This window comes from Callithrix jacchus, chromosome 18 (genome assembly GCF_049354715.1).
Source record: "Callithrix jacchus isolate 240 chromosome 18, calJac240_pri, whole genome shotgun sequence".
NCBI classification, from domain to species: Eukaryota; Metazoa; Chordata; class Mammalia; order Primates; family Cebidae; genus Callithrix; species Callithrix jacchus.
Window position 1 is genome coordinate 14,032,699 of NC_133519.1, and position 67,825 is coordinate 14,100,523.

Sequence of the window (67,825 nt, forward strand, 5' to 3'; positions counted from 1 at the left end):
CACACCCAACTGCGTCCCTCCCGCTGTCACATTCTCAACCCAGGGCCCTCTGTGTCTCAATGGAGAGGACCTTCCAGTAGTGTCTCATTCAGAGATTTCCTCTGAAGGGCTTCAACCTGCAGGTCCCTCTGAGGGTCTCTCAGCCTGTGGGCTCCTCTGAGAGTGACTCAGCCCGGGTTCCCCTGGAGGAGGCTCAGTCTGGGGTTCCCTCACAGGGCTTCTCATGGTGAGGGAGCCCTTCAGTGCAAGAGCCCCTCTGGAATGACTCCACCAATGGCCCTTTAGATTCCCAGTCTGGGGGTCCCTCTGAGGGCTCAGTCTGGGACCCTCTCTTGGTGTGTGACAGAGAGCTCCCTCAGCCTAAAGGTTCCTCTGGACTCATAGCTACCCCACGTGGATGCCTGCCAGTGAGGCCGTGACAGCCCTGGGGGGCCGGCCATTGAGCTGCCTGCCCCTGCTCCCTCTGGTGGTGGCCGTGCCCACCATATGCACCTCAAGCCAGGAAGGCAAGTTCTGCCTCCGGTGACACCACCACACCCTCACCCCAGGGTCCTTGAGCAGAGCAGCAGGCCCCTCCTTTTGCTTCCCCGCTGCTCCAGAGGGTAAGGGGAGGAGGGTCTATTGTTTCTGAGCACCCAGCCAGAGAATCCTGGTTAATCAGAGCTCTGGAATCCACCTATTCTTGTCTTTAAGACTTTAGCAGGTTGGGCACAGTGGCTCACACCTGTAATCCCAGCACTTTGGCCAAGGTGGGTGGATCACGAGGTCAGGAGATTAAGACCAGCCTGGCCAACATGTTGAAATCCCGCCTCTACTAAAAACACAAAAATTAGCCGGGCATGGTGGCATGCACCTGTAATCCCAGCTACTTGGGAAGCTGAGGCAAGAGAATCACTTGAACCCAAGAGGTGGAGGTTGCAGGGAGCTGAGATCATGCTACTGTACTCCAGCCTGGGCAACAGAGCAAGACTCCATCTCAAAAAAAAAAAAAAATTATCTACGATCTGTGTCCTGATCTTTAATACAGGAGTTAAAAATCGTGCCTTCCTCAAAGGGCTGTGAGAATTAACTAAGATAATGCAGGCAAAATGTTTAGCACTGTGCCTGGTACTTAGTAAGCCCCCCATACATGTTTACCACTATCACTGTCACCCACAGGACACACTCCAGGATAAAGGAAGCAGAGCAGGACCATGCAGCTGAGCCCTGAGTCATCTTACTGCCCTACAGCTCTGCCTCTACTTTTCTTTTTAAGATAAGTCTCTCTCTTGTCCCCCCAGCTGGAATACAGTAGCGTACTCTTGGCTCACTGCAACCTCTCCCTCCTGGGTTCAAGCAATTCTCCTGCCCCAGCCATCCAAGTAGCTGGGACTACAGTTGCCCACCACCACTCCTGGCTAATTTTTGTATTTTTAGTAGAGACGGGGCTTCATCATGTTGGCCAGGCTGGTCTTCAACTCCTGACCTCATGATCCACCCACCTCAGCCTCCCAAAGTGCAGGGATTACAGGCGGGAGCCAACACACCTGGTCTTTTTTTTGAAATGGAGTTTCACTCCTGTCCCCAAGGCTGGATTGCAATGGTGAGATCTCGGCTCACTGCAAACTCCTCCTCCTGTGTTCAAGTGATTCTCCTGCCTCAGCCTCCTGAGTAGCTGGGATTAAAGGTGCCAGCCACCATGCCCAGCTAATTTTTGTATTTTTAGTAGAGATGAGGTTTCACCATGTTGGCCAGGCTGGTCTTGAACTCCTGACCTCAAGTGATCACACACCTTGGCCTCCCAAAATTCTAGGATTACCGGCATAAGCCACCACGCCTGGCCCTCTGCCTCTACTTTTCAGATACTCATTCAACCACTTATTGAGCACCTGATCTGAGTAAGACATGGTACTAGATGGTGGAGAATGGTCAAAGACAAATAACATTCTCTGTCCTCAAGGGGCTCATAATTTTCGGATCCATCCTCAGGTCAAGAGAGAGCTTTCCCACCCCCGGTCTCAAGAAACGAAATCAGGGTGGGGTGCGAGCAGGAAACATTTGTGTTTCATAGAGGAAGCTTTATTTGGGGAGAATGTGGTTCTGCTCGGCCCTGACCAGTCCTGCTCTGCCCACCCCCATCCCAGCCAGTTGGCTTTACTTCTTCCGGCCCTTCTTCTTCTTCATTTCCTTGGCCAGCTCCCCAATCAGTCTCCAGTACTCATTGAACTTGAGCTCCGAGTCCTGATTTATATCCAAGCTCTTCATCTTCTCATCAAGGGAGCCCACATCCTGAGGAGACACCAAAGGGAAAGGCAGAATTAGAAACTGGGATTCTTAGGCCAGGTGCAGTGGCTCATACCTGTAATCCCAGTACTTTGGGAGGCTGAGATGGGTGGATCACGAAGTTAGGAGTTTGAGACCAGCCTGACCAACATGGTGAAACCCCACCTCTACTAAAAATACAAAATTCGATGGGTGTGGTGCTGCGTACCTGTAATCCCAGCTACTCGGGAGGCTGAATCAGAAGAATCGCTTGAATCTGGGAGGCTGAGGTTACAGTGAGCCAAGATGACACTAACCACTACACTCCAGCCTGGGTGACAGAGCGAGACTCTGTCTCAAAAACAAAAAAGAAAAGAAAAAAAGAAATTGGGGTTCTTGAGACCCCCCAAGAACCCCAATTAGGGAAGGAAGAATTGCCAGCTGCCATTCTCTCAAGGCCCTTCCTCAGAGAGCAGCAGTGCCTGCCTCTTCTCTAAAAAGCAAGGCCGCAGCCCCGAGACTGCACTGCTGCAGGGTGCGTCTCCAAGGAGCACCAGCAGAGAGAGGTGGGGGGCTGAGTCCTAGGGCTTGCCATTGTGTAAATGCTTCCGCCATGGCCACTTACACCACAAACAGGTTGTCAGTGAATGCAAAGTGGAAAGATTTCACACAATCTGCTCTGACCAGCACACCACCGCAGCTGCTGTGCAATGGGCCCAAGGATTTGCCGGCATCTCAAGGAGATGCTGCTGGGTTGGACCCAGTCTGAGCCTTCTGGGACCACCTCCTCTTTCTCAGAAAGCTGGAGAAGCTCCCGGTACTTAGCTGCTCCTTTGCACAACCCTTGTGTCTTCTCATTTCTCCAGCTAGGTCACTAGATCAGGGGAATGGTGAAGACGTTGGGTATCTGGGCTTTTAGGGGGCCCTTTTAGAGTCTCTCCCATAGGCCTATGAAATCAATGGCAACAGTAAACTGGATGTCCTGATAAACAGTAAACTTGTTGCCAGATAAACAAGCACATCCAAAACGTGGACTGTTGAACAATAGTTCAACATCAAACCAGAGAAGGGTGCCCTAGGCAGGGTGTGATGCTCAAGGTTTGAACCAACACTTGGATGCAGACAGAGAAGACTCACTGAATCTCTAAAGGGAACAAGGCTGATTCATAGAGCGCTAAAAAAGACTTTTTTTTAAAGTTACAACCATGCTTAATTATAAAATACTATAAGCACTGCCAGTGGAAGGCAAGGATGGCTACTGTAACATCATATTGGGGATGCATTCAATTAGTAAAGAGAAAGAAATAAGTATTAAGAAGGAAGAAGCGGCTGGGTGCGGTGGCTCAAGCCTGTAATCCGCACTTTGGGAGGCCGAGGTGGGTGGATCACGAGGTCAAGAGACCATCCTGGTTAACATGGTGAAACCCCATCTCTACTAAAAATCAAAAAATTAGCTGGGCATGGTGGCGCGTGCCTGTAATCCCAGCTACTCAGGAGGCTGAGGCGGGAGAATTGCTTAAACCCAGGAGGCGGAGGTTGCGGTGAGCTGAGTGCCATTGCACTCTAGCCTGGGTAACAAGAGCAAAACTCCATCTCAAAAAAAAAAAAAAGAAGAAGGAAGAAGCAGGAGGGGTGCAGTGGCTCACGCCTGTAATCCCAACACTTTGGGAGGCTGAGGCAGGCGGATCACTTGAGGTCAGGAGTTTGAGACCTGTCTGGCCAATAAAGTGAAACCCTGTCTCTACTAAAAATACAAAAATTAGGCAGGCCAGGCATGGTGGCTCACACCTGTAATCCCAGCACTTTGAGAGGCCAAGGTGGGCGGATCACCTGAGATCAGGAGTTTGAGACCAACCTAGGCAACGTGGTGAAACCCTGTCTCCACTAAAAATACAAAAATTAGCCAGGTGTTGTGGTGGGTGCCTGCAATCCCACCTATTCGGGAGTCTGAGGCAGGAGAATCACTTGAACCTGGGAGGCAGAAGTTGTGGTAAGCCAAGATCGAGCCATTGCACTCCAGCCTGGCCTACAGAGTGGGACTTTGTCTCAAAAAAAGAAAAAAAAATACAAAAATTAGCTGGGTGTGGTAGTGCACACTTGTAGTCCCAGCTGAGCCAAGATCAAGCCACTGTACTCCAGCCTAGGTGACAGAGTGAGACTCTGTCTCAAAAAAAAAGGAGCTGTGACAGAAATGAAACAAAGACCAAATACCAAACACCATGTCAGTATCAATGGGTTTCGCAGCCCTGGATTCAAGCAACCCAGGACCAAGAATATTTGAAGAAAAAATTCCTCAAAGTCCCAAAAAGCAAAACTTGAATTTTGCCACATGCTAAGTACTACGTTGAATCTATGTGAATGAAGTGATGAGTAGGCATCGCATTACATATTACGGGTAACCTAGAGTTACTTGTGATTTAAAGCATATGGGAGGATGTGCATAGGTTATATGCAAATACTATCTCCACATACTGAGACCCTATCTCTACAAAAAAAGGTACTTGAGCATCTAAGGATTTTGGTATCTGAGGGGGTCCTGGAACCAATTCCCATGGATATGAAATGACAACTATGTATTTCATATTATACCACAGGGATATAAAAAACTTGCATAGCTGGAAAATTGAATAAATACATATTTTTCTTAAAGAGAAAGGCTCAATCAGGTAAAAATGTCAATTTCCCTAAAATACATCTTTTATATGATCCCAATTAAAATATGTACAGGATGCCTTTTTTTTTTTTTTTTTGAGATGGAGTCTTGCTTTGTTGCCCATGCTGGAATGCAATGGTACGATCTCAGCTCACTGCAACTTCCGCCTCCTGGATTCAAGCAATTCTTCTGCCTCAGCCTCCCAAATAGCTGGGATTACAGGCACCCACAACCATGCCCAACTAATTTTTTGTATTTTTAGTAGCGGTGGGGTTTCACCGTGTTGGCCAGGCCGGACATGAACTCCTAACCTCAGGTGATCCACCTGCCTCCGCCTCCCAAAGTGCTGGGATTACAGGTGTGAGCCTGTGCGCCCGGCCTACAGGATCCTTTTTAACATTATAAAATGTTACTGTCTGGGGACAGTGGCTCACACCTGCAATTCCAAAATTTTGGGAGGCCGGGGCAGGGTGACCGTTCGAGGTCAGAAGTTCAAAACCAGCCTGGCCAACATGATGAAACCCCGTCTCTACTAAAAATGCAAAAATTAGCCAGGTGTGGTGACACGTGCCCATAGTTCCAGCTACTTGGGAGGCTGAAGCAGGAGAAGCTTGAACCCAAGAGGTGGAAGTTGCAGTGAGCAGAGATCACACCACTGCACTCCAGCCTGGGTAACAGAGTGTGACCTAGTCTCTTTTTTTTTTCTTTTTTTTCTTTTTGTTTTTGTTTTCATTCGTATAGTATCCTGGAATTCAAGACCTCATCTCAAAAAAAAAAAAAATTCAAGTCCCATTTCACTCAGAATTATATAAGCATAAATCAGGGGAAAAAAACGCCATTTTCATAAAGTAGATTAGCAAAAATTAAAAGCTCAATAATACCCAGTTTGGACAAGTATACGGGCATCACATGAAGTGTATGTGGCCATATAAACTGGTACAACCTTTTTTGGAGGCAAATTGGTAATGTTCCTAAAAATTAAAAATGAAGGCCAGTCTCAGCGGCTCACCCCTGTAATTCCAGCATTTTGGGAGATTGAAGCAAGCAGATCACTTGAGGTCAGGAGTTCAAGACCAACCTGGCCAACATGGTGAAACCCCATCTCTACTAAAAATATAAAAATTAGCTGGGCTTGGTGGCTCAAGCCAATAGTCCCAGCTACTCAGGGAGGCTGAGGCAGGAGGATCACTTGAACCTGGGAGGTGGAGGTTGCAGTGAGCCAAGATCACGCCACTGCACTCCAGCCTGGGCAACAGAGCGAGACTCTGTCTCAAAAAAAAAAAAAAAAAAAAATTAAAAATGAACATGCCACTTAAACTAATATTTCTACTGCCAGACATTTACTTTATGTTGTTATTTTCCTGCCAGTATATAGGTATACAAACAAGGATATTTGCAAGAAGGAAGAAATAACCATAAGAAAAATTCCCATCAATAAAGGATTGGGCTGGGCATAGTGGCTCATGCCTGTAATCCCAACACGTTGGGAGGCCAGGGCAGGAGGATCACTTAAGCCTAGGAGTTCAAGACCAGCCTGGGCAATATAATGAGGCCCTGTCTCCACAAAAAAATTAAAAAATGAGGCCTGTTTTCCTATGTGTGAAGTGAGGAATGTGGACTGTGTTTTCTCTTGGCCTCCTTCTAGCTGTGATGGTCTGTGAATCTCCTGGAAGCCAGCTCTGGGTCCAGTCCTATCTTGGGGAAATTAGACCAGAAAGGCACAGAGTATACATGAAACCCAACAGCATCATGGGCTGATACAAGCCCATACTCCCACTGACCCACAGTATCTTTGCTTACCTAATTACATGTATGCACACACACACAGGCCCTGTCTCTAAAAACAAATTTTTTTAAATTAGCTGGACATAGTGGCACATGCCTATGGTCCCAGCTACTCAGAAGACTGAGATGGAAGGATCACTTGAGCCCAGGAGGTGGAGGTTGCAGTGAGCTGTGATCTTGCCACAGCACTCCAGCCTGGGCCACAAAGTGAGAGCTTGTATTAGTTGTAAGCTGATAAGGAGGATACAATGGAGAGGGAAAAAGAAAGGAGTTGGCCAGGCGCAATGGCTCAAGCCTGTAATCCCAGCACTTTAGGAGGCCAAGGCAGGTGGATCACAAGGTCAGGAGGTCAAGACCATCCTGGCCAAAATGGTGAAACCCCATCTCTACTAAAACTACAAAAATTAGCCAGGCACGGCATGCACTTGAAATCCCAGATACTTGGGAGGCTAAGGCAGGAGAATCCCTTGAACCCAGGAGATTGCAATGAGCCAAGATTGTGCCACTGCACTCTACCCTGGATGACAGAGTGAGATTCCATCTCAAAAAAAAAAAGAAAGAAAGAAAGAAAAGAAAAAGAAAAAAGAAACAGAGGAGTAATTTCAAGAGAAAAGTCTTTAAGTAGGTGAGAGGGGATGGGATCCAGGGCACCAGTGAAGGGTTGGCCTTAGGAACAGTGGTAGATCATTTGCATAACAGGAAAGACAGCAGATTTCCAGGAGGGCAGGGAGCTTGTACAAGTTTCCTGATTGCTCCTATTTTCTTTCTTTCTTTCTTTCCTTCTCCTTTCTTTCTCCTTCCTTCCTTCCTTCCTTTCTCTTTCTTTCTTTGACAGAATCTTGATCTGTTGTCCAGGCTGGAAGGCAGTGGGGCAACCTCAGCTCACTGCAACCTCCGCCTCCCGAGGTCAAGCAATTTTCTTGCCTCAGCCTCCTGAGTAGCTGGGATTACAGGCCCACACTACAATGCCCAGTTAATTTTTTTTTTAATGTTTTTAGCAGAGATGGGGTTTCACCCTGTTGGCCAGGCTGGTCTCAAACTCCTGAACTTCTCAGTCTGTAAACCTCTCAAGAAAAGGGAAAATGTGAAAAGACATACTGGGCTTTGAGGAGAGAAGACAAACTGTGAAATAATCATCTATCTGAAAGAAGTGGTAAATGAATCCCCCGGGGAAACATAGTAGAACCGCCAGCCATTGCCAAGGGTCCCTTTTGGGGTCTGTGTTTATCGATTTAAAGTGAGACAAGCCAACAAAGCTGTGCACTTTTCTCCAGCCAGATTCAGCCATCCAGGTGGATTTAACCGGCAAGTTGCTGGAGGTGAAATGTTGGATTAACTGGGTTGAGGACAGAGAGAGAGGAAATCAAGGGAGTTGAGGCAGTGATTATAATGAGGAGGCTTAGAACCTGCTGAGGGAGAAGGGCAACAAGGACGCAAGGGACGTTGATGGAAGACGCAAAAGTCAGAGGGTAAAGAGACTGAAGGTACCTGAGGAGTCAGGAAAATGCTGGAGTGGCGGAGCCAGCCAGAGAGGGGAACAGAACTGGACTGACAGGAGGTCAGCAGATAATGGGAGGCTCAAAATCAAGATTTTGGAAGTGGGGTGCTTCATTTTGGTAATGACATAGTCTAAAGCATGAACAGAGCAGTGGGGTGCTGAAATGCAAGGAGGCAAATCTTTTTGGAAATGAGGAGCTGAGAAAATAAAGGCCCAGGTGTTGGATGAATTGTCTATATGGATGCTGAAGCCACTGAAAATTACAACAGAAGCACCAACGAGAAGAAAACAGTGAGCCAGGAGCTGAAGAGCTGTATGGAGTGCAATAAGAAGGATGGCAGGTGGTACATGAGCTTCCAAGGAGCTGGGAAGTCTTAGAAAGAAGAAACTAAAACCTAAAAGCAATGAAAAGCAGAGCGGTCACTTCCTGCATTTCCAGGCCCAGAGGAAGTTAATTTAGAAAAAAAAAAATGACTGTTTGACAAGAATATGAGGAATACTGTCCCTTCAGAAGAGAACCTAAAGTCTCCAGTAAAAAAGATGAAAGGAAACCTCTGTCTGGGCACAGTAGCTCACGCCTGTAATCCCAGCACTTTGGAAGGCCAAGGCAGGAGGATCACTTGAGGCCCGGAGTTTGAGACCAGCCTGGGAAACATAAAGAGACCCCATCTCTACAAGTAAATCAAAAATTAGGCCAGGCGCAGTGGCTCACGCCGGTAATCCCATCACTTTGGGAGGCCGAGGCAGGCAGATCATCTGAGGTCAGGAGTTCAAAACCAGCCTGGCCAACACAATAAAACCCCATCTCTACTAAAAATACAAAAATTAGCCGGGCTTGGTGGCAGGCACCTGCAATTCCAGCTACTTATGAGGCTGAGGTAGGAGAATTGCTTGAACCTGGGAGGTGGAGGTTGCAATGAGCTGAGATTGCACCATTGCACTCCAGCGTAGGTAATGAAATGAGATTCCGTCTCAAAAAAAGAAAAAACTGAACCAGGCAGTGTGGCATGTGCCTGTGGTCGCAGCTACTTTTGAGGCTAGGGCAGGAGGATTGCCTGAGCCCAGAAGGTCAAGGATACAGTGAGCTGTGATTGCACACTGGCCTGGGCAACAGAGTGAGACATCCTGTCTCAAAACAAAAGTCTGAGAAGTCGGAAATTGCAGGGATTTTACACATGAAAGACCATGAGTTTCAGAGACTCACTGTGTTCAAGGAGTCCATAGTCACACACATTAATACCTGCAGATTTTCAGAAAGGATGAAAAAGAAACTGTCGACCAGGCATGGTGGCTCATGCCTGCACTTTGAGAGGCCGAGACAGGAGGATCACCTGAGGTCAGCAATTCGAGACCATCTTCACCAACATGGAGAAACTCCATCTCTACTAAAATTATAAAATTAGCCAGATGTGGTAGCGCATGTTTGTAATGCCAGCTACTCAGGAGGCTAAGGCAGGAGAATTGCTTGGACCCAGGAGGCAAAGTTGCAGTGAGCCAAGATCGCACCACTGCACTCCAGCCTGGGCAACAAGAGCAAAACTCCGACTCAAATAAAATAAAAATAAAAAGAGGCCAGGCGCAGTGGCTCATGCCTATAATCCTAGCACTTCACCTAGAGGCCGAGGTGGGTGGATTGCCTGAGCTCAGGAGTTCGAGACCAGCTTGGGCAACACGGTGAAACCTCGTCTCTACTAAAATACAAAAAATAAGCCAAGTGTGGTGGTGTGTGCCTGTAATCCCACCTACTCTGGAGGCTGAAGTAGGAGAATTGCTTGAATACGGGAGGTGGAGGTTGCAGTGAGCCGAGATCGCACCACTGCACTCCAGCCTGGGCGACAGAGCGAGACTCCGTCTTAAAAAAAAAAAAAAAGGGAAAAAAGAAAAGAAACTGTCAACAGCCTGGAAAATGACCAGGCCTCTTCCAACCCAGAGTCAATAAAATTTAAGTCCTGACTCCGACCTGTGAGTGGCAGAGAAGGAATGACCCTGTCAGACACCCTATTGAGGGGATGCCCATAGCAGGTGGGGAGTCCTCACAGATACATCCCATAGACCCCTACACTGAGCTCTGTGACTCCATGCATTTCGCTATGTTTTCTTTTTTTTTTTTTTTTTTTTAGTATGGAATGTTTCACAAATTTGTGTGTCATCCTTGCACAGGGGCCATATATGCGAAGTGAGGACTGTTTTCTTGGCCTCCTTCTAGCTGTGATGGTTTATGAATCTCCTGGAAGCCAGCTCTGGGTCCAGTCCTGTCTTGAGGAAATTAAACCAGAAAGGCACAGAGTATACACGAGAACCCAACAGCATCATCTGATACAAGCCCATACTCCCACTGACCCACAGTATCTTTGCTTATCTAATTACATGCATGCACACACAAACACACCAGGCAAGAAAACCCACAACCAGGTCAGGCACAGTGGCTCGTGCCTGTAATCCCAGCACTTTGGGAGGCCGAGGCAGGTGGATCATTTGAGGTCAGGAGTTTGAGACCAGTCTGGCCAACATGGTAAAAACCTGCCTCTACTAAAAATACAAAAATTGGGTGGCACACATCTGTAATCCCAGCTACTCAGGAAGCTGAGGCAGGAGAATCGTTTGAGCCCCGGAGGCAGAGATTGCAGTGAGCCAAGATCGCACCACTGCACTTCTGCTGGGCGACAGAGCGAGACTCTGTCTCAAAAACAAAAAGAAAACCTGCAACCATTACACATGCGACCACCCACACCCTTTCTTGTGGCCACATCATCACACTCAGCACTATCACCTGCTCAACACAGTGTCCCATAATCATGGTCTCACAAAATCTCAGTCCCAGACCTCGGCCTACCTGGAGCAGATGGGGCAACTGCTGGGTAACCAGCTCCTTAAACTCAGTGGGGTTGAGGCTGCCCTTCTGGCCCTCCTGCTTCGCAAAGGTGAAGAAGGTGGTGACCACGGTCTCAATGGCCAGCTCCAGCTCTGTCAGTGGTTCTGCTGCCATTAGGACCCTGAGGCCGAAGCTGATGTCCTCAAGGGGCTGGCTGACCTTTGTCAGGGACACAGAAGGAGCAGAGAGGGAGAGTCAGGGAGGCCTAGATGCAGGAATGGTCAGAAGGCCACTGCCTTGGTGTTACCACCTCAGGTCCCGGCCTGGAGGGGGCGTTATGGGGAGAGTGAGAGAATAGGGGTTGAGCTTGGAGCAGCAGATCAGGCAACAGCATCTCAGTTTAGGTGGGGGCAGGAGGTTCGGTAGAAACCCCCTCTTCTGTAGGTCTCACAGTCTGGGGTCCTTTTTAGGTGTCTGTGGCTTAGGGACCCCTCTGTGGTGATCCCTTCGTCTGGAGACCCCCTTTACCTGAGAGGAGGTTTTCAGTCTGAGGGTCCTTCTTGGAGTCCTTTGAGTCTGGTGGCTCCTCTGTGGGGTGTCTGTCTCAAGAGTCCCTTTTTGTCTCACCCAGCCTCACAGGGTCATGAGGTTGTTTGTCTCCAAAACTTGTTTATGTTGGGCCCTGGTCTCCTGAGCCCGCATCCGCCCACACACACTCAGCGCTGCTCTTCCCAGCAGAGAAGCACAGGGTCTGGCAAACGTCCCGCTGTGGTCAGAGCTGGCATTTTCTCTGCCCTGCTCCACCCTCACCTCTCCTCAGAGGCAGCAGGGCAGAGTGCTGAGCCCGGGACCCCACAGGTTCCCCCCACTCCTGTCTCCCGGGGACAAGGGTCCTGGAATGGGGCGCCTCTGATCCCCTACCCCAGGACTGGTTTAGTCCAAGCACTTACAGCCCCCGGGGGTGCAGTGGGTGGGGCAGGAGGGAGGCATTCTCATTTCCGCCCACCCGTCCACCCCCCAAGCACTCCTGCACGCACTGTTGCCGTCCACCCCCCACGCACTCCTGCACGCACTGTTGCCGTCCACCCCCCACGCACTCCTGCACGCACTGTTGCCGTCCACCCCCCACGCACTCCTGCACGCACTGTTGCCGTCCACCCCCCACGCACTCCTGCACGCACTGTTGCTCGATCACCCAAAGCTGCTTCCTGAATTTCTGCCTGAGCTGGCTCTGGGGGAGGGACCTGTGAGCCCAGGAATTAAAAATGATCTCCAGGCTCCCTCCAGGGTCCGTCAAGAGACTAACCGTGCAAGGAGATGGGGTGCAGCGAGCTGGAGCCTCAGGGCTGAGGTTTATAAGCGGCGAGGAGGGGGGAAAGAGTAGAGAGCAGCAGCTTCCAAGCCCGGAGGTGTCAGATTTCTATGGTCGATCCTGAAGACCAGAGACCGCCCAATCGCGCCTCTCGCCTGAACCGTCAGGCCTGGACCCGGGCTCCCTGCCAGCCACACGAGCGCCCCCACTTGGTCAAGGAGAGGAGCTGCCTGGACAAATGTTCAGCAGGGGTCCCAGGGTCCCACTCCTCTCAATATTGGGGGCTGCTGCCACCACACCCCACATCTAATCAGGAGTGTGTATGCTGAGTGGGGGAAGGGGGAGGCAACCAACTGAGGGAGCTCAACATTGGGAGGCCCAATCTGAGATACAAACGTTGGCCCCTAGCTGGGCATGGTGGTGTGTGCCTGTAATCCCAGCTGGGAGGCTGAGGCAGGAGAATTGCCTGAACCCAGGAGGCGGAGGTTACGGTGAGCCGAGATCGGGCCATCACACTCCAGCCTGGGTAACAAGAGCGAAACTCCATCTCAAAAAAAAATTAGACCCCCCCCACAGGCAGGGCGCAGTGGCTCACGCCTGTAATCCCAGCACTTTGGGAGGCGGAGGCGAGGGGATCATCTGAAGTCAGGAGTTCCAGATCAGCCTGACCAACATGATGAAACCCTGCCTCTACTAAAAATACAAAAATTGGCCGGGTGTGGTGGTGTATGCCTGTAATGTCAGCTACTCAGGAGGTTGAGGCAGAAGAACCATTGGAACCCAGGAGGCAGAGGTTGCAGTGAGCCTAGATTGCGCCATTGCACTCCAGCCTGGGTGACAGAGTAAGACTCAGTCTCAAAAAAAAATGAGACCCACAAAGGATGCTACAGACCAAGATCCCTCAGAGAACCCCAGGCTGAGGCCCCACACACAGAGAGGGATCCAAGTTGAGACCCCCAAGAGTCTGGGATTGAAATCCCTCTGTGGGGTCTCAGACTCCCAAGACTAAGTTACTCATTGAGGGTCCTCTCAGTGAGGTTGCATGGAGGAGCCACAGACTAAGACCCCCTCAGCAGAATTCCCCCCTTCCCCGGCTCAACCAGCACAGCCAGCCGCAGGTGCTGCAGGGCCCAGCTTGGGGTGAGAGGTCCAGTTCCTTCCCAGGATCTCCTTCCCACCTCTTCCCCTGCACCATCCGCTGCTGCCCAGAGAGAAAGGAACGGGCCAAGCAAGGCTGGAAAGAGACAAGGGCCGCCTGTTCCAGCCCAGGAGACAGAGGGCGCCTCTGTCAGCTCCTGGCCCTTTGCCCCACAGGGTGTCTGCCTGTGAAGGGGTGGAGTCGGTGGCGGGGGGTCAGCGGGGGAGGGACGGCTGAAGACAGGTCTCCACACACAGCTCCAACAGCCACATTTGAAGCCTCGGCCGTCTGTCCAGAACCTGCTCCCACCTCAGGCCCAGGCTGACCGTGAGTACCCTGCCCTACTGGGCTGGTCCTGGCCGGCCAGGTTTGGGGAGAGGGGTCTTCAGAAGGGCTCTGAAGAGCTGGGGACCATAGCGCTGTGGAGCACTGACGATCTGGCAGGAGTCAGTCAGGGTGAGGGCAGTTTGGGATCTGGGGGAGACAGGGTCTGGAAGGTGGTGAGGAGAGGCAAATGAACCAAAGGTCAGAGAGAGCTGGCAGCTCAGCAAAGGAGGAGGCCAGTGGGAAACCCACCCTGAGCTTCCTGGCCACCTGGCCCTCCCCAGGGAGCCCTCAAGTCCCTGCCAAGCCCCCTTCTGTCTCCCAGGTGTTGGGGAGGGCCCCCTGCACTCTCCTGCCTCACTTCCTGTGGGTGAAAAGAGAGCAGATGCAACAGCTGTTTCTGCCCCCACCCCTCCTGCCTGCCTTAGTCTCTGCCACCCCTCCTGCCTGCCTTGCCAAGAGCTCAGGTCCCTTGGAGTCTGGGGTGGCAGGGCGAGCCTCCCATGATATGGGGAAGGGGATGGAGGGTGCTGTGCCCATTCCCAACACTGCCTCCTCAGGGCCTCCCCTTTCTCCTTCTCCCCTTTTTGGCCCAGAGCTCTTGACTCCTCTTTCCCCCAATTCTTTCCTCTTTGTTTTCCCATCTGCCCCACCCCCAAGTCCTCTCAGAACTGGCCCCACATAAAATCCCAGGCTGCTCTAGGGCTCCACGCGACCTCCAGCTGCCCCTCTGGCATGGAGCGGGTAATCAAGCCTCCAGCATCCCTCCCTCGAGCAGCCTTTATCCCCTCATCAGCTATGGCTTGGGTTCCATCTCCCTCATGTCTCTGTGACAACCACTTCTCAGGTCCGGAGCTCAGATGACACTTACAAGGGCCCCATTGAAGAACTGGGATGTCATTCGATCAGGGCCCATTGTCTAGCCCCCTAGGCCTGGGGAAGGATGGGGACATCTGATCCCAGACATCTGAGCTGCCCCCATGGGGCTGTGGGGGGCCAGACTGTCCCAGGGCCAAGGGAAAGAGGCCCCCTGGTTTGGCAGTCTCCTCTCTCAACAGACCCCTCCTTTCTTCTACTCTCTCCTGGCCCCTCGAACTCAAAGGACCACATGCTCTCAGCCCTTTATCTCCCCCATCACATACCAGCCCCACTCCCCCTGCTCTCACTGTCCCTGAATCAACCAGGGCAATCACAGGGACAATGCCTGCAGGTCTCCTCTCCCCATCCCTGGGAACCCTGGCTCCAGGGAAAAGGCTCAGACATTCCTCTCTCCCCTCCCACCACCCACTAGACGGAAAGGATAATTTTGCAGAGGTTATAGAAGCATACCTCAGAGAAGTCAGAATGACACGTTCAGGAGGGAACAGAGTTGAAGGACCAAAAGGGGCCCCAGCTGCTGACAAGAATCTCAGAGCCAGCGAGACTTCCCTCCTCCAGAAGCCTTAGACCACCCACTGGGGCTGCCACCCCATCTGCCAGGCTGACCGGGGGCATCAGACTGACACCTTTGCTAGGGGTGGGCAGCAGAGGCAAGGCTGTAGTGGACACCCCAGCCCACCACCCTCAACAGCAGGGCTCAGCTATGCTAGGCAGGCAAGGTCCAAGGTAAAAATAGAGCCAGAGAAAGCATGGCCCAGTCCTGTGACCACCCCTGCCTGCCCCACCCTCCTCAATCCCTGCCTGGGCAGCCACCGCAGACATCTACCACAGGCCTCTGGAGCCAGCCCAGCTCCAACTGCTCTCTCCATGCCCCAACCCTGATTCCTTCTGGCTGGAGTACAGACTGAGGGACAGGAAGAACAGGTCTGCATTTAGGTCTGCTGGGGTTTCCCTCACATTGTAAAATCTCAGGGAAAGATCAATTGCAGTAGGGCTCTAATCCCACAGCTATTTGAGCTGTCAGCCAGGGCCAGGCCCGAGGGCTCCCCTCACCTAGACCCCAGGTACTCGGGGCCTGGTCCTCAGCTCCTTTCCTTGATGGGGTTGGGTAGGTGCACTGCCGCAATGGGCTCTGAGCTGGAGACGGCGATGGAGACCCTCATCAACGTGTTCCACGCCCACTCGGGCAAAGAGGGGGACAAGTACAAGCTGAGCAAGAAGGAGCTGAAAGAGCTGCTGCAGACGGAGCTCTCGGGCTTCCTGGATGTGAGCACAGAGTGGTGGAGTGGACGTGGACTGGGTGAAGGGGTGTGGGAACGGGGTGGGCACCCCCCTGCTGTCTCCCCACCCCACTACCAGCTCAGCCCAACCTCCTTCTTTCCTTTGCCAGGCTTCTCTCCTGGTTTTTTCCAGGCTCCTCTACTCCTCCAGGGTCAAGTCAAAATGCCCTGGTTTATTGATCACCTGTTACGTGTTAGGCCCTGCATAGATTCGTCAATAATAAGACTCACAGTATGGCCGGGTGAGGTGGCTCACACCTGTAATCCCAGCACTTTGGGAGGCCGAGGCGGGTGGATCACCTGAGGTCAGGAGTTCAAGACTAGCCTGGCCAACGTGGTGAAACCCCATCTCTACTGAAAATACAAAAATAGCCGGGCGCGGTGACTCACGCCTGTAATCCCAGCACTTTGGGAGGCCGAGGCAGGTGAATCACGAGGTCAAGAGATCGAGACCATCCTGGTCAACATGGCGAAACCCCGTATCTACTAAAAATACAAAAAAATTAGCTGGGCATGGTGGCACATGACTATAATCCCAGCTACTCAGGAGGCTGAGGCAGGAGAATTGCCTGAGCGGAGGTTGCAGTGAGCCGAGATTGCGCCATTGCACTCCAGCCTGGGTAACAAGAGTGAAACTCCGTCTCAAAAAAAAAAAGAAAATACAAAAATAAGCTGGGTGTGGTGGTGAGTGCCTGTAATTCCAGCTACTCGGGAGGCTGAAGTAAGAGAATCACTTGAACCAGGGAGGCAGAGGTTGCAGTGAGTCGAGATCGTGCCATTGCACTCCAGCCTGGGTGACAGAGCGAAACTCCATCTCAAAAAAAAAGAAAAAGAAAAAGACTCACAGTCTAGAAGAGAAAGACTGATACTTAAAAGTAAACCACGAGGGCAGGTGCAGTGGCTCACACCTGTAATCCCAGCACTGTGGGAGGCCAAGGCTGGCGGATCATCTGAAGTCAGGAGTTCCAGACCAGCCCGGCCAATATGGTGAAACCCTGTCTCCAAAAAAAAAAAAAAAAGTTTTTAAGAGGAGGTAACTGAATGAACATAAACCTGGGAGAAAGAAGAATGTGGAGCATGTCCAGTAGTTTAATTTGACTGGCATGAAGGATGCCAAAAAGTAGGCTGTAGGCCGGGCGCGGTGGCTCACGCCTGTAATCCCAGCACCTTGGGCGGCAGAGGCGGATCACAAGGTCAAGAGTTCAAGACCAGCCTGATTAACATGGTAAAACCCTGTCTCTACTTAAAATACAAAAATTAGCTGGACATGATGGCACAAGCCTGTAATCCCAGCTACTCAGAAGGCTGAGGCAGGAGAATCGCTTGAACCTGGGAGGCAGAGGTTGCAGTGAGCCAAATCATGCCGTGGCACTCTAGTCTGGGTGACAGAGCAAGACTCCGTCTCAGAAAAAAAAAAAAGTAGGCTGCAAAGGCTAACCGAGGCCACAAAGTAAAGAAGCCTCAGGATACGGTGGAAAGTGCACCCGTTTTGAAGTTTTATTAGGCTAGGTTCAAATTCACACCCTGCTACTTTCTAGCTGTGGGACTTTGGTCATATTTATTTAACCACCAACCACCAATTTGTTTCTTCTCTAGAACGGAAATAATGAAACATACCTCATGTTATTTGTATTGTAATTAAATTAGACAGTGCTTGTAAAGCTCCTAATCTAGTGCTGGCTGTATTGTAGGCGCTCAACATATGGTAATTAGTGTCATTATTATTCATTCTGCCAGGTGAAAGAGCTTAGGCTGTATGTAGGCAAGGGGAGCCTCAAGAGTTTTGAGGAGGCCCAGAAGAGTTCCATAATTCAGTGCAGTTCCTCTCCCTCGTCTCTGCCCCCTTCTCCTCAACCACCCCCTTGCCTCTGACTCAGTGCTGTACACCTCCCTATACACCTCCCTCTCCCTCTCCTCCCACCACAGGCCCAGAAGGATGTGGATGCTGTGGACAAGGTGATGAAGGAGCTAGACGAGAATGGAGACGGGGAGGTGGACTTCCAGGAGTATGTGGTGCTCGTGGCTGCTCTCACAGTGGCCTGTAACAACTTCTTCTGGGAGAACAGTTGAGCAGCCACTCGGCAGCGCCCTCCCTCTCCACCCTGCCAGACCTGCCTCTTCCCCCTGCTTCCACCTCACACCCCGTCCCTATCCATAATCCCACCCTTGCCCGCCGCCCCCCCACACACACACACCAAGGGCGCAAGAGTAGCGGTCCAAGCCTGCAACTCATCTTTCATTAAAGGCTCTTCTCTCGCCAGCCATCCGATGTCTGTCTCCTCTGGGACCTGGAAGTGGGTGGAGAAGTGAAGACTGTTCACTGCCAACTCCCCTTATGTGGGGAAGTGTCTTATTTAGAAAGAGGTTGAGGTGCATTATATCTCCCTACTTGAGGAATGCTCATGGTCCAGGAAAGTGGGGGTTCAAGGTTCCAGTTGGAAGTCGAGGAGACATCAGCTTCTCAGCTATAAAACCAGAGGAAGGGTGCCGTGGCTCACCCCTGTAAACCCAGCACATTGGGAAGCTGAGGCAGGCAGATCATGAGGTCAGGAGTTCGAGACCAGCCTGGCCAACATGGCAAAACCCTATCTCTACTAAAAATACAAAAGCATTAGCCAGGCGTGGTGGCATGCGCCTGTAATCCCAGCTACCTGGGAGACTAGGGCAGGAGAATTTCTGGAAACCGGGAGGCCGAGGCTGCAGCAAGCCGAGATACACCACTGCACTCCAGCCTGGGCAACAGAGCAAGAGCCCTCTCAAAAAAAAAAAAAAAAAAAAAGAGGCCGGGGCAGTGGCTCATGCCTGTAATCCCAGCACTTCAGGAGGCCGAGGTGGGCAGATGTGAGGTCGACAGATCAAGACCATCCTGGCTAACATGGTGAAACCCCATCTCCACTAAAAATACAAAAATCAGCTAGGCACAGCGGCATGTGCCTGTAGTCTCAGCTACTCAGCAGGCTGAGGCAAGAAAATTGCTTGAACCCAGGAGGCAGAGGTTGCAGTGAGCCAAGATCCCGCCATTACACTCCAACCTGGGCAACAGAGTGAGACTGTCAAAAAAAAGACAGAAAGACCAAAGGAAGAAAGCCAGGAGGGAAGGAGGGAGGGAGGGAGTAAGGGAAGAAGGAAGGAAGGAAAGAGAAAGAAAGGAGACTATATGGAGTGTACCTCTGTTGCCCAGGCAGCTGGAGTGCAGTAGCACTATCTCCGTTCACTGCAGCCTCTGCCTTCCGGGTTCAAGCAATTCTCCTGCCTCAGCCTGCCAGGTAGCTGATATTGCAGCAGCACGCCACCATGCCCGGCTAATGCTTTTGTATTTTTAGTAGAGACGGGGGTCTCACCATATTGGTCAGTCTGGTCTCGATCTCCTGACCTTGTGATCCGCCTGCCTCGGCCTCCCAAAGTGCTGGGATTACAGGCCTGAGACACCGCGCCGGCCGAAAGAATCTCCTTTCAACCAATGAACATTTACTTAACTGGTACTATGTGTAAACATTGTGTAGGAACACAGGATCCAGGAGTAAGCAAAATAATCACTATCCTTATCTTCACATGGGTAAGGATGCTGGGCCATTACTTACACACTCACACACACACGCGCACACACCTGTGAGCAGAAATGCCAGGAAGGAAAAATGAAAGGGTCTTGACGTGCCTATGGGGCGGGGTTGCATTCTCTCATTAATCAAACGTATGCACACTGTATTGTGTACAAAACCATTAAAAAATCTTTTACTGAGGCCGGGCGCGTTGGCTCATGACTGTAATCCCAGCACTTTAGGTAACAGAGGAGGGCAGATCATTTGAGGTCAGGAGAATTGCTTGAACTCAGGAGGCAGAGGTTGCAGTAAGCCGAGATTGCACCATTGCACTCCGGTCTGGGTGACGGAGACTCCATCTGCAAAAAGAAAAAGAAAGAAAGAAAGAAAAATTCCTTATTGAGCAGGGCACATAGCTCACGCCTATAATCCCAGAACTCGGGAGGCTGAAGTGGGAGGATCATCTGAGCCCAGGAGATCAAGGCTGCAGTGATCCTTGATTGTGCCACTGACTGCAGCCTGAACAGCCCGTCGCAAAACAACAACAAAAAATCAGAGAGAAAAGATAAATCCCTTTGTAGGTCTGCAACAAAATCAACACGGATGGCAGGTGTGGAGGGAGGACATGGAAGAGAAATCGGAGATGCAAAGGTGCCCTCACAAGAAGGATTAAACAGTATTGTGGGGAGAGGAGGAAGTGAGGAGGAAAACATGGACGGGCGGCCGTGGAGCCGGCGAAGGATCCGCGAGGAGTGTGCTCCCAATACTGGCCTCCTGGGCCTTGGCCGGAGCATTTACGGCACTTCACAACTCTCAGACTGGGCGAGTGGACATGAGGGGAAAACCAGTACAAATTCCCCAGGCCCAGTGGTCCGGTAGAAGATGAGGCAAGTCCATGTAAAGATTTTATTTTATTTTTTTTTTAATAGAGACGGGGTTTCACCATGGCCAGGATGGCCTCGATATCTTGACCTCGTGATCCGCCCGTCTCGGCTTCCCAAAGTGCTGGGATTACAGGCGTGAGCCACCGCGCTCCGCCCGTGTAAAGATTTTTAAACTGTGTACCTTGGCTGGGGAACGGGGGGACGAGGGAACTCGGGACTAAAATCCCCTCTACGAACTACCCCAGGAAGTCGCCGTGCAACCACTACGGTAACGGCCTACGGTAACCCTGCACGACCCCACTACGGGACCACTGGCCACGCCCCTGGGGGGACGGAGCACTGCTTGCAACGCTAAAGTAACGTTTGCTCAAGCCCCGCCTTCGCCATAAGGCTCCGCCTCTGATTTCTGCGCAGGCGTAGCTCAAATCTTTCCCGCCCTCTAGTCGTGCGCAGATCTGACTCCTGACGTAATTGCGTAGACGCCATTTTAGCCGGTCCTACACGCACGGGACGTGGCGGCCATTTTGTTTTGGACACTGAGACGGAGCTGGCGGCCGCTGCAGACGAAAGTCGGGAAAGGGCAGGCCGAGTGAGCAGACGGATTTGCCGACTAGACAGCCAACCAGCAACAACAAACTAAGTTCGCATACTACAGCTTACGCATCTAACCAACCGCCCATCTAGCTAACCCGAGCCCCTCCACCGTCAATTCAGGTTCGGCCGGTCCCCGGCCCGCCTGCCGGAGCCGTGGTGGCAGCCCCGGGAGGAACCCTGGCGTCTGTTTCCTTCGGTGAGTTTCGGTAGTGAGAAGGAGCAGGGAGTCTTGGGGAGTGGAAGGGGCCAGTAGATGCGGAGAGCGGGTGGTGGCACGTGGAAACGGCTCAGGTGGCGGAGCGTGGAGGCCCCGGGGAGGAGGCGGAGCCCCTGCGAGGGGACGGGGGAGGGGCTGAACTGGAACCTGGTGGCGGGATTGAGGGAGGTTGGGTTTGATAGGGATAAAAAGGGAACTTATTTGGCGGGTTGAGCAAAAGTGGGAGTCTTGACAGGGCTTTGAGGATGGTAGGGAGATTAAATGAGAAATGTTGGAAATTAATGGCAGCGTTAGGGTTAAATATTGTGGAGGGCTCTCTGCGAGCTAATTACCAGGTGAATATAGAAAACCTTTCCTAATCACTGCCCCAGATCCTCAGTTCCTTGTTAAAGACCCTACTTAATTCTGGAGTTGAAATCCAATTTTGAAACTAGGCATACCTGTATTTTCACTCTGTAAATCTGTGTTTCTCTACTTTAGCTGCACATTGGAAGCACCCCTAGGTAGCTTTCCCCCACCCCACAATTATTCATTTCCAAACCTCACTACCAGAGATTCTGGTTTAATCTAGGCCCAGATATTCGTATTTTTTTAATTTATGTTTTAATAGAAACAAGGTCTTACCATGTTGCCCAGGCTGGTCTCGAACTGCTGGGCTCAAGCAGTCCTCTCTCCTTGGCCTCCCAAAGTGTTGAGATTACAGGCGTGAGCCACCTTGCCCAGCCCTATTTTTGTTTGTTTTTGATACGGAATTTCACACTTGTTGCCAAGGTTGGAGTACAATGGCATGCTCTCGGCTCACTGCAACCTCTGCCTTTCGGGTTCAAGCGATTCTCCTGCCCCAGCCTCCCAAGTAGCTGGGATTACACAGGCACTGTCGCTAGCCCGGCTAATTTTTTTTTTTGCTTTCTTTTGTTCGTTTAAGACAGTGTTTCGCCATGTTGGTCAGGCTGGTCTTGAACTCCCGACCTCAGGTGATCCACCTGCCTTGGCCTCCAAAGTGCTTGGATTACAGGCATGAGCCACCACGCCCAGCATTTTTGTATTTTTAGTAGAGACGGGTTCACCATGTTGGCCAGACTGGTCTCGAACTCCTGACCTCAGGTGATCCACCCACCTCGGCCTCCCACCAAAGGGCTAGGATTACAGGTGTGAGCCACCGCTCCCGTAGTACCTGGACCTATTTTTTTTTTAAAACCTCTTTGGGTAAGTCATGTAGTCAAGGTTGAAAATGACTGCTCTGGCCGGGCGCAGTGGCTCAAGCCTGTAATCCCAGCACTTTGGGAGGCCGAGGCGGGTGGATCACGAGGTCAAGAGATCCAAGACCATCCTAGTCAACATGGTGAAACCCCATCTCTACTAAAAATACAAGGAATTAGCTGGGCATGGTGGTGTGTGCCTGTAATCCCAGCTACTCGGGAGGCTGAGGCAGGAGAATTGCCTGGACCCAGGAGGCGGAGGTTACGGTGGGCCGAAATAGCGCCATTGCAGTCCAGCCTGGGTAACGGGCGAAACTCCGTCTCAGAAAAAAAAAAAAAAAGAAAGAAAAGAAAATGACTGCTCTAAATTAAAAGCCAAACTCAGCCGGGTGTGGTGGCTCAGGCCAGTAATCCCAGCACTTTGGGAGGCCGAGGCTGGTGGATCAGGCAAGGTCAGGAGTTTGAGACCACCCTGGCCAACCTGGAGAAACCCCATATCTACTAAAAATAAAATTAGCCGGGCATGGTAGCACCTACCTGTAGATCCAGCTATTCAGGAGGTGAGGCAGGAGAATCCCTTGAACCGGGAGGCAGAGGTTGCACTGAACCCAGATCAGGCCACTGCACTCCAGCCTGGGTGACAGAGCAAGACTCTGTCTCAAAAAAAAAAAAAAAAAGCCAAACTCCACATTCTCATTGCTGGATTGGGTTCTGCCATTTTTGAGAATTTCACAGGTATTTTCTGGGCCTTGAAGTTTGTTTTGGGTTTTTTGCTTGTTAGTATGTTTTAAAGAGATGGGTTCTCACCTGGGCCGGAGTGAGAACTGGGTGCAGTGGTGTGATCATGGCTCATTGCAGCCTCCAACTCCTGGCCTCTAGTGATCCTCCCTCAGTAGCTAGGATCACAGGTGCTGGCAACCACGCACCACTATTTATTTATTTATTTATTTTCTTAATAGAGTCTGGGTCTCACTTTGTTACCCAGGCTGAACTCCAACTCCTGGCCTCAAGCCATCCTGTGGCCTTGCCCTCCTAAAGTATTAGGATTACAGATGGTGAACCACCACACCCTGCCACCTTAAAGTTTTAATAATCTGAGGTAATTGTCATAGAAACTTAAGCACTTTTTCTGGGCGCAGCAGCTCATGCCTGTGATCCCGTCATTTTAGGAGGCCAAGGGTGGGAGGATAACTTGAAGCCAGGAGTTTGAGACAAGCCTGGGCGACATAGCAAGACCCCCGTCTCTCCAGAAAATTTTTAAATTAGCCAGAGATGGTGGTGCACATCTGTGGTCCCAGCTACTCAGGAGACTGAGGTGGGAGGATTGCTTGAGCCCAGGAGGTTAGTGAGCCAGGATCCTGCCACTGCACTTCAGCCTGGGTGACAGAGCAAGACCCTGTCTCAAAAGAGAAAAAAGAAATGTAAGCACTTGAAATGTGTCCTCATGTGTTTTAAGTCATCACGGATAAGGCCTTTTCGTTGTTGGCTTGGGCCTTGCCACTTAGAGAAATAATGTGGTCACTATAGTGATTTGCTCATTTTACCTATTGCCCTTTGTAGATTCTCGGGATTTGAAGATGGCTGCACAGTCAGCGCCGAAAGTTGTGCTAAAAAGCACCACCAAGATGTCTCTAAATGAGCGGTGAGGCAGCCAACAGCAACTTCAGCTCCTTCCTAAGAAAACATTACTTAACTTGGCCCTGGGGTCCAATGCACAAAGCCAGTTGTAAGCTAAGTACCAACAGAAGGCTACAGACCTCTGTTTTTAGTTGCATCTTGTGTGGTACACAAAACAAATTGGGCGGTTGTTTCAAAACCCCTTATCAGTAGATTTTTATATTAAACTGTGAAATATTTATTTGGTGGGATGTATTTTAAAAGACTCCTAACACCCTCCCTTTTCACATTTTTTTACATTGATACAGGGGTCGTGCAGCACGGTAGCATGGTACCCTGGCTACAGTCGGCTTGCTGCCCAGTCCAAGGCCAGCAGTGTTGTGTCTGGCCTGTAAGAGGCAGGTAGCAAGCCATGAATATGTCCAAAGGCCCTTGAATGTCATTCTTGGACCTTGTAAGAGGCACTTGCTTTGCTTCATTTCACTTTCTTTTCCATTCTGCTTTTAGTTTGTTTTTGTTTTGGATTCTTTTACAGTTAAGTGCTCTTCTCTTCCATTTCATTACACTGCCTTGACAGAAATAATAAGGAGTGTCTTCACAGGCTCATAAATGAACTAGTTTACCTTTCAGAAGTAACTGCTTGGAGTCAGAAAAAGTGATGATTTGAGACTAATGAAAGTAAAGGTATTTAAAGGCAGTTTCTATCTCTGACAACTTTGTTCATTAAGAGTGCCTTTGGGCCGGGTGCGGTGGCTCACACCTGTAATCCCAGCACTTTGGGAGGTCAAGGCTGGTGGATCACGAGGTCAAGAGATCGAGACCATCCTGGTCAACATGGTGAAACCCCGTCTCTACTAAAAATACAAAAATTAGCTGGGCATGGTGGCGCGTGCCTGTAATCCCAACTACTCAGGAGGCTGAGGCAGGAGAATTGCCTGAACCCAGGAGGTGGAGGTTGCGGTGAGCTGAGATCGTGCCATTGCACTCCAGCCTGGGTAATAAGAGCGAAACTCTGTCTCAAAAAAAAAAAAAAAAAGAATGCCTTTGACCAGTGATTTCATTAAGTCGACTTCAGATCGTTGAGATTTACTTAATGTCTATTTTTTTGCCTCTTCTGAAGCATATGTACTTCTCTCCTTACTCTTCGGCTATGATAAGCTAATTATTTTTGTTTGTATGTTCTATGTGATAAATACTTTAAAATGTGATACACTCCTGTAATTTATGAGAGTATGTTAATTGCTGTGAGCTTTGAAGGTGCTCTAGTCCTTCCTCCTATTTGGCCTTGGAATGCACCTTGGATTCCCCTAAGGTTTAGGCTTTCTTCGTTTGTCTTTGAAGCTGCATCTTCTGTCTCTTGTCATTATATCTGCTTATTGCGTGTTTTTCATACCTTCAACCTCTCTAAAAGCCGTTACCTGAGCCCTTGTTATCACTTTCGGTTGAATGTGCTGCACCTAGCTGCATTTCTAAGTTTCTGATTCTTGCAAGTTTGTGGAAACAGAGGAGTCTTTAACCCACATCAGCCTTGATCTAAGTGTACCACTTTACTTAAAAGTTCGTGGGATCTGAAGCTCCTGGTCTAGCAAGCCATGAAAATGCCAATAAATGTTTGTAATAAAGCTTTTATTTAAACATCCATTTTGTTCGACCTTGAAGCTTCACTAATATGCTGAAGAACAAACAGCCGACGCCAGTGAATATTCGGGCTTCGATGCAGCAACAACAGCAGCTAGCCAGTGCCAGAAACAGAAGACTGGCCCAGCAGATGGAGAATAGACCCTCTGTCCAGGCAGCATTAAAACTTAAGCAGGTGAGAGAATGGGTCATAATGCTCCAGAAGCAGCTGGTGATCTCGGTCAGGGAGTCCACTGAGGCTGTCAGGACGTGATGGATGATTACAAGGTGGCTCAGGGCAAAAGCTGAAACTTCTCTGAAAGAAAGAGAAGTTCAGAGAATTCCAATTTTAGCAGGTACCAATAAGTAACTTTTTACTGTTTTTCTCTTTTAGGGAGTTTGCCATCTCTGTGGCCTGTTTCTGTTACCAATGAGTGTTAATCGTTTGTTTTCTGATCCTTAACCCTTAACATTGATTAATGGCTTATTCCCCAGAGAAATTTTATTTCAAGTCCAGGTGCTGTGGCTCACGCCTGTAATCCCAGCATCTTGGGTGGCCAAAGTGGGTAGATCACTTGAGCTCAGGAGTTCGAGAGCATTCTGGCCAACATGGTGAAACCCCATCTCTACTAAAAATACAAAAAATTGGCTGAGCACGGTGGCACACCGCCTCTAGTCCCAGCTACTAGGGTGGCTGAGGTACAAGAATTGTTTGAACCCAAGAGGCAGAGGTTGCAGTGAGCTGAGATCACACCACTGCACTCCAGCCTGGGCAACAAAGCAAAAAAAAAAAAAAAAAAAAAGCACACGGAAACTTTATTTCAGCTTTAGATAATCTCACAGCATCCTTTACTCTCTGATAAATTTTTGTTTTTTTGTTTTGTTTTGTTTTGTTTTTTTTGAGTTTCCCAACTCTTACCCAGGCTGCAGTGCAATGGCGCGATCTCGGCTTACTGCAACCTCCGCCTCCTGGGTTCAGGCAATTCTCCTGCCTCAGCCTTCTGAGTAGCTGGGACTACAGGTACGAGCCACAATGCCCAGCTAATTTTTTGTATTTTTAGTAGAGACGGGGTTTCACCATGTTGACCAGGATGGTCTCGATCTCTTGACCTTGTGATCCACCCACCTCGGCCTCCCGAAGTGCTGGGATTTACAGGTGTGAGCCAACGCGCTCGGTCAACTCTGATAAATTACCCACCAGAAAAATAATTTTATTCTTTTTTCCCTGGTTCAGGGAGTTTGCATGACCTTAGTCAAAGGTTTTCTTTTTGTTTGTTTGTTTTTTGTTTTTTGTTTTTTTGTTTTGAGACGGAGTTTCTCTCTTGTTACCCAGGCTGGAGTGCAACGGCGCGATCTCAGCTCACCGCAACATCCACCTCCTGGGTTCAGGCAATTCTCCTGCCTCAGCATCCTGAGTAGCGCCACCATGCCCAGTTAATTTTTGTATTTTGAGTAGAGACGGGGTTTCACCATGTTGACCAGGATGGTCTCGATCTTTTGACCTCGTGATCCACCGGCCTCGGCCTCCCAAAGTGCTGGGATTACAGGCGTGAGCCACCGCGCCCGGCCAGTTAAAGGTTTTCAATGGTAAAATATACAGAGTAGAATGACCCTCATTTCCACAGCACCTTAAGTTTTACCAGTAAAGTGGAGCAAGAATACTGAGTAATTTGAGTTGGGGGTTCTTTCAGATTTGCAGTAGGAGATAATTCTATTCAGACCTGAAATAAAACCTCCTCTTTATTATCCATAGAATTTATATGCAAGTCCGGACAGTGGCCATGGAAGGATATGTCCAAGCTGTGGCTGGGCGTCTGGAGGGCGGTGCCATGCGACTGTAAGGGCTTTGGTAGCAATTGCATGGCTGTGCATAAGTTCAGCAGTTAAATATAACATCCTTACACCCCCACCCTGAACCATTGGGCTCACTGACCAAAAATAAACAAGGCTTTCTGCTTCAGCTACCTTAAGCCTTGGAATGATTGGATTCCTCCCTGACTCAGGAAAGCAGCCAAAAGCACCGCCATTTTCCAAGAGTAATTGGAAATTGCTGAAGATGAGTCTTTGACAGATCATTCCAAGGACCTTTCAACAAGAAGCTTTAAGTATAGGCTCTGCAGGAGGTAACCTCTATCCAGAGTAATACTGTTCAATAGAAATTTTTTTTTTTTTTTTTTTTTGAGATGGAGTCTTACTCTGCTACCCAGGCTGTAATGCACTGGTGCAATCTTAGCTCACCGAAGCCTCCACCTCCCAGGTTCAGGCAATTCTCCTGCCTCGGCCTCCCAAGTAGCTGGGATTACAGGCACCTATCACCATGCCCAGCTAATTTTTGTATTTTTAGTAGAGACAGGGTTTGCCATGTTGGCTAGGCTGGTCTTGAACTCCTGACCTCAAGTTATCTGCCTGCCTCGGCCTCCCAAAGTGCTGGGATTAAAGGTGCGAGTCACCGTGCCCGGCCAGAACTTTCTGCAACAATGGAAATATTCTGGATCTGCTATCCAGTACACTAACCTCTAGCCACATGTGGCTGTTGAAAACTTTAAATATGACTAGTGCAATTAATGAGCTTAATCTTTTTTTTTTTTTAATTTAATTTTAGGCCAGGCCTGTAATCCCAGCACTTTGGGAGGTGGAGGCAGGTGGATTACTTGAGGTTGGGTGTTTGAGACCAGCCTGGCCAACACAGTAAAACTACTAAAAATACAAAAAAAAAATTAGTTGGCATGGTTGCGCACACCTATAATCCCAGCTACTCAGAAGGCTAAAGCAGGAGAATCTCTTGAACCTAAGAAGTGGAGGTTGCGGCGAGCAGAGATCATGCCACTGCACTTCAGCTTGGGCAACAGAGTAAGACTCCATCTCAAAAATAAAGAAAATTTACATCTAATTTGGGCTGGGTGTGGTAGCTCATACCTGTAATCCCAGACTTTGGGAGGCCAAGGCAGGTGGATCACCTGAGGTCAGGAATTCAAGACCACCTGGGCAACATGGTGGAACCCTGTCTCTACCAGAAATAAGCTGGGCGTGGTGGTAGCACCTATAATCCCAGCTACTCGGGAGACTGAGGCAGGAGAGTTGCTTAAACCTGGGAGTCATAGAGTTTAGTGAGCCAATACTGAGTCACTGCACTCCATCCTGGGTGACACAGTGAGACTGTCTAATTTAAATAGTCACATGTAGCTAGAGGCTGCCTTATACAGCACAACTCTAAAGTGAAAACAATTATATAGTTAACTTTTTTTTTTTAAGAGACAGGGTTTCTCCATTTTGGTCAGGCTGGTCTCGAACTCCCGTACCTCAGCTCATTCTCCCACCGTGCTAGGATTACACGTGTGAGCCACTGCATCCGACCTGTAGTTGACATCCTTAAGTTTCCTGTGAATATTAAAGGCCAGTATTGGTGGCAGTGAAGGGTTGGAATGGACTAAGAACTTTCCAGCAGTGGACGGATCTCCTTTTACCGCACAAAGCTTGGGAGAATAAATATATGCAGGGTAACTGAAGAAAAGGGGCTTGTGGAATGCAGTCCTAGCCTCATAATTGTGTGTTAATCAGGGGAGTAACAGGACAGGTGTTTATGGATGGTTACACCTACTTATGCTAGATGCATCATGTTTGGTACGTTCCCTACTGATGAGAAGCAATTTATGATCTTGTGCTAGGAAGTTAATAATAATGCTTCACAACATCTTTTTGAGAGGTATGATTAGAAAACACTCACATAGGCCAGGCATGGTGGCTCACACCTGTAATCCCAGCACTTTGGAGGCCAAGGCAGGCACATCACCCGAGGTTGGGAGTCTGAGACCAGCCTCACCAACATGAAGAAACCCCATCTCTACTAAAAATACAAAATTACCCAGGTGTGGTGGCGCACGCCTGTAATCCCAGCTACTCGGGAGGCTGAGGCAGGAGAATCACTTGAACCTGGGAGGTCTTGGTGAGCCAAGATCACACCATTGCATTCCAGCCTGGGTGACAACAGTGAAACTCCATCTCAAAGAAAAAAAGAAAACACACACATACACCTTGGTAGTCACTTATGGCTCGAGACTGAAGGGACCGTAGAATTTATTTTCTTTTATATTGACTGATGGCTTTATGGATAATCAGGTTTGCTAGGACCTTGGTTTTGTTCAGGGCTATTGCTGTTCCTTTTTCCTTTGAAGGAATTTAATTCTCTGAGATGTAGTCTTAATGATTTTCTTTTGAGAAAAAATTCTTTAAAATACTCTGTCTCTGGAGTGTGTCCCTGTCCTCATACATGGCCCTGAGTTTTGTGATTACAGCTCATCTGAATAATTCTGACAAGTTTGGCTGGCACTCTGTGGAGATACATTTGATTTACATGTTTATTTTGAATTTAAGGTCATCATACTATTTTAAAGGAGCTGTTTGCAAGGGCAGGCTTGGAATTAAGGATTTCTAAGAAACGAAAGGAGATTTGACTTTCTTGTGTTTATTTACATCTTAAGGTAAAAAGTGGACCGTCTGGAGATAGATTCTCAGAGGAAAAACGGAGCACACGGGCCTCTTTGAGAAATCAATCTTGTTCTTAAGTCACAAGAACTCAAGTAAACTTGTCGTTTAAGTTTTGCCCAGAGTGTGATGAACTCTTCCTTTGGTGTTTGAGTAAGCCTTTGAAGACAGTGCTAGTTGGTGGGCAGGTATGAATCAAGTCGTATCATTGTCAGCCTGTAGTTCAAAAGCAGTACAATCCAGATTGAACTATAGAAATGTTCTTACTAAAACTTTGAACTGGCAGTGTATGACTTCTGTAGCCAGACTAGTGAGGTAATTTGTGGAGATGTCCATTTCATGAGACCACACTTGAGCTTTTTGAAGTTTCAGCTCTGGATCAAAATTCTGCTTCTTGTCTAACATGTTCCGAGGCAAAGGCTTGCTTCTGGTTTGGGGTCCTTATGACACCACAGCAGGTTTATCTCCCTTCACACCAGCATCTCACTTGCTGCTTTCTCTCTGCACTTTGAGTTGCTAGATCCTGTTGGATTGCTTTTTTGATCTCAATCCCCTAACACCTTTTCTTCCAGAAGAGCTTAAAGCAGCGCCTGGGTAAGAGTAACATCCAGGCACGGTTAGGCCGACCCATAGGGGCCCTGGCCAGGGGAGCAATCGGAGGACGAGGCCTACCCATAATCCAGAGAGGCTTGCCCAGAGGAGGACTACGTGGGGGACGTGCCACCAGAACCCTGCTTAGGGGCGGGATGTCGCTCCGAGGTCAGTGCTGTGTACCCTGATAATTGTCAGGCCCTACTCCCTTCCCTTTTCTCTTGGGCTGCTTATGGACACGTTCGTTTAACATCTTTAAGCCTGAATTTGTATGACTATAATAACTTTTGAAATCACATATTTTTAATAGTGCTGCATGTCTTTTATCGATACCATTCCTTTTCTGATAATGTGCAATGGTGAGAGGCTATGACCTGCGTAACAACAGGTAATTCATGTCATCTCCATTCCATTTTGAAACACCCTGCTGCTGCTTGAATCAAACCACATTCAAGTAATAGAAATAAGTCAAATGTAAGAAACTTAGGTCTTTTGGCCTATGTCTTCACTCTTTGTTCCTGGTGCTAGTAAAACACTGATACAGCTGGAAAAAGAGGACAAGTTGACCCATAGCACTTACCTGTATATGTTTATTTGGGGCACTCTTACTCTGTTCCCTGTATAGTTCTTGCTCCCTAGAAGAATGTGTTGAGATCAGGAACCATAGCATTTATTTTTAAATTTACCACAATGCTAGACATCTGATTGTTTAGTAGATATTTATTGAATATATGTACTTATTAATTGAAATAATTCCCAACTTCTTCCAAAAATGGATTTGTGGTCAGATGTGTTGAATTGATTGGATAAAGAGCAGCTTAACCTGTTCACACTCAGTATGCAGCTTGCCCCAACCAACCTAAAAACTAACTGAATTACCCTCATTTAACCCTCACCTCCTACCTTTGGTTAGAATCTACTTTGTGTCTCTTGGATTTACCTGCATATACATTGTATGCCTCCTCTCCAAGGTCAAAACCTGCTCCGAGGTGGACGAGCCGTAGCTCCCCGAATGGGCTTAAGAAGAGGTGGTGTTCGAGGTCGTGGAGGTCCTGGGAGAGGGGGCCTAGGGCGTGGAGCTATGGGTCGTGGCGGAATCGGTGGTAGAGGTTAGTCAGCTACCAACTTCAGAGAGTAGCTCCCTCTTATTTTCCTCCCTTAAAAACTCAGAGCCACCTTTTTGCACAGCTTCAAGTCATAGGCAGGCTTCTTTGTTTGTCTTGTTTTGTTATTTGAAACTGGCTTATTTTTCAAATTCCCATGCTGGTAGTGCAAAAGTCTCATGATTTTTCCAGGAATCAATCAAGTGCATATTACAGAGCCAGATTATATGCTGTCTTCTTCCTGGTTCTTGCAAATTTAAATTGTACAGTTAAAAATACCCCCTAAAATGGTCAGTTTAGGATTTTACCTTCCTGTCTCAGCCCCACCACCACACACTACCCTGTAGCTCCAAATCCTGGTTTGAGTCACATGAGAATATAGAAGAGAGAGAGATACAAAGATGGAGCAGAGTTAAGAGGGTGGTGAGACTTGGAGCTGGGCATTTGCTCTGAAACCAGATAAATTCAGTGTCAAATTTGTGCCTGTGGAGAACCAGAGATGACTTTTTTTGCTTAAGGTAGAGAGCAAGATGGAATTATTATCAGTTAACACTGGCTCTTGTTCATCTTGCCTTTGAAATTTATTATGTTTGTCTCATGACCGTGACCCAGATTAGGAAAGAGTTTAATGGTGTTGCTACTAATACTAAATCTCATGGGAGCGCTCTGGTCTAGAGCTCAGTGGGAAACTCCCAACAACACCTCATGGGAGCCCTCTGGTTTAGAGCTCAGTGGGAAACTCCCAACCACACCTGTCAAGGAAAAAAAAACACTCTTGTTGCTCCTGTGTATATTTGCTTTGGTTCTCTTAAAAGGTGTTGCAGGTCTTCCATAACTAATGACCTTGAAATTGCCAAGGAATAATAACTGTTAGGAAAGAAAAGCTGATAACCAAGGGCTTGTTTTCTTCTCTCCTGTTATATGCTACTTGGCTTATTGAATGAAGTACAAGCTAGTTTGCGTTTCAGGATAAAATAGCATGTTTGCTAAGTGAATTCAAACTACTTCTCAGATAAACAAAATTGTCCGTTGTCATAAGGTAACTAGAATTAGAGGTAGAAATAGCTGGGGCAACTCAAAATATTTTTTTTTCTTATATTTTTTCTTTCTTTTTTTTTTTGAGACGCAGTTTCGCATGTTGCCCAGGCTGGAGTGCAGTGGCTATTCACAGGCGTGATCCCACTACTGCAAAATATTTTTTCAAGTCCCTTCCATTGTTCCTCTGTGAGAAAAACTCCAGTCTCCTGACACATGAGGTCAACTAGCTTATTAGACTTGATAAGTTTAAAGAAAGATGAGATAACGTTCCAGAAGGGTTTCTGATAAACTTAATTTGAAAACCATCTTACTTTACACCCTGATTATCTGTACCCTTGTTACCACCTGCCTATCTTACTAAACAAGGTTATGTATTTTAATTATAAACTTAGTGAATCTCAAATCTTAGGTTCAGTTAAGGTTTTCTTTTTTAACTATAGTTGTCAGTTAATTACTTTCCTTTTTTGATAGAATAATAATTGTTCAAATAGCATTTAGAGATGATCCTGTGACAAGGGATTCATTATGTGTGCTTTCCATGTGTGGCTTTCTACCCAGTGTCTTTCCTGTTTTCCACATTTCTCCTCTTTCCCTGCCCTTCAGCTTTTCTCAGCTAGGCCCTGCAACTCTAAGGGGCATTTACTATAGCACCTATTAAACTTATTTGTAACTGTCTCTCTTTTTTTTTTTTTTTTTCTCCTTTGGGCCAGGTCGGGGTATGATAGGTCGGGGAAGAGGGGGCTTTGGAGGCCGAGGCCGAGGCCGTGGACGAGGGAGAGGTGCCCTTGCTCGCCCTGTATTGACCAAGGAGCAGCTGGACAACCAATTGGATGCATACATGTCGAAAACAAAAGGACACCTGGATGCTGAGTTGGATGCCTACATGGCGCAGACAGATCCCGAAACCAATGATTGAAGCCTGCCCACCCTGCCATGAGAGACTCTTGTTAGTCCACACGTCTGTAAATAGCCTTGAGATAACAGATGAGAAGAAATCTGATTGATGCTGGATGGACCTATTACAATAGGCTATGGACTTACTTGCCACCAGCTTGTGCATTTAGTGTGTTCCTTTTACTTTTTGATACTGTATTGTATGAAGCCCTTTTGTCCTTTGATTTGGTTTTTTGTTTTTGTTTTCTTTTTCGGGGGTGGGGTATTTTCCCCTCCTGTACCCAGACTTCTCTTTGAACACAAATGCATTAGCCTTGTGGCTAGAACACCCTCTTCCTACCTCTGCCTTCCCTCACTTGTCAGATGCTCTGACATGCTAACATTTCTTTTGTTGATCTCTGTTGCCCCCACAGAAAGGTCCCAGAAAAAAAAGTGTTCCTCCCTGATGCTTAGATTTCTGAGGTAGGGTTCTGTCACATCCTCTTCAATAGCCTCTTTAAAATGTTAAGAAAGTCTGGAGCTCAAAGATGCATTCTTCCACATTGATAATTTAGTAAATGAGCACATTGACATCACTACAGGGCAGCATAAGAGGTTGCTTACATGTGATAGCAGCTCTGATTTGGTCAAAGTTGCTACCATGTACATTGACACATGTATAACCAGCATGCTGGGTTGAGTTGTACTAGATTTCTACCATTCTGTGAGATTTACACACTTTCTCTTGGCTTTGTATCCAGGAGGGTACTATAGGGTTGGTTTATACCTATAAATAATACAGAGGAAAAAGCCATTTGATTTGGTAGGTGTGTCAGAATGGAGAATGATGGCGGATGAAGTGCTGGAAGAGGTCAGAAAATATCCATGCCAAAATGTAATTATCCTCATTTTATCCCAAACCAATCTCGGGACTTTTCCACTCACTAGCTTTATTTCACCCTTATTTCCCTTGAAAGTTTAAGTTCAACCAATTGTAACTGTTCCAGTTTCAGTGGAATCTTGTATTTCTGGTTCATTATAACAAATTGTTTGCTCAAATCCACCCAGTACTCTTTATTTGGAGCGCCTCAAAATGCTGTGGCTACTTTAATGATGTCTTTTGAGACGGAGTCTTGCTTTGTCGCCAGGCTACAGTACAATGGTGTGATCTTGGCTCACTGCAACCTCTGCCTCTGGGTTCAAGCAATTCTCCCTCAGCCTCCCAATTAGCCTGGATTACAGGCACACGCCAGCACACCCAGCTAATTTTTGTATTTTTAGTAGAGACGGTTTCACCATGTTGGCCAGGATGGTCTCCGTCTCTCAACCTCATGATCCACCCACCTCGGCCTCCCAAAGTGCTGGGATTACAAGTGTGAGCCACTGTGCCTTGCCGCTTTAATGATATCTTTATATACCCCTTGTGTGGTTGAGAGAATCTCTTCCTGCTTGTGTTAAAATTCTGGAGAGACTGTGGCTTTAGCAGAAAGTGAAGAATTTGACTTCCTCTGAGCCCTGCAGAAATAATATGCCCACAAAAAAGCAAGATCATCTTGGGCAACATTCTGGGCCCTTGGATCCTGGCATATATTTCCTTGTGGTGTTTAACAGAGAAGGACCTGGTAGTGCCAAGCCAGTTGTCACTGGGCTGCCTTTCACCCTAAACTGCTAGGACTTTGTACTTAGTCGGGGCTGGGAAGGAAATTTTGTCAGGACAATCTAAACTTGAAGTCCGACTCTGATGTGGGGTATCTGAAGGTCCCAAGGGAGCAAGTCAGTGGGGGTCTAGCAGAGGGCTACAGTGACCTCAGAGCTGAACCCCAGTTTTGTTCCCTCAGTCTTTTCCAATACTAAAGCACAGGGATTTTACTCTTCCTGAAACCTCAATAAGTACAAAGTGCTGGTCTCCCTTCCCAGAGCAGACTGATGCTCAAGAGTTCTCTATAAAGGAGGTTACCGTCATAGCCTAGGCTTCTTTTCTGCCTCGTCTGCATCTCTCCTGCCTCATGCAAGAAGTCAGCCCCACCTGCTCACTGCAGTTCCCAGGTTCTCCTGAGACCCCTGTCCTTGTCATCTTCAGTCACATGTAGTGTGGGACAGGGTGAGTAAACCTGGCCGCTGAGTCGGCCTTTCATTCATTGAGCGGCCACGTGCTGAGGGCTTGCCATACCAACAGAAGGTGTCCTTCATAAGGGTCATGTTGGGAGCACAGGAAAGAGGCTGATGAGCTGGATCTTGTAAGGGAAAGTTTAGAGACGGGAATATGCCATGCAGAGGGAACCAAGTGTAAAGGGAGACTGCTGAAAGAACATCTGAGGTAGCATGGAAGACCACAGCTGACAAGATGCATTGCTAGAGAGCTTGGACTTTATACTTTCATTAGTGGAGAGACAAGGAGTTTAAGCAGCATAGGACGATGTGATCTGCGTAATACTGGTGAGAGGCATAAGGTCCCAGCTACTCACCATGGCCTTCAGTCCTCATAAGCCCTCAACGGCTGCACTTTCTTCCAATCCTCCAGGCTCCCTGGTGCCCGTCAGGCAATTTCAGCTAATAACACCCAGCAAGAGGTGAGCAGGCCTGGAAAGGAGGTAAGGGACCCCGAGGGGTTAGGACCTGGGGAGAGGTCCTGGCTCCTGTACCCCCTCTTCCAATGGGCTGTCCTTCCCACTGCAGCCCAGTCCTCCCTGATTGTTTAGGGAATATGCGAAGGGCGAGGTTGTCCAAGACTCCATTTCCTTGGGCTCTAGTGACCTCAAGTACTGACATGCTCGTCCTCCCTTCATCCCAAACACTTGTACAGACAGGACTGCCACAGTGGAGGTGGATCTTGTGGCTTCTGACCTCAGACCATCCCCAGACACCACCCCTCCAGTCTCTTACTAGAAATCACTGTCCAGACTTGTTCTCCCAGTTATTACCTGGATATGTCAGTAGAGGAGTTGGGCCTTAGGCCAGGCACGCGGTGGCTCATGCCTGTTATCCCAACACTTTGGGAGGCATAGGTGGGCCGATCACCTGAGGTCGGGAGTTTGAGACCAGCCCGACCAACATGGAGAAACCCTGTCTCTACTAAAAATACAAAATTAGCTGGGCGTAGTGGAGCATGCCTGTAACGCCAGCTACTTAGGAAGCTAAGGCAGGTGAAACTCTTGAACCCGGGAGGTGGCGATTGCGGTGAGCCGATATCACCCCATTGCACTCCAGCCTGGACGCCAATTAAACTCTGTCTCAAAAAAAAAAAAAGGTCCTGCTACTATGAATAAATAGCTCCACGGACCCAGCAGGGGTTAGGGTAGAGGCTCTCACTTATGCCTGGGTGGGCTCTCTCACCTGCATCATACCCTGGCTAGTGACCCAGTCAGGTGTGCTGGGAACTCTGGCTGACCACCTGTTCCAGGGGCAAGGAAGGAAGGAGAGGGGAGCATCATGAAGCAGGGCAGGATATCTCCTGAAAGTGGAGACTGAGGCCCTGGACAGCTTTGGGACCCACAATGATGGCAGCAGCCCCCAGTCATGGGACTCAACGTGTGGGCAGCCTGGGACAGCTAAGATCCCCATGAGGTCTCTTTAAAGGATTCACTCAATGCTTCATTTAGGCTTGGCTTAATTTCTTTAGCCTTTAGGGTAAGGTGATTATCAGCTCAAGATTTAAACACATCCATGTGGAGATGGGGAAAGGGATTCCCTCAGAAAGTCCTAAAGCTTTCCCTTTTGGATTTTAATTCAAAGCACATATTCTCAAGGAGTTTAATTTCAAGAGGAAAGCCAGCTCAGAGAACAGAGAAGAGAAAGGATTTAGAGGAAAGGTAGATGGGAAAGATGGAAGAAAGGCCCCTAATGCTTTCTTCAGCACTGCCAAGACCAGGACCTCACCCTCAGCCTCTGACCTCTTTGTGATAAGCAGGAGTCCTGGGGTCTGGCCAGAGAATTCACCCATGGGGGATGTGGGGGGGATGGCAGCTCTCCAGGAGTACCAGTTAAGATAATAGCTAGAACCACAGACCTGACTGCCTGCTCTAACCCCTCCAGCTCCTACCTCTGCTGCTGCCCCTCCAGTTCCTCTGCTAAAGCATCATAAGGCTCCCCAGAGGTCTGGCCTCAGAAAGCAGGATGAACCAGGATTATCCTCATCTCTATCCTTTAGAGCTCACAGAGGCCCAAAGAAGTCTGACTCTCAGGCCTTCCTCCCCCAGTTAAAGGCATTACCAGATGCCATTCTGTGAACCCTCTCTCCCACAAGAAAGGCATTTTTTAAAAAAAATAATAATAATTCAGTCTCCATAGAGACTGTCAAAAATTGCCAATGCCAACTATATTTCAAGTTGTCATGGCAGGGTATTGGGAAAACTTTTTAATTAGCAATAATCGTGCCTCAGATAATTGGGCTACGATACTGCCACTGTGCAAAGTTAAGGAAGGTCTTCTAAGCCCCAGCCGGGCTCTACAGACGGTGCAGGCGCAGGTGGCCTCCAAGCAGAGGGCACTGTGTGTGCTGCCTGAGAGAGTATATGAGCTTCCATATTATGAGCCTACCCCAGACCCACCCTGAGGTAGCCAGAAAGGAGAAGGGCAGTTCAACCTAAGCATGGGGAGAGCAGAGTCAGAAGAGAGGGTCTGAGAGGAGGAAAGAGCCAGAGCTTCCAAGAAACAAGAAGAGACCTAAAGTCTAGAACAGAAAAGCTTGCAGGCACTGAAATCCCAAAAGCACCCAACTCATCACCCCAAGAAAACAAGCTGCTCCAGGATTCTGGCACGGATGAGGGTTGGCAGTGTGGTCACAGATGGGTTGGCAGGGTATCCTGGACCAGTCTCCTGCCAAGTGTGTGCCTGTGCCAGTCAGCCTGTAACAGACTAATGTCGCCCAAAAGTCAGACCTAGGGATGTCGCTCCCCATGGCTACTGTGCATGAGCTGAGGTTACAGCAGCAGGTGGCCCCAGCTCAGCTCTGACTTTTGGGGGACATTAGCCCTGCCATGGGTGAGTGGGGAGGAAGTCAGTAGACTAAGATTATTGGGGGAGCACAGGGGCACTTGGTCCCATGCAGCCCATAAAACTGGAGAGGTACAGGACGTGAGTAATAGGAAGTTTTTCCTAGTGGGGATACGGGAGGGAGCAGGGAGACAGACTGGAAGTGGCCTGGGTAGAAGTTCTGACCTAGGTGATTCCTGAGTTGAAGACAGAGAAAGTGAGTTGTTTTTTCCTAGCTACTACTAACCAGTAGTGGCCAGGCACAGTGGCTCACACCTGTAATCCTACCACTTTGGGAGGCCAAGGTGGGAGAATCACTTGAGTCCAGGAATTTGAGACCAGCCTGGCCAATATGGTGAAACCCTATCTCTACAAAAAAATACAACATATTATATATATATGTATTAACTGGGTGTGGTGGCATGTGCCTGTGGTCCCAGCTACTTAAGAGGCTGAGGTGGGAGAATCACCAGAGCCCAAGAGGTCAAGGTTACAGTGAGCTGTGATCACATCACTGCAGTCTAGCCTGGGTGACACAGTGAGACTCTGTCTCAAAAAAAAAAAAAAGAAAAGCTGGGCACAGTAGCTCACTCTTGTAATCTCAGCACTTTGGGAGGTCAAAGCAGGAGAATCACTTGAGGCCAGGAGTTCGAGACCAGCCTGGCCAACATGTTGAAACCCTATCTCTACTAAAAATACAAAAATTAAGCTGGGCATAGTGACGGGCGCCTGTAATTCCAGCTATGCAGGAGGCCAAGGTAAGAGAATCACTTGAACCCAACAGGTGGAGGTCACAGTGAGCTGAGATTGCACCAGTGCACTCCAGCCTGGGTGACAGAGCTAGACTCCATCACACACACACACACGGCAGTAGAAAGTGAGATGTTTAGGCTGGGTGCGGTGGCTCACGCCTGTAATCCCAGCACTTTGGGAGGCCAAGGCTGGTGGATCACAAGGTCAAGAGATCGAGACCATCCTGGTTAACATGGTGAAACTCCGTCTCTACTAAAAATACAAAAAAATTAGCTAGGCATGGTGGTGCGTGCCTGTAATCCCAGCTACTCAGGAGGCTGAGGCAGAAAAATTGCCTGAACCCAGGAGGCAGAGGTTGCGGTGAGCCGAGATCTCGCCATTGCACTCCAGCCTGGGTAATGAGCAAAACTCCATCTCAAAAAAAAAAAAAAAGAAAGTGAGATGTTTAGAGAGATAGTGGAGAGCTGAAGCCCAAATTAGAGGATAATATCCCACGGACCATGTCTGCTCATCTATAAGCATTAAGCAAGAGTTCAGAAGTAAAAATGCCTGTAAAATATAAGTCCTCTATCAGTTGGGCATGGTCCCTCACACTCATAATCCCAGCATTTTGGGAGGCCAAGGCAGATTACTTGAGGTTAGGAGTTTGCAACCAGCCTAGCCAACATGGTGAAACCGCATCTCTGCTAAAAATGCAAAAATCTGGCCAGGCACAGTGGCCCACGTCTGTAATCCCAATTCTTTGGGAGGCTGAAGCGAGCAGATCATGAGGCCAAGAGATCAAGACGATCCTGGCCAACATGGTGAAACCCCATCTCTACTACAAATGCAAAAATTAGCTGGGTGTGGTTGCACAAGCCTGTAGTTCTAGCTACTTGGGAGACGAGGCAGGAGAATCGCTTGAACCCTGGAGGTGGAGGTTGCAGTAAGCCAAGATAACGCCACTACACTCCAGCCTGGCAACAGAGCAAGACTCCGTCTCAACAAATAAATAAATAAATAATACAAATACAAAAATTAGCCAGGTGTGGTGGTGTGCCTCTATAGTTTCAGCTACTCAGGAGGCTAAGGCAGGAGAATTGCTTGAACATGGGAGGCAGAGGTTGCAGTGAGCTGAGATGGTGCCACTGCACTCTAGCCTGGATGACAGACTGTCTAAAATATATATATATATACACACTTATATAAGTCCCCTATAAATAGCTATAAATCCCCTATGCTGCACTATTGTGGGGAAGACGGAAACCTGACTGGCTCTCTGAGGCAGTCTGCAGAAAGTGGGCGTTGCTTGTGGAGAGGCATAGGAGGCTGTTGGAATATGGGAGGATCATGGTCTCTGAATTTTCCCACATAACGTCTCACTAATTCTGCCCCTTTGTGCCCTCTCCTGCTTCCCTTCTTCTCATATCTTGGATACCCTCTGCCCTTTTATTGCTCATACTTTTCCATTGTGATACAATTCCACCTAAGAAAACCAAATACTTGGAAGAGAATGGGAAGGTTGGAAACAAGACTCATTAGGCAGGCCTTCTGGGTGGTGGTCAGGCCTTGGAGGTGGGAACACCAACATTTCCCTATGACTTGTGTCCAAGTGAATAAAATGGTACTTTAGATCTACCCAGAGCTTCCTGCAGAGCAGACAAGTGAATTTTCCTGCTGTTGGACAACCAGGAAGAACCTTGAAGCTCTAAATTAATCCGTTCTGCAAGCTCTGTGAGGATTCTGAATTCTTTAAATATTTTTCCTTTGCCAGCTGGTGCAATATTTGTCAGTAGAGGACACTAGAGGAACATTTCAGGAGGAACCATTACTTCCTTGTTCTGGTGGGTCCCAGAACATGACTTCAGGACTCATCTCCAGCAGTCCCTAGCAGCTACTAGCACCCTGTGGTCAGCAGCTTCAGGCTGTTTCAGGGAATGCCTCCTGTGAGCCACCTCCAATACACAGCTTTCCCAGGCACTCTAGAGGGTAGATTTCCTGTAAGTTCTGGAAGGCAGATTTCTGGCACATTCCACCAGCATGGAATCAGAGCAACTTCTGTGTCATTCAGTGAGCCACAGCCATGCCCTTTCTTTCTTTCTTTTTTTTTTTTTTTTTTTGAGACAGAGTCTCACTCTGTTACGCAGGCTGGAGTGCCCTGACTTGCATCTCAGCTCACTGAAACCTCCACTTCCCAGGTTCAAGCGATTCTCCTGCCTCAGCCTCCCCAGTAGCTGGGACTATAGGCACACACCACCACACCTGGCTAATTTTTGTATTTTTAGTAGAGATGAGGTTTAATAATGTTGGCCAGGCTGGTCTTGAACTCCTGACTTCAAGTGATCCACCCATCTCAGCCTCCCCAGTGCTGGGATTACAGGTGTGAGCCACCACACTGAGCCAAGCCATGCCCTTTTCAAGAATTTCTGGATCTCAGACTTGGTGGCTAGGGATCTCCCTTTTTTTCTTTTTTTTTTGAGATAGAGTTTTGCTTTTGTTGCCCAGGCTGGAGCCCAATGGCTCACCACAGTATCTGCCTCCCAGGTTCAAGCGATTCTCCTGCCTCACCTTCTTGAGTAGCTGGGATTACAGGCATGCACCACCACGCCCGGCTGATTTTGTATTTTCAGTAGAGATGGGGTTTCACCATGTTGGTCAGGCTGGTCTCAAACTCCTGACCTCATGATCCTCCCGCCTCAACCTTCCAAAGTGCTGGCATTATAGGCATGAGCCACTGCATCCGGCCTGGGCTCTTCCTTATGCACCCTAACTCTAGGAGTAACAGCTGCTCCTAACATCTGCTCTTCCTACGTGCTTTAGAGTTCTCCCTTATTAGCCTTCCTCATTACTCCAATCCCCTGTTATCAACTAGAGTTGATAATTCTTTTTTTTTTTTGAGACGGAGTTTCGCTCTTGTTACCCAGGCTGAAGTGCAATGGCGCGATCTTGGCTCACCACAACCTCTGCCTCCTGGGTTCAGGCAATTCTGCTGCCTCGGCCTCCTGAGTAGCTGGGATTACAGGCACGAGCCACCATGCCCAGCTAATTTTTTGTATTTTTAGTAGAGACGGGGTTTCACCATGTTGACCAGGATGGTCTCAATCTCTTGACCTCGTGATCCACCCACCTCAGCCTCCCAAAGTGCTGGGATTACAGGCTTGAGCCACCGCGCCCGGCCCTGATAATTCTTTATAGTAAACTCTCCCTGTTGATATTGTATCATTTGTCTCTCTTGATTGGACCCTGACATACAAACAACATGGTGGTTGTATGTGCAGCAGTTGGATGGGAAGGGGTGTTCTTAGAACTACATCTTCAGTTTCTGGAAAAGCCAAGGCCTGGAGGAGTGCCACTGCTATATGATACAGGTGAAGGCAGGGAGGAAGGGGGTTTGGTGGTGAATATCTTGTGTCTAGAGTTTGATACACGTTTAGAGAATTCAACCTATTATCAAACTTCAGGGTTTCTGCAAGACCCTTGACCAGTTTCCCTCACAAGTGTCCCAGGAACCAAGGAGAGAGTCTAAAATTCCTTTCAGCACTAATTTTCTCTAAGCAGGGGTATTATGAAATCTGACTGGTAATTTAGAATGCAGACTGACCTGAATATAGAGACTACAGGCAAGAAGATCAGTCAGGAGGCCTTTGCAATAGAGCCCATGAAAGATACAACGTTAACAAAAAGGGAAGCATAAAAACAAAACACATGATTTTCCTCAGAGAACCAGCCTTTGATGCCAGATTACTAGATAAAATACTTATACTAGGCCAGGCATGGTGGCTCACTCCTGTAATCCCAGCACTTTGGGAGGCCAAGGCAGGCAGATCGCCTGAGGCGGGAATTCGAGACCAACTGACCAACATGGAGAAACCCTGTCTCTACGAAAATACAAAATTAGCTGGGCGTAATGGCACATGCCTGTAATCCCGGCTACTTGGATTACGGGAGAATCGCTTGAACCTGGGAGATAGAGGTTGTGGTGAGCGGAGGTTGTGCCATTGCACTTCAGCTTGGGCAAGAAGAGCGAAACTCCATCCCAAGAAAAAAGGAAAAAAACTTATACTAAAAAAATTATTTGTTGTTGCCGGTCGTGGTGGCTCACGCCTAGAATCCACTTTGGAAGGCCGAGGTGGGCGGATCACCTGAGGTCAGGAGTTCAACACCAGCCTGGCCAACATGGTAAAACCCCATCTCTATTAAAAATACAAAAATTAGGCTGGTGCAGTGGCTCACGCTTGTAATCCTGTAATCCCAGCACTTTGGGAGGCCAAGGGAGGTAGATCACCTGGGGTCAGGAGTTCCAGACCCGGCTACCCAACATGGTGAAACCCCATCTCTACTAAAAAAAATTAAAAAATTAAAAAAATATATATATATTTATAGTATATATATATTATTTATATAATTATAGTATATATTATATATATCTATTGGGCCGGGCGCGGTGGCTCATACCTATAATCCCAACACTTTGGGAGGCCAAGGCGGGTGGATCACAAGGAGACTATCCTGGTCAACATGGTGAAACCCCGTCTCTACTAAAAATACAAAAATTAGCTGGGCATGGTGGCGCGCGCCTGTAGTAACAGCTACTCGGGAGGCTGAGGCAGGAGAATTGCTTGAACTCAGGAGGCGGAGGTTGCAGTGAGCCAAGACTGCACATTGCACTCCAGCCTGGGAGACGGAGCAAGACTGTCTCAAAAAATAAAAAGAACAAAAATTGCCGGGCGTGGTGGTTCACGCCTATAATCCCAGCGCTTTGGGAGGCCGAGGCGGGTGGATCACAAGGTCAAGAGATCAAGACCATCCTGGTCAACAAGGTGAAACCCCGTCTCTACTAAAAATACAAAAATTAGCTGGGCATGGTGGTATGTGCCTGTAGTCCCAGCTACTCGGGAGGCTGAGGTAGGAGAATTGCTTGAACCCAGAAGGCAGAGGTTGCAGTGAGCCGAGATAGTGCCATTGCACTCCAGTCTGGGTAACAACAGAGAAACTCAGTCTCAAAAAAAAAAAGAACAAAAATTAGCCAGGTGCGGTGGCTCACGCCTGTAATCCCAGCACTTTGAGAGGCCGAGGCAGGTAGGTCATGCAGTCAGGAGATCGAGATCATCCTGGCCAACATAGTTAAACCCCGTCTCTACTAAAAAATTAGCTGGCGTGATGGCACACACCTGTGGTCCCAGCTACTCAGGAGGCTGAGGCAGGAGAATTGCCTGAACCCGGGAGGAGGAGGTTGGAATGAGCGGAGATCACGCCATTGCACTCCAGCCTGGGTAACAAGAGTGAAACTCCGTCTCAAAATAAATAAATAAATAAAATAAATAGACATGAAAAAAAATTAGCGAGGCATGGTGGTGGGCGCCTGTAATCCCAGCTACTCGGGAGGCTGAGGCTAGAAAATCACTTGAACCTGGGAGATGGAGGTTGCAGTGAGCCGAGATCATATCCCTGCACTTCAGCCCAGGCAAGAAAGCAAGACTCTGTCACAAAAAACAAAAACAAACAGAAAAACTATTGTTTATCTGAAATTAAAATTCACCTGGTATCCCAAGTGTTTTATTTGTTCTGTTTCCTAAATCTGGCAATAGGGAGGGTTTAGTCTATAGAACTGAAGATGTACCTGAAAGGACAGTTGGGGTAACCCAAGGGCTTCTTGCACAAACAATGGACCATCAACCTCCAAGGCCCTTTCTCAGCCCAGGTCAACACCTGTTCTCTCTTTCCAGTACAAGCCTCAGAGATTTCAACACTTTTCCTTTCCTGTTCAACACTGTCACCATTCTCTCCCCGGGCCTCCTCTTCCCAAGGCCCCACTGTGAAGCAGGGTGCAGCTGCCTTGCCGCTTACCCCCAAAATAAGTTCCTAGCCTCTCACAAGAGCTTTACCTCTAATCACCAGAGAGGAAGAGGCAGGGAGACAAATGCAGTCAACACAATCAATGACAAAGTCTTGCTCTCTCACCCAGCCTGGAGTGCAGTGATCACAGCTCACTTCAACCTCTACCTCCCAGGCTCAAGCGATCCTCCCACCTCAGCCTCTCAAGTAGCTGGAATTACAGGTGTGTGCTACCACACCCAGTTATTTTGTTTTCAATTAAATTTTTTGTAGAGATGGGAGTCTCCCTATGTTGCGCAGGCCGGTCTTGAACTCCTGGCTTTAAGCAATCCTCCCGCCTTGGCCTCCAAAAGTGCTGTGATTACAGGCATGAGACACCTCACCTGGAAACAACAAATAATATTTTTAGTATAAGTTTTTTTGGTTTTTTTTTTTTAATAGAGATGGGGTTTCACCATGTTGACCGGGATGGTCTCGGTCTCTTGACCTTGTGATCTGCCCGCCTCGGCCTCCCAAAGTGCCGGGATTATAGGCGTGAGCCACCGTGCCTGGCTGTATTTTTTTTTTTTTTTGAGACGGAGTTTCCCTTTTGTTGCCCATGCTGGAGTGAGCCATCACGCCTGGCCAGCGTGTTTATATTATTCATCCTTAAAAAGGAATGAAATTCAGATACATGCAGTTTTGTACATATGTAATGCCATTAAACATACAATCTTTAGAAATTGTAGCTCACGTCTGTAATCCCAGCACTTTAGGAGGCTAAGGTGGGAGGATCACCTGAGCCCAGGAGTTCGAGACCAGTCTGAACAACAAACATAGTGAGACCCCTTCTATACAGAAAATAAAAAATTATTCAGGCATGGTGGCTAACAGCTGTGGTCCCTGCTACTTGGGTGGCTGAAGCAGGAGGACCTCTTGATCCCAGGAGGTGAAGGCTACAGTGAGCCAAGATCGTGGCACTGCGCTCCACCCTAGGACACAGAGCGAGACCCTGTCTTTTTCTTCTCTCTCTTATTTATTTTTATTTTTTGAATGACAAAAGGTTCTCTCTCTTATTTTTTAAGAAAGAATTTTTTTTTTTTTTTTTTTTAAGATGGGGTTTCTCCATGTTGGTCAGGCTGGTCTTGAACTGCCGACCTCAGGTGATCCGCCCGCCTCAGCCTCCCAAAGTGCTAGGATTACAGGCGTAAGCCACCGCGCCCGGCTTTTTTTGTTTTATTTATTTATATATTTATGAAAGAGATGTTAAGAAAGATATCCTATCTTAAAAACCACGAAAAACTCTTTAGAAATAGAAAATGATACCATGAATATAATCTGGTTTTCTCATAAAGTTTTTTTTGTTTGTTTGTTTTTGAGACAGAGTCTCACTCTGTTGCCCAGGCTGTAGTGCAATGGCGTGATCTCGGCTCACTGCAACCTCCGCCTTCCGGGTTCAAGAGAATCTCCTGCCGCAGCCTCCTAAACAGCTGGGATTACAGGCGCCCACCGCCACAACCTGGCTATCTCATAAAGTTAACATGGGAAGGCTATGGACAACGGAAGTTATTCGCGTTTATTTTGCCTTTGGAGAAAACAAAAAGTATCCACAACAAAAACTGGTTCCTTACTACACTCTAACCTTTGGAGATTTTCAAGACCACCCACAAGGCCTCTACTCCTAGGACCTGGCCCTCCTTCCAGCCCGGCTCTCTCCAGACTCCATTTCCCAGAAACCCCAGCGTCCGGGTGGAGAAGGCATTTCCCGGGCGCCCCCTTGCGGCGCAGTGCGGCACGGCTCCGGTTCCCGGCGGCCCTCGCGGCAGGTTCCGGGTGTCCGGACTGTTCGTGATGGCGGGGGCTGGTTCCGCTGCTGTGTCGGGGGCAGGGACCCCTGTGGCGGGGCCCACAGGCCGCGACCTCTTCGCCGAAGGGCTGCTGGAGTTCCTGCGACCCGCTGTGCAGCAGCTCGACTCTCACGTGCACGCCGTCAGGTGGCGGAGAGGGAAGTTGGGGGCGGGCCTGTCTCTGGCTTTGTAGGGGCGGGGCCCAGAAAGGGTTCTAGCTGGGAGTGGGCATAAATTTAGGAAACACTGGAAGCGGGGAGGACAGGCGGGAGGCCGCAGGTGGAGAGTTCAGCGGAGGCTGGCTTCTCGCAGTACCTTGTAAATATGTAGGGGAGTTAGTTTTCTGAGTTCCGGTCACTGCCTGACCGTGTAGGCCTTGTACCTCTTTGCAGAGAGAGCCAGGTGGAGCTCCGGGAGCAAATTGACAACCTAGCCACAGGTGAGTGATGAGCATCCCCGTGTACTCGGCATCCTTCAGCTCACTTTCAGGACCTAAGGTTTTTGCTAACCTCTGGGCTGGGTTTGTGTCACTTGCTTCCAGGACATCAGGGCTGCCAAAGGACTCCTTTTAGGGGTTGTCTTAAATCTCTGATGTCTGTGGCCTGTGTGGGTGCAAGTGTTTTCCATCCCATTACCAGCCTGCTTTACCTCAGAACCGAGATGAGCCATTAGATGTTACTTGCAACTTAATTCCATCCCCAGAACTGTGCCGCATCAATGAGGATCAGAAGGTGGCCCTGGATCTTGACCCCTATGTTAAGAAGCTACTTAATGCCCGGCGACGCGTTGTCTTGGTCAACAACATTCTACAGAATGCTCAGGTAAAAGAATATCATACCAACAGTGATTCTTTGCCCTTCTTTGTAAGTCCTGAACACAATGAAAGGCACTGTAATTTTAAAATTCTCTGGGGAAAGGGAAATTCACTTTTCTCAGTACTTGGAAAATATGTGGGAGAATTCGTCTCATTCTCAGTATTCAGTTGCTGCCATTTACATTGTTTTGTGTGTGTGTGACAATCTCCCTCTGTCACCCAACCTGGAATGCAGTGGCTTAATCTCAGCTCACTGCAACTTCCACCTCCTGGACTCAAGCTTTTCTTCTACCTCGGCCTCCCGAGTAGCTGGGACTACAAGGGTGCACCACAACGCCCAGCTAATTTTTGTATTGTTTTTCTAGAAATAGGGTTTCGCCATGTTGCCCAGGCTGGTCTGGAACTCCTGGGCTCAAGTGGGTTTTCCACCTCAGCCACCAGAAGTGCTGGGACTGCAGGAGTGAGCCACCACACCTAGCTATTTATTTATTTATTTTGAGATGGAGTTTTGCTCTTGTTACCCAGGTTGGAGTCCAATGGCGCAATCTCGACTCACCGCAACCTCCACCTCCTGGGTTCAAGCAATTCTCCTGCCTCAGCCTCCCGAGTAGCTGGGACTACAGGCACGTGCCACCATGCCCAGCTAATTTTTGTATTTTTAGTAGAGACGGGGTGCACCATGTTAACCAGGATGGTCTCGATCTCTTGACCTTGTGATCCACCCGCCTTGGCCTCCCAAAGTGCTGGAATTACAGGCGTGAGCCACCGTGCCCGGCCTGGCTATTTATTTTTATGAGAAATGATCTGTCACCCAGGATCAACTTCAGTGGCATGATCACGGCTTGCTGCAGCTTCTACCTACCAGGCTCAAGCAATCCTCCCGCCTCAGCCTTTCGAGAAGCTGGGACTACAAGCATATACCTCCATGCCCAGCTAATTATTTTTCTAGGGACAGGGTTTCACCATGTTACCCAGGCAGGTCTCAAACTCCTGCACCCAAGTGATCCACCCACCTGGGCCTCCCAAAGTGCTGAGATTACAGGCGTTAAGCTACTGCACCTGGCCTGCTGGCCTGCCTGGCCTTTTTTTTTTTTGAGACGGAGTTTCGCTCGTTACCCAGGCTGGAGTGCAATGGCACGATCTCAGCTCACCGCAACCTCCACCTCCTGGGTTCAGGCAATTCTCCTCAGCATCCTGAGTAGCTGGGATTACAGGCACGCGCCACCATGCCCAGCTAAGTTTTTGTATTTTTAGTAGAGACAGGGTTTCACCATGTTGACCCAGGATGGTCTCGATTTCTTGACCTCATGATCCACCCGCCTCGGCCTCCCAGAGTGCTGGGATTACAGGCTTGAGCCACCGCGCCTGGCTTCTCCTTTTTTTAAAATTATTATTATTTAAAGACAAGGTTTCACCATATTGATCAGGCTGGCCTTGAACTCTGGACCTCAGGTGATCCACCCACCTTGGCCCTCAAAGTGCTTGGATTACAGGAATGAGCCACCATGCCCAGCCTTTTTTGTGTTGTTTGTTTTAAATAAATAGGATCAACTGGGCATGGTGGCTCACACCTGTAATCCCAGCACTTTGGGAGGCCAAGGCAGGAGGATCAACTGAGGTCGGGAGTTCAAAACCAACCTGACCAATGTGGAGAAACCCCATCTCTACTAAAAATACAAAATTAACTGGGCATGGTGGTGCATGCTTGTAATCCCAGCTACTTGGAAGGCTGAGGCAGGAGAATCACTTGAACCTGGGATGCAGAGGTTGTGGTGAGCCATGATCACACCATTGCACTCCAGCAGCCTAGGCAGCAAAACTCCGTCTCTTTTTTTTTTTGAATTATTTTTTTTGAGACGGAGTTTCGAGTTTCGCTCGTTACCCAGGCTGGAGTGCAATGGCACGCTCTCGGCTCACGGCAACCTCCGCCTCCTGGGTTCCGGCAATTCTCCTGCCTCAGCCTCCTGAGTAGCTGGGATTACAGGCATGCACCGCCATGCCCAGCTAATTTTTTGTATTTTTAGTAGAGACGGGGTTTCACCATGTTGACCAGGATGGTCTCGATCTCTTGACCTCATGATCCACCCGCCTCAGCCTCCCAAAGTGCTGGGATTACAGGCTTGAGCCACCGCACCCGGACTTCTTTTAATTTTTAAAACTCCGTCTCAAAAAAAAAGATCTATGATGTCCAGGCAGGTCTTGAACTCCTGGGCCCAAGTGATCTTCCCTCCACTTCCTCCTAAAGTGCTGGGATTATAGAGGGGAACATCATGTCTGGCCTACATTATTTTTTTTTGAGACAGAGTCTTGCTGTTACCCACGCTGGAGTGCAGTGGTGTGATCTCCGCTCACCACACCCTCCACCTCCCAGGTTCAAGCGATTCTCTTAACTCAGATTACAAGCACCCGCCACCACACTCAGCTAATTATTTTGTATTTTTAGTAGAGATGGGGTTTCACCATGTTGGTCAGGCTGGTCTCGAAATCCTCACCTCAGGTAATCACCCACTTTGGCCTCCCAAAGTGCTGGCATTACAGGTGTGAACCCCTGTACCAGACCTACATTCTTATACTTTAGGAAGACTTTGAGGTAGACCAAGCCCAAGGTATTTTTCAGCACCTAGTTCACTTACACGCTAAAGCCTTTCACAGCAGTTATTAGATTCCAAACCCTCCTTGTCTTGTAGGAACGGCTGAGGCGGCTAAACCACAGTGTTGCCAAGGAAACAGCCCGCAGGAGAGCAATGCTGGATTCAGGAATTTACCCCCCTGGCTCCCCAAGCAAATAACAGATGAGCCTGTGGCCTCAGTACAAGTACTGTTCTCCAGCTACCTTGTTTCAACAAACATGCAAAGATCCTAGCACAGTCCCTGTAGACCCTGGGACATTAAAAAGGCAGCCCTAGTTTGTTTGAAGCACTTAATCTTACCCATTTATGTAGGGGCCCTATACACAGCCAGAATGAGGTTCCCTAAGGACTTACATTAATTATGGCTGCTTCCTTCCACAAATGAGCTAAGGCTTTTTTTTTTTTTTTTTTTTTTTTTTTTTTTTTTAAATAAAGCTGCACTTGAGGCTTACCTTCTTCAGGCCTAGTTAACCAGAGGGGCTTCCTTTATGTTACATGCCTGGTTACATGGGCCTGGACAGCATGTCCTCTACCTGTGACTTCTCATTTTCCTGTTTACAGTGGGATTTGGAGAGGACAGGCAAAGTCAAAGTGAACGACTGTCTACCCACTTTTCTATTGCACTGGCTTGAATACAGTAGCAGTATTGATAGAATCATTTTATTCAATAAATACTTAAAACAGTATTCTACTTTACTCTGGTATATGGAAAGGTTCCAGGAGTTTGTACTTTAATTCAAAGATAGCTTCAAATTGTGAGCTGAATATAATTAAAAGACTCAACAAGAATATACAAAGCAAAAGGAAGCAAAAAAGGTTGCCACATGCAAAGGAGGAAAAGAAAACAACCAACCAACCAAAAAGACCAAGAGCCCTACTAGGAAGTACTTTAATCGTTTTTCTTAGAAAAAAAATTTCCAGACACTTAACAGTTCACAACATTTCAACAGCAAGATATTAGTTGAGAGAGGGGTTTTCAGGACTTGGGGATCCTAGAGTATTAGGAAGAAATGTTGGTATCCTCATTTATTATAGATGGATGGCATAGGTCACAAATGGGAAACTGGCTGCTAGGCCAATATCAAAACCCAGTGGAGTAACACTTCTCTGGAGTTTACTTGCCTTCCTATTATCTTCCCTATCCCTCGGAAATGTCTACCACCATGTAAAGCCCAGTAGCATCGAGCTTAGGCTCCAGTCAAGGGAAGGGAAGGTCACTCCTGAGTTTCCATGCTTTCTTCTTCCTCTCCTTGAGGTGGTTCTTCTGTATTCTCCTCTTCTTCCTCTCCTTCCTTCTTCTCTGGTGGCTTCTCATAAGCCTTTTCGGAAGGTGTTACTATCACTCCATCCCAGGTAGATATTTCAGAAGCAAGATCTAGAAAAGAGAAAAAGGTGAGTTAGACAAGTAGCCCAGCATAAAAGTCATTATTTACACTGTGGAAATACTAAGGCATTTAAGTAGTGTACAGCTTCTTTGTAGAGCAGATTATAATACAAAATCCCTGACCCACAATGGTCACTCACAGCTGGCATCACCCTCCTGGCCAAGGATCTTCCTAAAGCCACCATGTGAGAGGATTCGGACGAGAGTCTGAGCTGTATAGCAGACCATGTCCTAAAGTAGAGCAAAAGTGAGAGTAAGTTAGCAAGGAAAATCCAAGGGCCTTATTTGACTAATATCCTTGTGAAATAAAGATTAAGACAATTTTTAAAATCCCATCGTCTTTCGGAATTCCCAAACTCCTGACCCCTAAAGATCATATTCCACTTTGCCTCTGACCAGGAGTATTAAAGAGTGAGGCAAAACAACCCAGTTCATCTGTCCCAATACCTGCTGTTCTAGGGTCATGACTGTGTGTACTCTGAAGTTGCCACTCTCACAGGGGTCAGTGATACCCACTGAACCTGGCAGGAACAGTCCCGCAGCCAGAATCTGCAAGCAGCGCCTAGAACACAAGGAGGTATGAGGTATTAAAGGAATACACAAAACATCTTACAACCAACCCTAAACCCACAGCAGCATGCTGTACCTGTATGCAACGTTTAGGGCCAAAGGCTGTCTGGTGGGGTTGTTCATCACAGCATAATGACCCTGGAAAATAATAAATCCAGTAGGTGTGCCACCAAAATGGCAATTCTGGCAACTAGAACTTTATTTTTTAAAGATAGGGCCTCACTTTGTCCCCCAGGCTGGAGTGCAGTGGCACAATCATAGCTCACTGTAACCTCAAACTCCTGGGCTCAAGCAATCCTCCCACCTCAGCCTGCTGAGTGCAAGCCACTACAACTGGCTTATCTTTTTTTTTTCTTATAGAGACGGAGTCTCGCTATTTTGCCCAGGCTGGTCTCAAACTCCTTGTTTCAAGTGATTCTCTGGCGTCAGCCTCCCAAAGTGGTGGGATTACAGGCATCAAACTAAAACCTTAAATTGTCACAAGGAAAACTGGTCATTAATGCCTAAGTCTAGCTAAAATTTTCATGTTCAGAAGCAATTCTGAAATGGCTGCTCACTCATTTCTCTCTACTACCATGGTGAAATGGTAGCAGTCATGAGAAGAAAAAGAACACTAACTCAGTAACTACTCATTTAATTGAATATAACAAAAAAATAAACTTTGAACTTTTTCTTTCTTTTTAAAAAACAAGTTTCTCTGAGTCATATAATTTTGAATTTTTATTGGATTACTTGTCTACCAATAAAATTTATTTTAGCCGGGCGCGGTGATTCACACCTGTAATCCCAGCACTTTGGGAGGCCGAGGCGGATGGATCACAAGGTCAAGATATCGAAACCATCCTGGTCAACGTGGTGAAACCCCATCTCTACTAAAAATACAAAAAAAAAAAAAAAAAAAAATTAGCTGGGCATGGTGGCACGTGCCTGTAATCCCAGCTACTCAGAAGGCTGAGGCAGGAGAATTGCCTGAACCCAGGAGGCGGAGGTTGCAGTGAGCCGAGATTGCACCATTGTACTCCAGCCTGGGTAATGAGCGAAACTCCACCTCAAAAAATTAAAATTAAAAAAAAAAAAAATCTATTTTAAGCTTTACCAAATTTCAGATTCTGGTAAATTCCAGAGTTACTTCTACTGCTAGTAAATATAGATTATCAAGGAACTCCAGTTGCCCATCTTTACTTACTAGTAGGTCAAGGATCCAGGGTGTTAGGGGCTCAAAGCCAGGAAAACGAATCCTCAAGTCTTTCAGTAGTCTGATGAGAACTTTAACTCTGAAAGTTAAGAGTGACCCAAAGGTTAAAAGCAATACGATCATGTATTTCCATGCCTAATGTAGAGTTGAAGCTGACTACACTGTTTCCAGAACTATACATTCTCTGCTTTCTCTCAATCTTAATTTGCTTACTTAAGGTAAAAATCAAAATCCAAACAAAACAGTCTGGGGTATCCTGCTATTCACTGCTGTTAGAAAGGTTATCTTAATCCAAATGGTCAGGGAGAGACTCACGTGGACTGAGAAGCATTTTCCTCAAACCAGCGGGCATGTCGGATGGCTGCTAAGGCACTCTGCAATACCTTGATATCCACTATAAGACAAGCATGATAGGCCAGGATGAAACATTTTCATTAAATAAGCTACTCAGTACTACTGCTACAGTCTAAAAACTTGGAAGGAGGACAGGATAACTCTGCAATTCTTGTCATTTTTTTGGGATGTAGTCTCGTCATCCAGGCTGGAGTACAGTGTCGCAATCTCCGCTCACTGCAACCTCCGCCTTCTGGGTTCAAACGATTCTCCTGCCTCAGCTTCCTGAGTAGCTGGAATTACAGGCACCCACCATCATGCCAGCTAAATTTTTTTTTATTTTAGTAGAGACGGGATTTCACCATGTTGGACTGGCTGCTCTCGAACTCCTGACCTCAGGTGATCCACCCAGCTCAGCCTCCCAGAGCACTGGGATTACAAGCGTAAACCACTGCACACAGCCAACTTTTCAGTTCTTTAAGTCATCCCATGTTCCTCATATCAGCAAATCACATGCCTAAAAATCACTAGAACCATGCAAGATACATGATTTTCTCCAAAAGCCTATCCTCCTCCTCCATAAATATTTTCTCAGTCCTTTTTTTTTTTTTGAGATGGAGTTTCGCTCGTTACCCAGGCTGGAGTGCAATGGAACCATCTCTCAGCTCACCGCAACCTCCGCCTCCTGGGTTCAGGCAATTCTCCTGCCTCAGCCTTCTGAGTAAAATAGTTGGAGGATGTAAAAAGGACTGAGAAGCCAGGCACAGTGGCTCATGCCTGTAATCCCAGCACTTTGGGAGGCCCAGGCGGGTGTGATTACAGGCACGCGCCACCATGCCCAGCTAATTTTTTGTATTTTTAGTAGAGACGGGGTTTCACCATGTTGACCAGGATGGTCTCGATCTCTTGACCTCGTGGTTCCATCCGCCTGGGCCTCCCAAAGTGCTGGGATTACAGGCGTGAGCCACTGTGCCTGGCTTCTCAGTCCTTTTTAAATCCTCCAACTATTTTCTTGATCACCCCATCTGAATATTCCACTAGCAAATTTGGATAAAAAACTATTTCCAAATTACAGAGGGAGAGAGCAAAGTTTAGAGTAAACTTGAGTTCTTCAATTCCCAGAGAGCTGCATGTGGAATAGCAACAAGCTAAGTAAACTAAACAGCAACCATACCATGTTTTTAATATCCCCTAAATTTTCCAGCAACAGAAAAAAAAGAACTAACAATGGAGTTCTGGGTCCAGTTTTCGAAGATTGGGTGGCACTGTTGTAATGAGAATCTTCACTGTAGCATCAGAAGAACTGATTTCAAAGCCAGTTTCATTGGTCAGCATAGTTAAAACTGAAAGAACAGAATAAACAAAAAATATAACTCACATTTCCATTAGATGACCAAAGTTAAATCCAGGGTAGGGAGGGAACAGCAATTTCTTAAAACAGCAAAAAGTCCAGAATGAGAATTTAGAATACAGAGCTTTAGAAATAAAGGAGATCAAACAGATTTTGAACACCTGAGGCCCCTGCCAAAAACTCCCACAACTTAAAACTCTGCACTTACTCTTTCATCTGGTCTGACCTGATTTGTTGAAAGTGTACTTATCATTACAAGACCTGATTCCTATGGCTACTAAATACATAATCAGCAACAAATGCAAACCTTCAGAAGGATCCTGTGCTCTTAGGCTTTCCACGACTTTGTTCCCCAGGGCAGCAACAGCTTCCACTATTTGACAGAAAAGGACATACTGTTATAATTTATTTACCTAGACTTTCTATACATCTCTAGGCTACTCTGCACTCTCATTTCTGTCTCATATCCAAGGCTGAAGCAAGGGTAAATAATAGAAACTTTTATAAGAGGAACTCAAGGCCTGGACAGAAGAATTGGAAGACTCAGGGAACAGGACTCCTCCTATACTCATATCCTCTTTCTTCAGCAGGGTTTTTCAGGTCGGTGGCACTAATAACATTTTGGACTAGATAAATCTTTGGAGAGATGGGGATGTAGGATGTTTAACAGCATCCATGGCCTCTACCCTCTTTTTCTTTTGTTGAGAAAGGGTCTCACTCTGTTACCCAGACTGCAGTACAGTGGCACAATCACAGCTCACTGCAGCCTCAGTCTACTAGGTTCAAGCGAGCCTCCCAGACTCAAGTGATCCTCCCACCTCAGAGTGCTATTTTTTGTTTGTTTTTGAGACAGGGCCTCACTCTGTCACCCAGGCTGGAGTGCACTGGCACAATCCCCACTAACTCCAACCTCCGCCTCCCGGGTTCAAGCAACTCTCCTGCCTCAGCCTCCCCAGTACCTGGGATTACAGATGTCCGCCACCATGCCCAGCTAATTTTTTTTTTTTTTGAGACGAAGTTTCGCTCTTGTTACCCAAGCTGGAGTACAATGGCGTGATCTCGGCTCACTGCAACCTCCGCCTCCTGGGTTCAGGCAATTCTCTTGCCTCAGCCTCCTGAGCAGCTGGGGTTACAGGCACGTGCCACCATGCCCAGCTAATTTTTTGTATTTTTAGTAGAGACAGGGTTTCACCATGTTGACCAGATAGTCTCGATCTCTTGACCTCGTGATCCACCCACCTCGGCCTCCCAAAGTGCTGGGATTACAGGCTTGAGCCACCGCACCCAGCCTAATTTTTATATTTTTGGTAGAGACAGGGTTTTGCCATACTGGCCAGGCTGGTCTTGAACTCCAGGCCTCAAGTGCTTTGCCTGCGTTGGCCTCCCAAACAAAGTATTGGGATTACGGGCATGAGCCATCACATCTGGCCCCACCTCAGGCTTCTGAGTAGCTGGGACCACAGGCACGCACCATGCATGGCTAATTATTTTCTTTTTGTAGGTATAGAGTCTGTATTACCTAAGCTGGTCAAATGAACTCCTGGGGTCAAGCCATCCTCCTGCCTCAGCCTCCCAAAGTGCTGGGATTATAGCCACCATACCTGGCTTCTACCCTTTTTTGATGCCAGTAGCACCCCCCTGTTTTAACAACCAAAAGTGACTCCAGATACTGCCAGATATCCCCTGGGTGGCAAAATTACCTCCGGTTGAAAAACATGGCCCTACAGTAACCTGCTATACATTCTTTCAGACATACACACTCTAGTATTTGTCCCATATCACTCATTAAAAATACATTTCCCAGACCAGGTACAGTGGCTTATGCCTGTAATCCCAGCACTTTGGGAGGCCAAGGCAAGCAGATCACCTGGGGTCAGGAGTTCAAGACCAGACTGGCCAACGTGGTAAAACCATCTCTACTAAAAGTACAAAAATTAGCTGGGTGTGTTGGCACATGCCTGTAATCCCAGCTACTACGGAGGCTGAGGCAGAAGAATCGTGAGAACCGAGGAGGCAGAGGCTGCAGTGAACTAAGATTGTGCCACTGCACTACAGCCAGGGCAGGAAAGCGAGATCTGCCTCAAACAAAAATTGTGTTACAAACATCCTTTCTCACAAGAAATTTGAGCTTTCAAGATCCTAAGGGGCAGGCACAGTGGCTCACGCCTTGTAATCCCAGCACTCTGGGAGGCTGAGGTGGGTAGACTGCTTGAGCTTAGGAGTTTGAGACCAGCACAGGCAACATAGTGAAACTCCATTAGCTACAGCAAATACAAAAATTAGGTGGGTGTAGTGGCACCCATCTGTAGTCCCAGCTACTCAGGAGGCTGAGGCAGGAAGATCACTTGCTGCAGAGGAGGTCAAGGCTACAGTGAGCCATGATAGCACCAGTGCACTCCAGCCTAGGCAGCAGAGTGAGAATCTGTCTCAAAACAAAACAAAAGATCCCTAACCCCAAATCCAAGTGCTATATTCTGTTCCCATGACCAGAAACAGGCACACTCACATGTTGGCAGAATCTTGAGTATCACCACCAGGTCAGCCACATTGTGTCCTGTAGTCATCGTCCCCTTTTTATAGGATCCCACCTGTCGCACTTCTTCAATTTGCTGTTGGAAAAAAGATTTCGGGGGGTGGGGGGGAAACAATTTAGTAGGAAAAAAGGTGCCTAGGTCCTCTCAGAACTGTTACAACACAGCTATCTATTACCCAAATTAGGAAATAGCAGAGGTGAAACCCCCAAAACCATCACATGGAAGCCTGATATATCACAGCTAGCATAATAATGATACAAGTCTTATCCCCAAGAACAGTACTACAAGGAAATTCCACTGTACTTTCTCATTTTAGGCTTGGATTTGGATAATAGACAACTGAAAATTAAAAGTCAAGAGCCAAGGAAATGTCCATACTACCAAAGGTGCCCTTTCCTAAAACTAAATCATCAAAAACTCACCACTTCAAATGTCCCTGGAGCCACAATCAGATTGTCAATCACATTGTTTATTTTTGTCACCAGAGAAAGGATAGACGCCTGAAAAACAGCATGAAACAAAAATACTCAAAGATGAAAAATTATAAGCAACTTCTCAGTTTGAATATTTTCTCCTAATCCCTTCCAGACAAACTGACTCAATACTGACATAGGGCTTTAAAAACACTTCATTCCTGCCTTGATTACATGGGAACAGAACTCTTTGTCCCCGACAAAAATACAAATGTGTAGCCGGGCACGGTGGCTCACGCCTGTAATCCCAGCACTTTCGGAAGCCGAGGCAGGTGGATCACGAGGTCAAGAGATTGAGACCATCTGGTCAACATGGTGAAACAAAAAATTAGCTGGGCATGGTGGCGTGTGCCAGCTACTCAGGAGGCTGAGGCAGGAGAAATGCCTGAACCCAGGAGGCGGAGGTTGCGGTGAGCCGATATCACGCCATTGCACTCCAGCCTGGGTAACAAGAGTGAAACTCCGTCTCAAAAAAAAAAAATAAAAAAATAAGTGTATATAATCTGTGTACATATCCACCTGGCTATCTCTACCCACAATGAGAAATAAAGAGAAAATTAAACCTTCTGTGGCTTTCAGGCTACCTTAACACCATTCTTACCCTTACCAACAGTTACTCTTTACCAATACTTTTAACTGTTTTAGAGACATTTCTGGAACACAGCCAAAAGAACATACCTGTTCAGCAGAATTGGGAGCCAGGTCCTGATTCCTCTTGAGCAAGGCCTCGCTGAAGGAAGTTTCATCAGGTGCTGGCTTGACCCGGGGGAAGGCCATTTCACACTAAATCAGAAATAAACAACTACATTCTATTTACCAAAAATAATACACAGGAAAGATTGTTTTCTCTGTTACTACAACAGAATAAGTTAAGAATAGAAAATTCTATACTTGTTTTCACTCCTTAATTTGTTCAATTAGCTGGGCATGGTGGCTCACACTTGTAATCCCAGCCACTTGGGAGGCTAAGGTGGGAGAATCACTTGAACACAGGAAGCAGAGGTTGCAGTTAGCCAAGATCGCACCACTGCCCTCCAGCCTAGGCGACAGAGTGAAACCCTACCTCAAAAAAGAAACAAAAAATTGTTCAAAGGCTGGGCTGGGTGGCTCACGCCTGTAAATCCCAGTACTTTAGGAGGCTGAGGTGGGCAGATCACTTGAGGTCATGAGTTCAAGACCAGCCTGGACACCATAGTCTCTATTAAATAGAAATACAAAAATTGGGGCTGGGCGCAGTGGCTCACGCCTATAATCCCAGCACTTTGGGAGGCCAAGGCGGGTGAATCACCAGGTCAAGAGATTGAGACCATCCTGGTCAACAAGGTGAAACCCCGTCTCTACTAAAAATACAAAAATTAGCTGGGCATGATGGTGCACGCCTGTAGTCCCAGCTACTCGGGAGGCTGAGGCAGGAGAATTGCTTGAACCCAGGAGACGGAGGTTGCGGTGAGCCGAGATGGTGCCATTGCACTCCAGCCCAGGTAACAACAGCGAAACTCCATCTCAAAAAAAAAAAAAAAGAAATACAAAAATTAGCTGGGCATGGTGGCAGGCCTCCCAAGTAATCCCAGCTACTTGGGAGGCCGAGGCAGGAGGATCTCTTGAACCCAGGAAGCAGAGGTTGCAGTGAGCCAAGATTGCACCAGCCTGGGTGATGGAGTGAGATGATGTCTTTAAAAAAAAAAAAAGTTCAACCAAGGATACAAGCTGGAATAGCCATAATTTAAGCTATCACTATAACAGATAAGCCATAGATATAATTACTTGTTCAGAAAAAAGATAATCATATTTAATGCCAATAGTAGCCAAGGAATTAATCTCCCCACCCTGCTTACACTGTTTCTGTATGTAAAGCAACACACTGTTGAGCTGTTGACTCAAAACCCCAAGTCTTTTCATAAATCCCTTTCCCTCCCTACTTCACTTTTTTTTTTTTTCCCAGTCCTGCCATCTCAGCTCGTTGCAACCTCCACCTCCCAGGTTCAAGCAATTCGCCTGCCTCAGCCTCCTAAGTAGCTGGATTACAGGCACATGTTCAGCTAACTTTTGTAATTTTAGTAGAGAAGGAGTTTCGCCAGGCTGATCTCAAACTCCTGATCCACCTGCCTCGGCCTCCCAAAGTGCTGGGATTACAGATGTGAGGCACTGCACCCAGCCTCTTCAACCACCATTTAGCTTCATCAACTGGGAGATCCGGAGCTCCATTTCTAGTGGCCAGTAAATGTGTATGATTAACCCAAGGTACTCACCAAATAGAAGTCAAATGGGATATGTGGTACAAAGGGCCTGAACCTAAAACATGAAAAACAGCTAAATTATTCCCTATGTAGGAATCAAGTGAGATGTATAACACCAGCAATTTTGAAAACGTGTCAGTCCTCAGAATGAGTGACAAAGTCTCTGGGGAGGGGGAATCATTCTTAGCATAGTGGGGCCAAATTCATTTAGCAGGGGTGCAGGTAAAGACCACAGTTGGCTCTCACAAAACCAAGTGACTTTAGTCTTCCCCAAAACTCCTATTTAGATGACAAGCAGAAACTAACAACCAAGTCCAGAGATGCTAAAAACCGGCACTCACCCTCCTCCTGGGCCTCCTCTGGAACCAAAGCGCCCACCACGACCACGGCCTCTGTCACCCCTAGAAACGCAGATTTTATTTTGACCTCATTGAAGGAATACTCACCGGCCATATCATTTTAAGGTGGCTACTACTTTCATCCCTCGGAACCTCCGAACGGCAGGCAAGAGACCCCATGCCCACTTGCACTTTTCCCCATTCCAAATGGTGCCCAGTTATACATCCCCATAACCTCCTCATTCTGGATGAGTTAATCACAACCCTGCATCAAGTGATCACGGGGCTCAGACACTCAGCCCCTACACGAAATAACCCATAATCCTGGGCCACACGAATCCTAATACTTCGGAGGCCAGAAGTTGCACATTTCTTCATTAACGTACGCATTTATGGGGCATGTCCTCTGTGTCAAGCCCTTTGCACTGAGGATGAAAGCGGCTCGCTGCAGCCTTCTCACCCCAGATGGGGGGTCGGGGGAAGCTCCTCCGGGGACTTGAGGACACCCCCTCATCGCAACCCTTCAGAGACAAAGGTGCCGAACCCGCCTCCCCACTCCTGGGCCCCAACCCCATCCCGGGCCCAAGTTTCCCCGCCTCTGCCGGCCTCCCACTCCCCTACTCTCCCAGACCGGGAGTTCTCCGGTTTTTGGCCAGCTCCCGGACACACGGCGCTTTTAGGTCCTCCGACTTCTTTCGGCCCACGTTCCCAAAGTTTTCCGTCGAATACCTGCAACCTTTCGATCACTTCGACCCCCTTACCTCATGGCGGCTTAAAACACGAACAATGGAGGCCGCACCAACCGCCCCTTTGCTCCGAGGAGCGGAAAACTGAAGAGGCGTCTTGCCGGCGTGTCCCAATAAAACCCAGCGCGATTGGCTCCCGCCTAACCCAATCGTTTATGCCTATTGGCTTACTCTGTCAACCCGGGCTTATGAACCAATAAAAAAAGCCTACTGTGTCAGGAACTAGCCAATAAGAACTGGTTCTATAGTAATGGCGGATTTTTGGTCAGACATTAGGTGGCACTAAAGAAATAGGGACAACAGCTACATAGAGAGTCTTCTATAACAGTCCTGAAAAAGAGTGGCTTGTAGATAGCAGAGTGGCGCAGCGGAAGCGTGCTGGGCCCATAACCCAGAGGTCGATGGATCGAAACCATCCTCTGCTATCGGATTTTTTTCTTTTTTCATTTTCGTGTCCTATACGGCACACATAATTTAGGTTTCTTCGGTGAATGAAAACATCAAAATATCTTCTTAAATTTTCCTACCTCAAAAATACAACCGATGTCAGCCGGTTTTCCCACTCGGAGTTGAAGTTGTTGGGGAAAAGGGAGTTTGGGCAACAATGAACATTACATGTCTACAAACTCGAGACAGAAGAAACAGGTTTCAGATAGGAGAGGAGAGTATTGATTGAATTAGTGCAGAAAACATGATTAGTGAGAGAATACGGGGGAAATTGAGACAGCCCTTGGGGAGAGGGCGCAGAAAAAGGAATGGGGGGCCTAGACGCTGGGCGCGATGGCTCACGCCTGTAATCCCAGCACTTTGGGAGGCCGAGGCGGGTTGATCACCCGAGGTCAGGAGTTCGAGACCAGCCTGGCCAACATGATAAAACCCCATCTCTACTAAAAATACAACAACAACAACAAAAAATAGCTAGGCATGATGAGTGCCTGTAATCCCAGCTACTAGGGAGGTTGAGGCAGGAGAATCGCTTGAACCCAGGAGGGGAGGTTGCAGTCAGCCGAGATCGTGCCATTGCACTCCAGTCTGGGCAACAAGAGCGAAACTCCGTCTCAAAAAAAAAAAGTAAAGAAAAGGGGGGCAAAGTAAGGGGCAAAGAGAGGAGAATCCAACTCGTCCCCGTTGCAGTTTCCCTCCAGTTCTCTTCCCTCACCCCACAAATCTGGATGATGGACCGGGCACGTTGGTTCACCCATGTAATCCCAGCACTTTGGGAGCCCAAGGCGGGCGGATCACGAGGTTAGGTGATCAAGGTCATCCTGGCTAACATGGTGAAACCCTGTCTCTACTAAAAATACAAAAAAATTAGTCTTTGTCGTGGCGCGCGCCTGTAATCCTAGCTACTTAGGAGGCTGAGGCAGGAAAATCGCTTGAACCCGGGAGGCGGAGGTTACAATGTGCCAAGATCGTGCCACAGCACTCCAGCGTGGGTTACAGAGCGAGACCCCATATCTACTAAAAAATACAAAAAATTGGCTGGGCATAGTGGCTCACCCCTGTAAGCCAAGCACTTTGGAGGCCAAGGCGGGCGGATCACATGAGGTCGGGAGTTCAAGACCAGCCTGACCAACATGGTGAAACCCCATCTTTTTTTAAAATTATTTTTCTTTAAAATTAAAAATATATATACAAAAAATTAGCTGGGCGTGGTGGCGGGTGCCTGTAATACCAGCTACTCTGGTTGCTGAGGCAGGAGAATCACTTGAACCCATGAGGCTGAGGTTGCAGTGAGCCAAGATCATGTGCCACTGCACTCCAGCCTGGGTGACAAGAGCTTAACTCTGTCTCCAAAAAATAAAATAAATAAAATAAAAATTATTAATTTAAAACATAAAATGGGCTGGGCACAGCGGCTCACACCTGTAATCCCAGAACTTTGGGAAGCTGAGGCGGGTGGATCACCTGAGGTCAGGAGTTCCAGACCAGACTGGTCAACATGGTGAAATCTCGTCTCTACTAAAGAAATACAAAAATTAGCTGGGTGTGGTGGTGTGCGCCTGTAATCCCAGCTACTCAGGGTGCTGAGAAAGGAGATTCGCTTGAACCAAGGAGGCAGAGGTTACAGTGAGTCGAGATTGCACCACTGCACACCAGCCTGGCCAACAGAACAAGACTCTGTCTCAAAAAAAAAAAAAGAGTCTCCTTTTATTGCCCAGGCTGGAGTGCAGTGGTGCAAACTGGGCTCACTGCAACCTCTGCCTCCTGTGTTCAAGTGATTCTCTTGCCTCAGCCTCCCAAGTAGCTGGGACTACAGGCACCTACCACCTCGCCCAGTTAATTTTTATATTTTTAATAGCAACAAGGTTTCACCATGTTGGCCAGACAGGTGTAGGGTCCAGTCCTACAGGATCTTTTGAGCCCCTCTCTGCTAGTATGGAGACGAGAAATTAGAAATAAAAGATCCAAGACACAGAGATAGAGAAAAGAGAGTTTGGGCCCAGGAGTTCACTGCCAACCAAAGCTCGGAGTCTGGCAGTGGCCCCGAGTGTGTGCACACTCTGAGTTTTATTTAGTACAAAGCTGGGGGCAGGGTAGATAGGGCTTGGCATTGGTCGTCAGTGATAGGGTCAAGTACATCACGTGTCATATAGGTAGTGGCCCAAGACTTTCTAGTAGTGGAGATGAGGTAAGGTGCATAGGCAGGGTATAGTGGCTCAAGCCTGTAATCCCAGCACTGTGGAAGGCCAAGGTGGGTGGATCACCTGAGGTCAGGAGTTCAAGACCAGCCTGACCAACATGGTGAAACTCCGGCTCTATTAAAAAAATTAATAGGTAGTTTAAAAAAATAAACTTAAAATAATGTGTCGGCACTTTTCAATACTGGTCAAGAAAGAACAAAGACATTAAGATTTACATTTCACCTGGACCATTTAAAAAATAAATAAATAAAACTTTTTAAAAAATGATAATTAAAAAAAAAAGATTTATGTTACTATTACTGACACCTTCTAAGAAAAAGAGGAACCAGGTGCAGAAGCGGAACATGAGAGTGGACATGGAACATGACCACTGAAGCGCAGCATCACATAGAGACAATTAAGTCCCCGGATGTCTGCGGGCCAACCTGACAGCCATCAGGCCTACTGCAAGAGCCTGGAGGAGGGGACTCCTAACTCCTCCGAGGAAGGAGACGACTCTGACATCTCCTTCCACAGCTCGCTAAACAGCAAGTGCATTCCCAGCGCCGGTGCTGCTGCATAGCCAAGGCGCCCTCCAGCAGCCCTTACAGGGACGGGGACATGCCGGAGGGCTTAAAGCATCTCACCTTAGGCTGGTTCCTTTCTCACTGTCACCACAGGTTCACACTTCAGGACTTGAGAGGCATCAGTACAAGAACTAAGATCACCTATGAATCACTACTATGGTTATATTCTAGTTATTTTCTTCTTCATTATTTATACAGGAATAGGCTGAGGCTTCTGACTCCTGCCTTGGCATTTATGGCGTCTCCCCCACAACAGACTGGTCCCAAACTCCTGACCTCAGGTGATCCACCAGCCTTGGCCTCCCCAAGTGCTAGGATTACAGCCACGAGCCACTGTGACCGGCCTCATTACCTTACTAGTTCTTTTATTTTTATTTTATTTTTTCTTTTAATAAAAAAATTATAAGGCCGGGCACGGTGACTCACGCCTATAATCCCAGCACTTTGGGAGGCCGAGGAGAGTGGATCACGAGGTCAAGAGATCGAGACCATCCTGGTCAACATGGTGAAACCCCGTCTCTACTAAAAATACAAAAAAATTAGCTGGGCCTGGTGGTGGGCGCCTGTAGTCCCAGCTACTCAGGAGGCTGAGGCAGGAGAATTGTTTGAAACCAGGAGGCAGAGTTTGCGGTGAGCCAAGATCATGCTGTTGCACTCCAGCCTGGGTAACAAGAGCGAAACTCCGTCTCAAATAAATAAATAAATAAATAATAAAAATAAATACATAAAAATAAAAATAAAAAAATTGTAGGCCAGGCATGGTGGCTCACGCCTGTAATCCAAGCACTTTGGAGGCCAAGGCGGGCAGATCACCTGAGGTCTGGAGTTCAAGACCAGCCTGACCAACATGGTGAAACTCTGTCTTTTAAAAAATAATGATAATAAAAATTTTTTTAATTAAAAAATTGTATTTACTTAGAAGCATTCAGAATGTCAACAAAACAGCTGCAATTTTTTTTGCAATTACAAAGTGGTAGTTAGAACTGAACCACAATTATTTCATATAAGCTGCATCAGAGACAACTGAAGATGAAAAAACTACCATCCCCATATATAACTAATTTATGCTGTGCACCAACAAGAACCTGCTTTAAATTTCCATGCCAATCTACAACCCCCAGACTGTACCAGGCAAGGTTAGTGGCTACTGAGAATACCACCAAGAAAGGGCTATCTAAAGACACATTCAGTACTGTGTTAACGATACAAAAAAAGACACTGTACAGTTTAAAAACAAATCCTTTTTTTTTTTTTGGCATTTTCTCATAATAAAAACAAAATAACAAATCTTACACAGCCTTACATTTCAATTTTTTTCTTTAAAAGGAGTGAGTTGTGTACAGGGGGTTAAATGCTTTATAGGCAAGGAAAAAGAAACTGCTAGAATCATCTTCATCTTCATCTTCCTCATCTTCCTCCTCTTCCTTCTTTTTCTTGCTTTTTTCAGCCTTGACAACTCCCTTTTTTGCTGCATCAGGCTTTCCTTTGGCTGGACGTGCAGCAATATCCTTTCCGTATTTTTCCTTCAGCTTCGCAACCTTGTTTTCATAAGGCTGCTTGTCATCCGCAGCAGTGTCATTCCACATCTCTCCCAGCTTCTTCACAACATCACAATGGACAGGCCAGGATGTCTCTTTTGATTTTGGGGTGATACTCAAAGCAGAAGAGAAAAAAAGGCCAAAGGAGGCCTTTTGGATACATTGGGATCCTTGAACTTCTTGTCTCCCCTTGAGGAGAGATACAGGTCTTCATTTCTCTCTCATAATGGGCCTTTGCCGTATCTTCAAACTTTCCTTTCTCTTTAGCAGATAAGGTCTTCCACCTCTCTGAGCACTTCTTAGAAAACTCTGAGAAGTTGACTGAAGCATCTGGGTGCTTCTCCTTATGCTCCTCCAGACAAATTTGCACAAAAAATGCATATGATGACATTTTGCCTCTCAGCTTCTTAGGATCTCTTTTGCCCATGTTTAGTTATCTTTCCTCAGCAAGGCACAGAGCTGCCCAGTGCCCGTCTGGCTCTCAGTTGCCCCAGTACTGTCTCTCTTTATTTTTATTTGTATTTATTTATTGTGTTTTGAGACAGGGTCTCGCTCTGTTCCCCAGGCTGGAGTGCAATGGTGCAGTCTCGGCTCACTGCAACCTCTGCCCTCCGGGTTCAAGTGATTCTCATGTCTCAGCCTCTCAAATAGCTGGGATTACAGGCACACACCACCATGCCTGGCTAATTTTTGTATTTTTAGTAGAGACAGGGTTTTACCATGTTGGCCAGACTGGTCTTAAACTCCTGGCCTCAAGTGATCAGCCCACCTCTGCCTCCAAAGTGCTAGGACTACAGGCATGAGCCACCATGCCCAACTAGTTCTTTGATTTTTTTTTTTTTAAATCGAGACAGAGTTTCGCTGTTGTTACCCAGACTGGAGTGCAATGGCACAATCTCAGCTCACCGCAACCTCTGCCTTCTGGGTTCAAGCAATTCTCCTGCCTCAGCCTCCCGAGTAGCTGGGACTACAGGCGCGCACCACCATGCCCAGCTAATTTTTATATTTTTTTTAGTAGAGATGGGGTTTCTCCTTGTTGACCAAGATGGTCTTGATCTCTTGACCTCATGATCCACCCGCCTCAGCCTCCCAAAGTACTGTGATTACAGGCTTGAGCCACTGCACCTCGCCCAGTTCTTTGATTTTTAAAAAAGCATTTCAGCCGGGCCCGGTGGCTCACACCTGTAATCCCAGCACTTTGGGAGGCCGAGGCAGGTGGATCACGAGGTCAAGAGATCGAGACCATCCTGGTCAACATGGTGAAACCCCGTCTCTACTAAAAATACAAAAAATTAGCTGGGCATGGTGGTGCATGCCTGTAATCCCAGCTATTCAGGAGGCTGAGGCAGGAGAATTGCCTGAACCCAGGAGGCGGAGGTTGCAGTGAGCCGAGATTGCGCCATTGCACTCCAGCCTGGGTAACAAGAGCGA

At 47.8% G+C, this 67,825-nt stretch overlaps 5 protein-coding genes, 2 non-coding genes and 1 pseudogene across 18 annotated transcripts in view; 4 read left to right on the forward strand and 4 right to left on the reverse strand.

Annotated features, from left to right (window-relative positions):
* Nucleotides 1-2,036: 2,036 nt before the first annotated feature.
* S100A13 (S100 calcium binding protein A13) lies at nt 2,037-20,610 on the reverse strand. Of its 6 annotated transcripts, none has more exons than XM_078355747.1 (4): nt 20,527-20,610; nt 18,118-18,210; nt 11,011-11,208; nt 2,037-2,268 (listed from the first exon to the last, which is right to left on the reverse strand). In XM_078355747.1, the coding sequence occupies exons 2-4, from the start codon at nt 18,160-18,162 to the stop codon at nt 2,134-2,136; spliced, it is 378 nt and encodes a 125-aa protein (XP_078211873.1). In that variant the 5' UTR covers nt 18,163-18,210; nt 20,527-20,610; the 3' UTR covers nt 2,037-2,133. The 6 variants fall into 6 exon arrangements, with proteins under 6 accessions (XP_078211873.1, XP_008982685.2, XP_008982686.2 ...); XM_008984437.5 differs by lacking the exons at nt 18,118-18,210; nt 20,527-20,610 and adding exons at nt 11,518-11,740; nt 12,296-12,441; XM_008984438.5 differs by lacking the exons at nt 18,118-18,210; nt 20,527-20,610 and adding exons at nt 11,518-11,740; nt 12,171-12,318.
* Nucleotides 13,708-18,186, forward strand: S100A1 (S100 calcium binding protein A1). Of its 2 annotated transcripts, none has more exons than XM_054247667.2 (3): nt 13,708-13,895; nt 15,755-15,908; nt 17,849-18,186. In XM_054247667.2, the coding sequence occupies exons 2-3, from the start codon at nt 15,768-15,770 to the stop codon at nt 17,990-17,992; spliced, it is 285 nt and encodes a 94-aa protein (XP_054103642.1). In that variant the 5' UTR covers nt 13,708-13,895; nt 15,755-15,767; the 3' UTR covers nt 17,993-18,186. The 2 variants fall into 2 exon arrangements, with proteins under 2 accessions (XP_054103642.1, XP_002760065.1); XM_002760019.6 differs by having other exon boundaries at nt 13,708-13,766.
* A 261-nt stretch (nt 20,611-20,871) lies between the features above and the next one.
* Nucleotides 20,872-34,735, forward strand: CHTOP (chromatin target of PRMT1). Of its 4 annotated transcripts, none has more exons than XM_008984440.4 (6): nt 20,872-21,135; nt 23,916-23,997; nt 25,632-25,785; nt 30,644-30,830; nt 31,634-31,771; nt 33,514-34,735. In XM_008984440.4, exons 2-6 carry the CDS (start codon nt 23,933-23,935, stop codon nt 33,717-33,719), a joined length of 750 nt encoding a protein of 249 aa, XP_008982688.2. In that variant the 5' UTR covers nt 20,872-21,135; nt 23,916-23,932; the 3' UTR covers nt 33,720-34,735. The 4 variants fall into 4 exon arrangements, with proteins under 4 accessions (XP_008982688.2, XP_035136006.1, XP_035136007.1 ...); XM_035280115.3 differs by having other exon boundaries at nt 30,647-30,830; XM_035280116.2 differs by lacking the exon at nt 31,634-31,771.
* Nucleotides 34,736-37,954: 3,219 nt separating this feature from the next.
* On the reverse strand, nt 37,955-38,090 carry LOC118149395 (U4 spliceosomal RNA). Its single transcript, XR_004736765.1, has one exon. It is a non-coding gene; the product is annotated as a U4 spliceosomal RNA (small nuclear RNA).
* An 8,915-nt stretch (nt 38,091-47,005) lies between these two features.
* On the forward strand, nt 47,006-51,170 carry SNAPIN (SNAP associated protein). The gene is made up of 4 exons (XM_002760055.5): nt 47,006-47,187; nt 47,433-47,479; nt 47,743-47,861; nt 50,542-51,170. The coding sequence occupies exons 1-4, from the start codon at nt 47,045-47,047 to the stop codon at nt 50,641-50,643; spliced, it is 411 nt and encodes a 136-aa protein (XP_002760101.1). The 5' UTR covers nt 47,006-47,044; the 3' UTR covers nt 50,644-51,170.
* Nucleotides 51,171-51,357: 187 nt separating this feature from the next.
* The window catches only part of ILF2 (interleukin enhancer binding factor 2), a 19,103-nt gene continuing 2,635 nt past the window's right edge, over nt 51,358-67,825 (reverse strand). Inside the window, exons 1-14 of one of the 3 annotated variants that reach the window (XM_003735130.6) lie at nt 61,661-61,715; nt 60,903-60,962; nt 60,574-60,616; nt 59,003-59,107; nt 58,274-58,351; nt 57,824-57,926; nt 55,625-55,690; nt 55,193-55,309; nt 53,949-54,027; nt 53,625-53,712; nt 52,515-52,576; nt 52,316-52,430; nt 52,009-52,099; nt 51,358-51,859 (exon numbers count right to left, since the gene is read on the reverse strand). In XM_003735130.6, coding sequence (XP_003735178.1) covers nt 51,699-51,859; nt 52,009-52,099; nt 52,316-52,430; nt 52,515-52,576; nt 53,625-53,712; nt 53,949-54,027; nt 55,193-55,309; nt 55,625-55,690; nt 57,824-57,926; nt 58,274-58,351; nt 59,003-59,107; nt 60,574-60,616; nt 60,903-60,962; nt 61,661-61,665 — 1,173 coding nt within the window. In that variant the 5' untranslated portion in view covers nt 61,666-61,715 and the 3' untranslated portion in view covers nt 51,358-51,698. Of the gene's footprint in view, nt 51,860-52,008; nt 52,100-52,315; nt 52,431-52,514; nt 52,577-53,624; nt 53,713-53,948; nt 54,028-55,192; nt 55,310-55,624; nt 55,691-57,823; nt 57,927-58,273; nt 58,352-59,002; nt 59,108-60,573; nt 60,617-60,902; nt 60,963-61,530; nt 61,716-67,825 lie in introns of those variants that run through there. The other 2 variants (XM_078355748.1, XM_078355749.1) reach the window with 2 other exon arrangements.
* TRNAM-CAU (transfer RNA methionine (anticodon CAU)) lies at nt 61,999-62,070 on the forward strand. The gene has a single exon. It is a non-coding gene; the product is annotated as a tRNA-Met (tRNA).
* Nucleotides 66,080-66,968, reverse strand: LOC128930104 (high mobility group protein B1 pseudogene; annotated as a pseudogene).

Bases quoted from the DNA above. Each gene is read 5' to 3' on its own strand.
- S100A1 (XM_054247667.2), top strand. From the start codon at position 15,768: ATGGGCTCTGAGCTGGAGACGGCGATGGAGACCCTCATCAACGTGTTC. The intron at 15,909-17,848 runs GTGAGCACAGAG...CTCCCACCACAG, and splicing joins AGCTCTCGGGCTTCCTGGAT to GCCCAGAAGGATGTGGATGC.
- S100A13 (XM_078355747.1), bottom strand. From the start codon at position 18,162: ATGAAAGATGAGTTGCAGGCTTGGACCGCTACTCTTGCGCCCTTG. The intron at 11,209-18,117 runs GTGTGTGTGTGT...TCCCTGACAAAG, and splicing joins CCGCTACTCTTGCGCCCTTG to GTCAGCCAGCCCCTTGAGGA. The intron at 2,269-11,010 runs GTAGGCCGAGGT...GTGTCTCCTCAG, and splicing joins AGTTGCCCCATCTGCTCCAG to GATGTGGGCTCCCTTGATGA.
- CHTOP (XM_008984440.4), top strand. From the start codon at position 23,933: ATGGCTGCACAGTCAGCGCCGAAAGTTGTGCTAAAAAGCACCACCAAG. The intron at 23,998-25,631 runs GTGAGGCAGCCA...TCGACCTTGAAG, and splicing joins AAGATGTCTCTAAATGAGCG to CTTCACTAATATGCTGAAGA. The intron at 25,786-30,643 runs GTGAGAGAATGG...CTTTTCTTCCAG, and splicing joins CAGCATTAAAACTTAAGCAG to AAGAGCTTAAAGCAGCGCCT.
- SNAPIN (XM_002760055.5), top strand. From the start codon at position 47,045: ATGGCGGGGGCTGGTTCCGCTGCTGTGTCGGGGGCAGGGACCCCTGTG. The intron at 47,188-47,432 runs GTGGCGGAGAGG...ACCTCTTTGCAG, and splicing joins TCTCACGTGCACGCCGTCAG to AGAGAGCCAGGTGGAGCTCC. The intron at 47,480-47,742 runs GTGAGTGATGAG...TTCCATCCCCAG, and splicing joins AATTGACAACCTAGCCACAG to AACTGTGCCGCATCAATGAG.